Source organism: Mus musculus, chromosome 17, assembly GCF_000001635.26.
Source record: "Mus musculus strain C57BL/6J chromosome 17, GRCm38.p6 C57BL/6J".
Taxonomy (NCBI): domain Eukaryota; kingdom Metazoa; phylum Chordata; class Mammalia; order Rodentia; family Muridae; genus Mus; species Mus musculus.
The window spans coordinates 17,045,235-17,117,323 of record NC_000083.6 but is presented as its reverse complement, the minus strand read 5'-3'; the positions used below and the strand labels follow the sequence as shown (position 1 = coordinate 17,117,323).

Sequence of the window (72,089 nt, the reverse complement as noted above, 5' to 3'; positions counted from 1 at the left end):
CAGGCTTAGGAGTTCTCTGGTGGAATTTTTAGGGTCACTTATATATACTATCATATCATCTGCAAAAAGTGATAATTTGACTTCTTCCTTTCCAATTTGTATCCCCTTGATCTCCTTTTGTTGTCTAATTGCTCTGGCTAGGACTTCAAGTACAATGTTGAATAGGTAGGGAGAGAGTGGACAGCCTTGTCTGGTCCCTGATTTTAGTGGGATTGCTTCAAGCTTCTTACCATTTACTTTGATGCTGGCTACTGGTTTGCTGTAGATTGCTTTTACCATGTTTAGGTATGGGCCTTGAATTCCTGATCTTTCCAAGACTTTTATCATGAATGGGTGTTGGATTTTGTCAAATGCTTTCTCAGCATCTAACGAGATGATCATGTGGTTTTTGTCTTTGAGTTTGTTTATATACTGGATTACGTTGATGGATTTCCATATATTGAACCATCCCTGCATCCCTGGGATGACACCTACTTGGTCAGGATGGATGATTGTTTTGATGTGGTCTTGGATTCGGTTAGCAAGAAATTTATTGAGGATTTTTGCATCAATATTCATAAGGGATATTGGTCTGAAGTTCTCTATCTTTGTGGGGTCTTTTTGTGGTTTAGGTATCAGAGTAATCGTGACTTCATAGAATGAGTTGGGTAGAGTACCTTCTGTTTCTAGTTTGTGAAATAGTTTGTGAAGAACTGGGATTAGATCTTCTTTGAAGGTCTGATAGAACTCTGCACTAAACCCATCTGGTCCTGGGCTTTTTTTGGTTGGGAGACTATTAATGACTGCTTCTATTTCTTTGGGGGATTTCGGGCTGTTTAGATCATTAACCTGATCTTGATTCAACTTTGGTACCTGGTATCTGTCTAGAAACTTTTCCATTTCATCCAGGTTCTCCAGTTTTGTTGAGCATAGCCTTTTGTAGAAGGATCTGATGGTGTTTTGGATTTCTTCAGGATCTGTTGTTATGTCTCCCTTTTCATTTCTGATTTTGTTAATTAGAATGCTTTCCCTGTGCCCTCTAGTGAGTCTGGCTAATGGTTTGTCTATCTTGTTGATTTTCTCAAAGAACCAGCTCCTCAATTGGTTGATTCTCTGAATAGTTCTTCTTGTTTCCACTTGGTTGATTTCGCCCCTGAGTTTGATTATTTCCTGCCGTCTACTCCTCTTGGGTGAATTTGCTTCTTTTTCTTCTAGAGCTTTTAGGTGTGCTGTCAAGCTGCTAATGTATGCTCTCTCTAGTTTCTTTTTGGTGACACTCAGAGCTATGAGTTTTCCTCTTAGAAATGCTTTCATTGTGTCCCATAAGTTTGGGTATGAAGTGGATTCATTTTCATTGAACTCTAAGAAGTCCTTAATTTCTTTCTTTATTCCTTCCTTGACCAAGGTATCATTGAGAAGAGTGTTGTTCAGTTTCCACGTGAATGTTGGATTTCTGTTATTTATTTTGTTATTGAAGATCAGCCTTAGTGCATGGTGATCTGATAGGATACATGGGACAATTTCAATATTTTTGAATCTGTTGAGGCCTGTTTTGTGGCCTATTATGTGGTCAATTTTGGAGAAGGTACCATGAGGTGCTGAGAAGAAGGTATATCCTTTTGTTTTAGGATAAAATTTTCTGTAGATATCTGTCAGATCCATTTGTTTCATCACTTCTGTTAGTTTCAGTGTGTCCCTGTTTAGTTCCTGTTTCCATGATCTGTCCATTGGTGACAGTGGTGTGTTGAAGTCTCCCACTATTATTGTGTGAGGTGCAATGTGTACTTTGAGCTTTACTAAAGTTTCTTTAATGAATGTGGATGCCCTTGTATTTGGAGCATAGATATTCAGAATTGAGAGTTCCTCTTGGAGGATTTTACCTTTGTTGAGTATGAAGTGTCCCTCCTTGTCTTTTTTGATGACTTTGGGTTGGAAGTCAATCTTATCAGATATTAGGATGGCTACTCCAGCTTGTTTCTTCATACCATTTGCTTGGAAAATTGTTTTTCAGCCTTTCATTCTGAGGTAGTATCTATCTTTTTCTCTGAGATGAGTTTCCTGTAAGCAGCAAAATGTTGGGTCTTGTTTGTGTAGCCAGTTTGTTTGTCTATGTCTTTTTATTGGGGAGTTGAGACCATTGATGTTAAGAGATATTAAGGAAAAGTAATTGTTGATTCCTGTTATTTATTTTTTTTTTTTTTTGTTAAAGTTGGCATTCTGTTCTTGTGGCTGTCTTCTTTTAGGTTTGTTGAGGGATTACCTTCTTGTTTTTTCTAGGGCGTTGTTCCCGTTCTTGTATTGGCTTTTTTTCTGTTATTATCCTTTGAAGGGCTGGATTCATGGAGAGATAATGTTTGAATTTGGTTTTGTCGTGGAATACTTTGGTTTCCCCATCTATGGTAATTGAGAGTTTGGCTGGGTATAGTAGCCTGGGCTGGAATTTGTGTTCTCTTAGTGTCTGTATAACATCTGTCCAGGCTCTTCTGGCTTTCATAGTCTCTGGTGAAAAATCTGGTGTAATTCTGATAGGCTTGCCTTTATATGTTACTTGACCTTTTTCCCTTACTGCTTTTAGTATTCTATCTTTATTTAGTGCATTTGTTGTTCTGATTATTATGTGTCGGGAGGAATTTCTTTTTTGGTCCAGTCTATTTGGAGTTCTGTAGGCTTCTTGTATGTTCATAGGCATCTCTTTCTTTAGATTTGGGAAGTTTTCTTCAATAATTTTGTTGAAGATGTTTGCTGGTCCTTTGAGTTGAAAATCTTCATTCTCATCCACTCCTATTATCCGTTGGTTTGGTCTTCTTATTGTGTCCTGGATTTCCTGGATATTTAGAGTTAGGATCTTTTTGCATTTTCCATTTTCTTTGATTGTTGTGCCGATGTTCTCTATGGAATCTTCTGCACCTGAGATTCTCTCTTCCATCTCTTGTATTCTGTTGCTGATGCTCAAATCTATGGTTCCAGATTTCTTTCCTAGGGTTTCTATCTCCAGTGTTGCCTCACTTTGAGTTTTCTTTATTGTGTCTACTTCCCTTTTTAGGTCTAGTATGGTTTTGTTCATTTCCATCACCTGTTTGTATGTTTTTTCCTCTTTTTCTGTAAGGACTTCTACCTGTTTGATTGTGTTTTCCTGTTTTTCTTTAAGGACTTGTAACTCTTTAGCAGTGTTCTCCTGTATTTCTTTAAGTGAGTTATTAAAGTCCTTCTTGATGTCCTCTACCATCATCATGAGATATGCTTTTAAATCTGGGTCTAGGTTTTCGGGTGTGTTGGGGTGCCCTGGACTGGGCGAAGTGGGAGTGCTGGGTTCTGATGATGGTGAGTGGTCTTGGTTCCTGTTAGTAAGATTCCTACGTTTACCTTTCGCCATCTGGTAATCTCTGAAGTTAGTAGTTATAGTTGACTCTGTTTAGAGATTGTTATTCTGGTGATTCTGTTACTGTCTATCAGCAGACCTGGGAGACAGATTCTCTCCTCTGAGTTTCAGTGCTCAGGGCACTCTCTGCTGGCAAGCTCTCTTACAGGGAAGGTGTGCAGATATCTTGTGTTTGGACCTCCTCCTGGCCGAAGAAGAAGGCCCAAAACAGGACCTTTCTCAGAAGCTGTGTTGTTTTGGCAGGTCCCAGAAGCTGTCAGCTTCTGTGGTGCAGACTCTCACCTGTGCAGACTAAATTCCTAAGTTCTGCGGAGTCCTGGAACCAAGATGGTGACCGCTGCTCCTGAGGCTGAGGCCGCCTCCCGAGCCAGGCAGAGACCGGTCCTGTGGTCCGGACGGTGGCCGGCTGTCTGCGGCCCGCATAGGGTGCGGCCTCAGCAGCTCTGTGCTTCCACCTGTCCCAGAAGCTGTCCGGTTCTCTGGCGCACCCTCTCACCTGTTCAGACTAATTTCCTAAGTTCTGATAGAGATTTTTTAAGTACTTCAGGAATACAAAATAATCCTCGAAGTCTATATTTCCTGGTCAATTTTATTTATTTATTTATTTATTTATTTATTTATTTATTTATTTTGGTTTTTCGAGACAGGTTTTCTCTGTATAGCCCTGGCTGTCCTGGAGCTCACTTTGTAGACCAGGCTGGCCTCGAACTCAGAAATCTGCCTGCCTCTGCCTCCCAAGTGCTGGGATTAAAGGCATGTGCCACCACGCCTGGCTCCTGGTCAATTTTAAAGAAACCTTAGTAATAGTATCATTGCCTTATGTAAAATGAATTAATTGGGAATAATGTATCATGAGTATAAGCAAGGACACTGCAAAACCACTGAACTTGACTGCTCTGGGATTGGAAAAATATATGTGTTTTCATACTTTTCAGGCTGCCTCTTTGGGATAGAAAGATTGGCAAAACTTGAGGAAAGCCTTGCAGGGTTTGAAGAGGTAAATTTGCAGTGGCCATTGAGGGTATAATTGGGGATAGTGTGGGTGATAGGGTGTTATTCCTGTGCATCAAAGAGCCTAGAATCTCTTCTGGGAAACATGGAATATGTTACCAATATGTGGATATGTGTTTATAGGTGACAAAGACCAGGCTTGGCTTAGAGAGAGTTTCTGAGAGAGAAAGAAGTGGTGTCTGGATAAGAAAAATGGTGATTCCAAGCTGTTGACCTGTGTTCTGCTTGATACAGCTTTTCCAGTCTGCTTTCTATTGTGTTTCCTCTCTGGAGATTTCTCTGTCTATATTCTGCTTGCTTGCCATTCTTAAAGATCTCTCTGTCCAAGCCCTGCTTTCCTGCTTGCTTGCTTCTCTCTCTCTCTCTCTCTTTCTCTCTCTCCTCCCTTTCTCACTGTGTGTGTGTCTCACTCCCTGTCTCTCACTCTTTGTTCATGTGTGTGTGTGTGTGTGTTTGTGTGTTCATTCTCCAAGCAGTTCTATTTGTCCTAATATTTTTCTGGATGAATCATCTCAAGGGGAAGACAGATGCAGTCTTTTATTTTACCTATCAATCCAGTCATTTACTGCAGGTTTTCCTTTTGATTAGCTCATGAATCAGCATCCAACCCCAATGCTTTGATTCTTAGAAGATAGGAGACATACATTTTTTCTTAAAATTCCAAAAAACTCAAAGATCTGTCTGACTTTATTAAGCAAGGATGATAGGCTAGTTGAGCAGGACTCTGCTCTGAAATTACTATTTTCACCAGGTCTTAGGGTAACCTTGATCTGTTTTTGGCTGATCCTGAACTCAGGAATTTATTTGTCTTTGTCAGCTTAACCAGACAAACAAACAAGTAAACAAGCAATCAAAAACCTGGGTGAAATCTCCCTCAATTACCACTCCCTAAATCTCTTTACTTCCTTCCTTAGTAATTTTCTGACATGTTGGTTCACAGTGCAGCTCCTTTTGTTTCTTCAGATTCATGAAGATCCTCATATAATTTGAACTGAATCATTAGTTTTGCCTGTTTGAAAAATTATACATTTTCTAACTCATGTATTTAGAACTCTTTTCCTTAAGTGCTTGTCTGAGGTTCCAGTGGTCACCATTTTGCTGAGAGGTAGCCACACTCTAAATCTGGGATTTCAGCTTTTAATTAATGTAGAGTCATTAATCTTAACAGGGAGGAGTTTCCTCAGAGGAATGTGAAATATTTACATTATTATGCAAGTAAGTTTTTGGCCACAGCAACCCTGAACTCTCCAGGAAGCTCACATCAGGGCCCTGTCTTAGGGGCAAGCAATATGCCACTCTGTCCCAGCAGGGCCAAGCCAGGCTTGGCACATAGGGAACTTGATGCGCCATTGCAGAAGGTAGATTGAGATGTTTGCCACCTCCCAAGCTCCTTCAGTTACAGATTTCCATACATTCTCATGGCCATGTGGCTATCTGTCCTCTCCCTTCCCACACCTGATCCTGAACCCTTCCATTGTCCTCCTGTTGTCTCTTCTCCCACCCAGTTCCTTCCCTCCACCTGCCAACTGGGACTAGAGGTGGTCTCTTTTTATTTCCATATTCCCACTATTTCAGCTAATGTTACCCATATTGAGTCCATGCCAGGTCTCTAATTTTCTAATTATTCCCCTTTCCCTCACCCATCAGATGCATATTTCCTTTCATATTGCTAGCTCTCTGGGCTTTTCTACTGTCTCTCCCATGCCTGATCATGTCCCCTTTCCAGATTCTTTTATCCTGTCCCACAGAACTCCCTCCTTCTCCTTACCATGTCAATTTTGTTTTCCCTTCTAAGTGGGATTGAAACATCCCCACTTGGGATTTCCTTAACTTCTTGGATTCTGTGGCTGGTATTATGGGTATTTTGTAACTTTTGGCTACTACCTTTTTCTGGGTTTCTGTGACTACATACTTTGTATGTCTTTTGGTCTGGGGTACCTCACTCAGGCTAAAATTTTCTACTTTCACCCATTTGCCAGTAAAACTAGTGATGTCTTTGTTTTGGAAGCTGAAAAGCCTTCTGTTGTTTAAATGTGTTCTTCAGATAAGGTACAATCTGTTTGCTTCTAGTTTCTAGCTATTACTAATAAGGCTGCTATGAACATACTGGAGCACATGTCCTTGTGGTATTGTGGAGAATCTTTTGGGTACATGTCCAGGAGCAGTATAGTAAGGTATTCAGGTAGAACTAATTCCAATTATCTGATTAACTTGCAGGTTGTTTTCCAGAGTTTTTGTACCAGTTTGTAAACTCACCTGCTTTGGAGGAGTACACCCACCCCTTGTTCCACATCCTCACCAGCATGGACTGTCCCTTGTGGTTTTTCTTATCTACTTTCTGATGGAAGTAAGATGAACTCTCAGTGTTGTTTTGATTTGAATTTCTGTCATTATTGAAAATCGTGACCATTTCTTTAAGTGCTTCTTAGCCATTTAGATTTCTTGGTAGAGTTCTCTATCACTGGATCACAGTTTTTATTTTCTTATATTGTAACTCTTCTTCTTCTTGTTTTTTTTTTTTAAGATTTATTTATTTATTTCATGCATGTGGGTACAATGTAGCTGTCTTTAAACACACCAGAAGAGGGCATCGGATCCCCATTAAAAATGGTTGTAAGAGCCACCATGTGGTTGCTTAGAATTGAACTCAATAACTCTGAATACACTCTATACACTAAAACTGGCTTTGTTGTTTTTTTTTTTGGGTGGGGGGAGGGGTTAAGTGCACCTACTGCTCTTCCAAAGGTCCTGAGTTCAAATCCCAGCAACTACATGGTGGCTCACAACCATCTGTAATGAGACACTCTCTTCTGGTGCGTCTGAAGACAGCTACAGTGTACTTAGATATAATAATAAATAAATATTTAATATTTAATATTTAAAAAAAATAGTGTCAGGCCCTTGGACCTCCCTTGAGCTGGATCCCTCTTTGGGCCTGTTGTTGGACCTTTTTTCTTCAGGCTCTGCCTCAGACCCTCTTTATTCTTTTGTCTGCTTGGAATGGGTCTCTGGGGCAGGTGGGCAAAGCCTTGGATGGAATGACAGACAGATGCACATAGGAGAGGTTGTGTAGAATCTGAATGTAATTTGTCAAATCGAGCATCAAACTTTTTATGCTGAAGAAAATAGGGAAGTTGGGTGACACACCAGCAAGGTACAAAGAGGTTACTGGATTCTTACACAAAACAGGAATATAAACACAGAAGGTCTAACAGGAACCACCTGGGATAGAATTCATTGTTAACAACTGGGATCAAAAAGAGCTGCACCTAAGATTCACTTAATCTTAGAAGCCAGGGTCAAAGGCTTCGTGCCCTTGCCATAGTTCCTATTTTAGTCTATTGTATAGTCCACCTTTCCCCTAGGCCATTGTAAATACCTGTGTATGGGTGTAACTCAGCTATCTCTAGTTCTAAGTATCTATTCTGGTTTCTCTTTAGGTCTCAAACTTCCTTCTTGCTAGATGATGGTAAATTCTTGTGTAGAGCAGTGACTTAGCTTTTATTCAAAGTGATAGTGTAATGCCAGAGGCAATTCTGAATGTCACTGAATAGCAACATTCTTACTGAATTCCAAGCCCATTGTCTGCTCTAGGACTTTCTAGGACTGTTGGAACACTGGTGAAGGCTTGGCTATGTGAGAATTCAATCCTAAAAGGCACTTATAATAGGATAATACTAAAAGAGAGCACATGGATCCATACACCAGACTAACTCGGGAATGGAATATTAATGTATAGTTTAGAGAGAACGCCAGATTCCAGGAGGTGAGTTTCCGTGAAACTCTTTGCCTCGTGAGTTTTAGGCCTCTCGGCCTGTCAAGCTGACTCAACCAGAGTGCGTGGCAAGGCTCCTCTCCATTTCCATTCCTATAATTCTAACAGAAAGAAACTATTATGGGCCAGTTTAAACATATGATAATTTTACAAGAGTTATACATACAAAGTGAAAGATATTTTATGCAACCTATTGAAGGACTGCATAAATATGCTTCTCGACCAAATAGTGGAATTGGATTTGTATGCCTTCACATATTCAGACCATTTGAAAGCTATGAGATTCCTAAGTTTTGGAAAACATATCAATTTTATATTTGTCGGTATGTGGATTTGGGGAAGGTGGATTTGGGAAGCCCTGGAATGATTTAAATGGGGTTCAATGGATCATCAACAGCAACACGGAAGCTTTGCTGCTGAGGATGATTTGATACGTGCAGAACCAAAATCTTTTAGTGAAATACAATTCTACTATGTCACCTAGAGAGTTCTGTTTTGATATCTTGGTGAAGAATGGAACTATTTTCCCCCCGCATGTGTGAAGAGTATACCTGGGGTTAAGACAGATTAAAATTAAATATTTTTACAAAAGAAGTCTCAAAAAAGCCCAGCATAGAGTAGTTTACTCTCGCAAAGAACGTTCTGATCAAGTATAGCAAATATGAAATGTGTGATTCAAATAATAAAAGGGCATGGAGAAGTGCAATAAAACTAAATTCTTTGATGAACAGAACATTCTAGTCTTCTTAGGGATCCAACTGTAGTTGAGGGTGTCCCTTTAGATTAGTTAGGGAAGTGAACCACGCTAAGAGATAAGCATGAAAACTTGGTACATAAGACTTTGTCAATCTGGGACAAACATGGGGAGTATAATTCCACAGAAATCATTGCCAGTATAATTAAAATACAGTACAGTTTATGGAACAATTTCCAGGAAACAATCAGTCCAATCACTATATCTAAGTGCATGATATAGTTTAAGTATGCACTACATAGAAACCATTTTACAAAGTACATCTGACCATGAGAGTGGGTTCTATATATAAAGCACCCTAGAATTTAATGTTGTGTATTACTTATAGAGGTCAGCCTGCTGTAAAGAACACTGACCATTCCCTCCAAGGATGTTTAACAGGTAAGAGAAGAAAAAGTCTGAAAAAATCCATCTGCAGAAGTTACGTAAGGTTTCCTCTATAGATAAAAATAGGTAAGGTCTGCCTTCAGATAGCAATGAGGTTCCCATGTCATTAACAAATTCCACTCTGAGCCTTTTGGATTTATTGAGGGTCTTTTTCCTACTTCCTCGAGGAGAGTCCCCTATATGATTAATATTCCGACATTCTGTAGTGACCTGTGTGTTCAACGTCGGCCCCAATATTCTCATGATCATTGAAGAGTAAAAATCTCCAGCAATTGTAAGAATTAGCCTCAGAGAATAATGAGCTCCCTGTTTGACTATTCAGTGCAACCTGGCCCATCCTGAACTGTTATTCATGCACACAAGAAAATGTACTCAGAAAATTTTATTCATATATATGTGCATGCTAACTTGTAAATACTTAACAGAAAACAAATCAGCTGGGAAAATATTTGGAAGGGATTTAGAAAAGATTAAGGGGAAAGCTGACCTAAAATATTCTTTTTTTTAAAAAAACTTTTCCAATTTTTTATTAGGTATTTTCTTCATTTACATTTCAAATGCTATCCTGAAAGTCCCCTATACCTTCTTCACACACTGCTCCCTTACCCACCCACTCCCAATTTTTGGCCCTGGTGTTCCCTTGTACTGGGTCATATAAAGTTTGGAAGACCAAAGGGGCCTCTCTTTCCAATGATGGTTGACTAGTCAATCTTCTGCTACATATGCAGCTAGAGACACGAGCTTTGGGGTTATTGGTTAGTTCATAGTGTTGTTTCACCTATAGGGTTGCAGACCCCTTCAGATCCTTGGGTACTTTGTCTTGTTCCTCCATTTGGGGCCCTGTGTTCCATCCAAGAGATGACTGTGAGCATCCATTTCTGTGATTACCAGGCACTGGCATAGCCTCACAAGGGACAGCTATATCAGGGTCCTTTCAGCAAAATCTTACTGGCATATGCAATAGTGTCTGCATTTGGTAGCTGATTATGGGATGGATCCCCGGGTGGGGCAGTCTCTGGATGGTCCATCCTTTTGTCTCAGTTCCAGACTTTGTCTCTATAACTCCTTCCATGGGTATTTTGTTCCAAATTCTAAGAAAGGGTGAAGTATCCACACTTTGGTCTTCTTTCTTCTTGAGTTTCATGTGTTTTACAAATTGTATCTTGGGTATTCTAAATTTCTGGGCTAATAACCACTTATCAATGAGTGCATATCATGAGTTCTTTTGAGATTGGGTTGCCTCACAGGCTAGTTCGAGGCTAGCCTGGTCTACAGAGTGAGTTCCAGGACAGCCAGGGCTACACAGAGATACCGTCTCTCAAAAACATCAACAACAACAACATTAAAAAAAAACAAAAAACCAAAAATAAAACCAAAACTCTTTTATCTCAGATATAAATTGAGCACAACTATTTCCATTTCATAATTTATAAAGTACAAGACACAACTAAAACTCCGTCCATCATTTTTGTCAATTAAATACTCTTGTCATCTACCCTTACTTATAAGACTATATAAATTCATAAGTTATGTCTTGTTTTAGCTTGTATACTCTCTGAAAATTATCTTCTCTAATACATCATCTCAATGTTCAATAGCCTGTGTTGACTATGAGACTGTAAGTAGCCTCTCAACCCTGTCAGAAATACAGAAATGACCAACACTATCTGAAAATATAGGAAGCCTAACACAGCTTCCAGAACTGAGACAAATCTTAGAGACAGCTGCCTACATATACAACCCCAGTAGGTCAGGAAGTTGGAGCATCAGTCTTCAGCCCTCTGGCCCAGGATATTCTGACAGACCATGAAAAGCAGGGATTACTAAGGACTAGCTTATTCTGTCTTGGCAGAACTCCAATCCTGTAACTTGTGTCCTCTCAAGGATGGTACAGGTCTGCAGGAGAGACAGGAATTTCTGTCCATTGGCTACTGGGCCACAATGCACTATGTCACCTAGAGATAGAGATGCTCCATTTCTTCTTTTAAATCCACAAAAGGGGAGCTGTTAGGAGCAGATATGTCTCAACAACAAAAGAATAAAAAAACATTAGATGTCACATTCTGTGTATTGCTGGTATTTTATAAAACCAAGTATCTATGTAAAGTAATCTGGACTGTTTTCATTAACTACTCCCAGCTATTTCTATCTAAATTATCTGAAAACACCATAACAATAAACTCAGAGCCATGAATTTGCTGTTTAATACACAGGTTTAAACATCTCAGATCAGTTTATAACAACAGCTATAGAAGAAGTGGCTCTAAGCCTTCCACTGTAAAAAGTTTTGTAACAATAGAAGAAATTTGAACAAATGAAAACCTTGATTTTCTATCAAAATAAATTCTGTACCAAAATCAGAAAAAATCCTAAGCCTGATAAAACCTCAATGAAGTAGCTGGATATAAAATTAACTCAAACAAGTCAATGGCCTTTCTGTACACAAATGATAAACAGGCTGAGAAAGAAATTAGGGAAACAACAGCCGGGCGTGGTGGTGCACACCTTTAATCCCAGAACTCGGAGGCAGAGGCAGTCAGATTTCTGAGTTCGAGGACAGCCAGGGCTACACAGAAAAACCCTGTCTCAAAAAAAAAAAAAAAAAAAAAAAAAACAAAAACGGTAAAAAAAAAAAAAAAAAAAAAAAAAAAAAAAAAAAGAAATTAGGGAAACAACACCCATCTCAATAGTCACAAATTATATAAAATGCCTTGGCATGACTCTAACTAAGGAAGTGAAAGATCTGTATGATAAGAACTTCAAGTCTCTGAAGAAAGAAATTAAAGAAGATTTCAGAAGATGGAAAGATCTCCTATGCTCATGGATTGGCAGGATCAATATAGTAAAAATGGCTATCTTGCCAAAAGCAATCTACAAATTCAATGCAATCCCCATCAAAATTCCAATTCAATTCTTCAACGAATTAGAAAGGGAAATCAGCAGATTCATCTGGAATAACAAAAAACCTAGGATAGCAAAAACTCTTCTCAAGGATAAAAGAACCTCTGGTGGAATCACCAAGCCTGACCTAAACCTGTACTACAGAGCAATTGTGATAAAAACTGCATGGTACTGGTATAGCGACAGACAAGTAGACCAATGGAACAGAATTGAAGACCCAGAGATGAACCCACACACCTAAGATCACTTGATCTTTGACAAGGGAGCTAAAACCATCCAGTGGAAAAAGACAGCATTTTCAGCAAATAGTGCTGGCACAACTGGTGGTTATCATGTAGAAGAATGCAAATTGATCCATTCCTATCTCCTTGTACTAAGGTCAAATCTAAGTGGATTAAGGAACTCCACATAAAACCAGAGACACTGAAACTTATAGAGGAGAAAGTAGGGGAAACCATCGAAGATATGGGTACAGGGGAAAAATTCCTGAATAGAATAGCAATGGCTTGTGCTGTAAGATGGAGGATCGAAAAATAGGACCTCATAAAGTTGCAAAGCTTCTGTAAGGCAAAAGACACCGTCAATAAGACAAAAAGGCCACCAACAGATTGGGAAAGTATCTCTACCTATCCTAAATCAGATAGGGGACTAATATCCAATATATATAAAGACCTCAAGAAGGTGGACTCCAGAAAATCAAATAACCCCATTAAAAAAGGGACTTAGAGATGAACAAAGAATTCTAACCTGAGGAATACCGAATGGCAGAGAAGCACCTGAAAAAAATGTTCAACATCCTTAATCATCAGGGAAATGCAAATCAAAACTTCCCTGAGATTCCACCTCACACCAGTCAGAATGGCTAAGATCAAAAATTCAGGTGACAGCAGATGCTGGCAAGAATGTGGAGAAAGAGGAACAATCCTTCATTGTTGGTGGGATTGCAAACTTGTACAACCACTCTGGAAATCAGTCTGGTGGTTCCTCAGAAAAATCGACATAGTACTACTGGAGTATCCGCAATACCTCTCCTGGGCATATATCTAGAAGATATTCCAACCGGTAAGAAGTACACATGCTCCACTATGTTCATAGCAGCCTTATTTATAATAGCCAGAAGCTGGAAAGAACCCAGATGCCCCTCAACAGAAGAATGGATACAGAAAATGTGGTACATTTACACCATGGAGTACTACTCAGCTATTAAAAAGAATGAATTTATGAAATTCCTAGGCAAATGGATGGACCTGGAGGGCATCATCCTGAGTGAGGTAACCCAATCACAAAGGAACTTATACACATGTACTCCTGATAAGTGGATATTAGCCCAGAAACTTAGGATACCCAAGATATAAGATACAATTTGCTAAACGCATGAAACTCAAGAGGAACGAACACCAAAGTGTGGACACTTCTTAGAACTGGGAACGAAACAGCTATTGAAGGGGTTACAGAGACAAAGTTTGGAGCTGTGACAAAAGGATGGACCATCTAGAGACTGCCATATCCGGGGATCCATCCCATAATCAGCTTGCAAACGCTGACACCATTGCATACACTAACAAGATTTTGCTGAAAGGACCCAGATATAGCTGTCTCTTGTGAGAGTATGCCGGGCCTAGCAGACACCGGAGTGGATGCTCACAGACAGCTATTGGATGGATCACAGGGCCTCAAATGGAGGAGCTAGAGAAAGTACCCAAGGAGCTAAAGGGATCTGCAACCCTATAGGTGGAACAACATTATGAACTAACCAGTACCCCGGAGCTCTTGACTCTAGCTGCATATGTATCAAAAGATGGCCTAGTCGGCCTTCAATAGAAAGAACAGCCCATTGGACTGGCAAACTTTATATGCCTCAGTATAGGGGAACGCCAGGGCCAAAAAGGGCGAGTGGGTGGGTAGGGGAGTCGGGGGGTGGGTATGGGGGACTTTTGGGATAGCATTGGAAATTCAAATGAGGAAAATACCTAATAAAATATATTTAAAAAAAGAAAACTTTGCATCAGATTTTCATTATGACATCCTTTATCCATGTGAAAGAAAAAGAAAAAGAAATTTGCACGAATGAAAACCTTGATTTTCTATCAAACTAAATTCTGTACCAAAATCAGAAATTACAACTTAAAGAGTTCTACCAAGTGAGATAATGGCTGCACAATCAACTGTAGTTTTATCATCCCTGTCAAATTCTTATCACTTCTAAGTTCCCCCAGAAAGACAATGTTAGGATAATCACCTCTAGACTCCCAAGTCCTAGAAACTGGGATGACAAATCTTTATAAGTTCTTCAAGCTGAATATGGGTGTTGACATATCTTAAGGAGAGAGAGGGTAGGAAAAAATGAGGGACTTGATTGGACTTAAGAAAGCCAGAGCAGCCATATTATTAAAGTCTCTGATGTCTATGTCCTGACTGGATCCTGCTGAAAATCCATGAGATGAGGAGTTTAACTGGGTCATGTTTGACAATGGATCTCACCAAAGCTGTATATTCTGTAATATATAAATCTGAAAACAAAATTTTAGTATCATTAAGATAACTTTTTTGTTCGATTTTCTAGAATCTAGTTTTCTGGGAGATCCCTCTATCAAATCTGACCCATATAGCTCTGGAAGATGTCCAGAGCCTAATCATCTTTTCTAAAAAACATAGAGAAGACCTTTCTCCCAAATCAGCATATCCTTGAGACACTAACTAGAAAACCCTGTATTTTGACCTCTTTCCCAGAGGAATAATATACCCACCAAATTAAAAAAATCACATCCATTTTGAATATTAAAATAATCCAAAACAAATTAAGTAAACTAAAACATTGTATGTGAGTATTCTTAGGCTTTTTCTGTTTATTCATGTCAGAAAATTAACCAACAATTTCCATGGAACCCATGTTCAAAGAGTATGATATCCTGCAATTTTTTTTTTTTTTTGGTTTTTCGAGACTGGGTTTCTCTGTATAGCCCTGGCTGTCCTGGAACTCACTTTGTAGACCAGGCTGGCCTTGAACTCAGAAATCTGTCTGCCTCTGCCTCCTGAGTGCTGGGATTAAAGGTGTACACCAACATGCCTGGCTCCAGCAGACTTTTTAATACACCATTTATCTGTTATAGTCTCTATCTGGAGACACAGATTTCAATCAGTAACTGTTCATTCCAGGAAATTATCACTGCCCCCTCTACTTGGAGGCAGTGACTGATTTTCCCTATCCTAGAAATGCAAGGCAGGTGAAATTCTCCACAGTGGAATACTACTCTGCTATTAAGAACGAGGACATCCAAGCCGGGCATGGTGGCACACACCGTGGGACGATGAAAATATGGAGTGTAAAATAAATACATAAATAAAAAATACTTTATAAAATAAAGGAAATGAAACTCAGGGACTGGAGAGATGGCTCAATTTAAAGAGCACCAACTGCTCTTCCAGAGATCCTGAGTTCAAATCCAAGAAAGCACATGGTGGCTCCCAACCATCTGTAATACGATCTGAAGTCTTCTTCTGGTGTGTCTGAAGACAGCTACAGTTTATGTATATATTATAAATAAATAAAATCTTAAAGAAAAAAAAGAAAATAAAACTCTAACTCTCGGGCTAATTAACTTAAATTTCTAGTGGATTCTTGCCCAACATGTTGGTGTTGGTTTGCTACCTGTTTTGGGAAATATTAAAAAAGCTGAGGTGACAAACTCTTGCAGTCTTATGTTAAGTAGGGTTTAAGGGAAAATAGACTCTTGAAAATTAAGTTTAAAGGAGATGGAAAGGCATGGGAGAGACCTATAAATTCAACAAAAACTATCATAAAATCAAAGAATCTAGATCCTGAGATAATACCAGTCACATATGGTTATCTGGTGTTCTCTAAGATATTTACATGGATATGCAGAGAAAAAAAAAGTGGTACCAAGGACCAGCCTGGGGTCAAACAGGGGCTCTGAAAGAAGGACTGTCTGGGAGCAGCAAAAAGAAGGACTTGAAATCAAATTGTGAATTTAAGTTGACCAACTGGGTTCTGCTTGATACAGCTTTTCAAGTTTGCTTCTATGTTTTGCTTTTCCCCTCTCTGTCTATATTCTGCTTGCTTACTATTGTAAGAGGTTTCTCTGTTCTTGCCCCCACCCCCACCCCTGTGTGTGTTCTCCAAACATTTCTCGGTTTTTATCCTAATACATTTTCTGGAAATTTCATCTGTTGCAGAACACTGGTCCAGTTTTTAATGTTACATAAAAATCTAATCTTTTAGCAGGGCAGTGGTGGCACACGCCTTTAATCCCAGCACTTGGGAAGCAGAGGCAGGTGAATTTCTGATTTCAAGGCCAGCCTGGTCTACAAAGTGAGTTCCAGGACAGCCAGGGCTACACAGAGAAACCCTGTCTCGAAAAATCAAAAAGAATATTAGCCCAGACACTTAAAATACCCAAGATATAAGATACAATTTGAGAAACACATGAAACTCAAGAAGAAGGAAGTCAAAACTATGGACACTTTGACCCTTCTTAGAATTGGGAACAAAACAGCTATGGAAGGAGTTACAGAGACAAAGTTTGGAGCTGAGACGAAAGGATGGACCATCCAGAGAATGCCATATCCGGGGATCCATCACATAATCAGCTTCCAAACGCTGACACCGTTGCATACACTAACTAGCAAGATTTTGCTGAAAGGACGCTGATATAGCTGTCTCTTGTGAGACTATGCTGGGGCCTAGCAAACATTGAAGTGGATGCTCACAATCAGCTATTGAATGGATCACAGGGCCCCCAATGGAGGAGCTAGAGAAAGCACCCAAGGAACTAAAGGGAACTGCAACCCTATAGGTGGAACAACAATATGAACTAACCAGTACCCTGGAGCTCTTGTCTCTAGCTGCATATGTATCAAAAGATGGCGTAGTAGGCCATCAGTGGACAGAGAGGCCCATTGGACTTGCAAACTTTATATGCCTTAGTACAGTGGAATGCCAGTGCCAAAAAGGGGGAGTTGGGGGGTAGGGGAGTGGGAGGGGTGGGCATTGGGGACTTTTGGGATAGCATTGGAAATGTAAATGAGGAAAATACGTAATAAAAAAAAGACCTAATCAAAATGTCCTAAAAATATTCATCAAAAAAATAGAAAGCCACAGTAACCATACTATTAAAGTTTCTGATGTCTATGTCCTTACTGGATCCTGCTGAAAATCCATGAGATGAGAAGTTTAACTGAGTTATGTTTGACAATGGATGTCACCAAAGCTGTATATTCTGTAATATATAAATTTGAAAACAAAATTTTAGTATCATTAAGATAACTTTTTTGTTCGATTTTCTAGAATCTAGTTTTCTGGGGGATCCCTCTATCAAATCTGATCCATATAGCTCTGGAAGATGTCCAGAGGCTAAACATCTTTTCTAAAAACACAAACAGAAGACCTTTATCCCAAATCAGCATATCCTTGAGCACTAACTAGAAAAGCCTTTATTTTGACCTCTATCCCAGAGGAATAATATACACACCAAATTCAAAATCACAGCCATTTTGAATATTAAAACAATCCAAAACAAATTAAGTAAACTAAAACATTGTATGTGACTATTCTTAGGCTTTTTCATTTTATTCATGTCAGATAACTAACCCACAATTTCCATGGAACCCACGCTCAAAGAATATGATTTGCTTCAGACTTTTTTTTCTTGGTTTTTCGAGACAGGGTTTCTCTGTATAGCCTTGGCTGTCCTGGAACTCACTTTGTAGACCAGGCTGGTCTTGAACTCAGAAATCCGCCTGACTCTGCCTCCTGAGTGCTGGGATTAAAGGCATGCACCACCAAGCCCTTCTCCTGCAGACTTTTTAATAAACCATTTATCTGTTATGCTCTCTATCTGGAGACACAGATTTCAATCAGTAACTGTTCATTCCAGGAAATGATCACTGCCCCCTCTACTTGGTGGCAGTGACTGATTTTCCCTATCCTAGAAATGCAAGGCAGGTGAAATTCTCCACAGTGGAATAATATTCTGCTATTAAGAACGAGGACATCCTGAGTTTTGTTGGCGAATGGATGGAACTAAAAAATATCATTCTGAGTGAGTTTACTCAGACCCAAAGAACATGCATGGTATGTACTCACTAATAAGTGGATATCAGCCAAAACCAACCAAACAAAAAAAGTACAGAATACCCAAGATATACTCCACAGAACTCAAAAAGGTTAGCAAGCTGAAGTGCCCAAATGAAGACCCCCCACACCCCCTCAGTCCCACTTGGAAGAGAAAAGAAAGCAATTACAAGTGTGGAGGGATGGAGTGATCTGGGAAGGAAGATGGACTGGGAGGATACGTGGGGGGGAGGGTGGGGAAGAAGGGAACCTGATATGGTATTGGGTGAGGGAAAAGAACAGAAGACCTGAAGGCCAGCAGAAAAACTGGAAAAAGGCAACCACTGGACATAGGAGGTTGGGGACCCTCCAAAATTCACCAGAGACCTGGTTGGTGTACAACTCACAGGACTCAAAGGGATGGACATTAGATGAAATGCCAGACAGTAGGGAGAGGGACATGATAGAGCCCACCTCAAGCTGGAAGACAGAGCATCAAATGAGCGAGAGGGGGCCATCCCACAGTCACGACTCTGACCCACAATTGTTCCTGCCTGAAAAAATTACAGGGATGGAAATAGAGAGGAGCCTGAGGAAAAGAAGGCCCAGCAACAGACCCAAAGAGAAATCCAGCTCAAGGGGATGTTTGAAGGCCTGACATTATAATGAGGCTAAGGAGCATTCACAAAGGGACCTAGCATGACTGCACTCTGAAAGACCCCACAAGCAGCTGAAAGAGTCAGAGGCAGATAGTTGCACCCATTCAATGGATGAAAGCATCTGACACCTGCTGTTGAATTTGGGAAAGACTGAAAGAAGCTGAGGAGGACATCCCTTTAGGATCAGCAGTCTCAATTAATCTGGACCCCTGAGATCTCTCACACCCTGGACCAGCAAACATGCAGCATACACCAGATGAGGTGAGGCCACAGACACATACAGCAGAGGACTGCCTGGTCTGTGTTCATTCAGAGATGAAGAACCTAACCCTCAAGAGAATGGAGGTACCAAGGAGTTTAGAGGTCAGGTGGCATGGGGGTGGGGATATTCACATGGAGATAGGGGGTGGGAAGAAGGTATGGGGTGTGGAACAGTAGGAGGGTAGACAAGGGGGACGACTAAAATATGGAGTGTAAAATAAATACATAAATAAAAAATACTTTATAAAATAAAGAAAATAAAACTTGGGGGCTGGAGAGATGGCTCAATGTAAAGAGCACCAACTGCTCTTCCAGAGGTCCTGAGTTAAAATCCAAGCAAGCACATGGTGGCTCCCAACCATCTGTAATGCGATCTGAAGCCCTCTTCTGGTGTGTCTGAAGACAGCTACCTTTTACCTATATATTATAAATAAATAAAATTTTAAACAAAAAAATAATACTCTAGCTCTCGGGCTAATTAACTTAAATTTCTACTGGATTCTTGCCCAACATGTTGGTGTTGGTTTGCTACCTGTTTTGGGAAATATTAAAAAAGCTGAGGTGACAAACTCTTGCAGTAGGGCAGTGGGGGGGGTTATGGGGGACTTTTGGTATAGCATTGGAAATATAAATGAGCTAAATACCTAATAAAAATGGAAAAAAAAGAAAAAAAAGAATTGGGAACAAAACAGCTATGGAAGGAGTTACAGACAAAGTTTGGAGCTGAGACGAAAGGATGGACCATCTAGAGAATGCCATATCCGGGGATCCATCACATAATCAGCTTCCAAACGCTGACACCATTGCATACACTAGCAAGATTTTGCTGAAAGGACCCTGATATAGCTGTCTCTTGTGAGGCTATTCTGGTGCCTAGCAAACACAGAAGTGAACGCTCACAGTCAGCTATTGGATGGATAACAGGGCCCCCAATGGAGGAGCTAGAGAAAGTACCCAAGGAGCTAAAGGGATCTGCAACCCTATAGGTGGAACAACAGTATGAACTAACTAGTACCCCGAAGCTCTTGACTCTAGCTGCATATGTATCAGAAGATGGCCTAGTCAGCCATCAGTGGAAAGAGAGGCCCCTAGATCTTGCAAACTTTATATGCCTCAGTACAGGGAAACGCCAGGGGTAAGAAGTGGGAGTGGGTGGGTAGGGGAGTGGGGAGGAGGGTATGAGGGGCTTTTGGGATAGCACTGGAAATGTAAATGAAGAAAATACCTAATTAGAAAATGTATTTATAAAACAAAGAAAAACCATAAAGAAAAAAAAATTTTTAAAAATCTAATCTTTTACTCCAGGTTTCCTTTAGAGTATCTTATTAATCAGCATCTCTTAAGATTTCAAAAGAGCTCACAGATCTGTCTGCATGATAAGCTAATAGTGTAGATTCTGCCCCGAAATTACCATTTCTTCCATACCTGCTCCAGTACCTGCTGTGTCCCAGGCTGACCTTGAACTGGGAAATCATCCTGTCTTTGTTTCTTCCTGCCTTGAATCTTTCTGACAAGGTGGGTCAAAGTGTAGCTGCGTATGTTCTCTTAGATTCTTGAAGAAACCCCTCATTTATTCATTTATTATATCCGTATTTTTTCCATAGTTGATAACTTATATATTTTCAAACTCACATATTTACAGCTCTTCCCCTCAGCATCAAATGCTGTTCTGAAATTCTCAGTGTTTACCAATTTGATGAGAAATAGTTGTGCCCTCAACTTATGGGCTCCTGCTATTTCTAATCATCTTGGAGTCAATAACAATAGCAGGGAGGATATTACTTAGAAGGAAAGAGTATTCCACTGCTAGTGTGTCCAGGAAACATGTACATTATTATACAAACATTGACACTTCTGGAGGATCACACCCGACCCTGTCCTGGGGCAGATAAAATGTCACTCTGGGCCCACCAAGGCCATGCCATGCTCAGCAACTTATGGAGGTTCAAACCTGGGCCCTGTCCCAGGTACAAGACTCATTGGTCACACCCCACTATGTCCATACCTAACTTCATATTGCTTATTAAACTGTAGCTCTACATGCAAAAGAATGCAAGTATATCTATATTACTTACCCTACCCAAAACTCAATTCCAAGTGGATTAAAGACTTAAAGCCAGGGCTGGCGAGATGGCTCAGTGGTTAAGAGCCCCCACTGCTCTTCCGAAGGTGCTGAGTTCAAATCCCAGCAACCACATGCTGGCTCACAACCATCTGTAATGAGATCGGATGCCCTCTTCTGGAGTGTCTGAAAATAAATAAATAAATAAAATCTTAAAAAAAAAAAGAGTCCATCCAAAAAAAAAAAAAAGACTTAAAGCCAGACACAGTGACCCTGAGTGAACCCTAAGGGCAGAACATCCCCGGCAGCACTGTCACAGCAGAGACTTCTGAAAAACACTAATGTCGAAGGCATTAAGATCAGCAATTAAAGAATTGGAACTCAAGAAATAGTGATGTTTCTGTAAGGCAAAAGCCAAGTTAATTAGAAAAAGAAAGAGGCAAAGTATGGAATGTGAGGATAGTTTTTTACCAATCTCTACATGATAGAGTTGTAATACACAACACATTTCAACAAAGAATTCAGTTCCCAACAGACAACTTCAAATGGCTGAGAAACACGTAGAGAAATGTTCTCCATCCTTAGCCAAAATGGAAATGCAAATTAATACTTCATTAGAATTCCATAGTACACATGTCAGAATGGGTATGATCACACCAATGATTGTTCATATTTGAGAAAAGGTAAGTTTGCATCCACTGTTCTGCTTGTAGGCATGCAAACTAATACACATGTTATGGAAATCAATATCATGTCTTAGGAAAGTGGGGGTTTATATACAAGATCCATCTATATCGGTCTTGGGCAAAAACAGAAAGGGAATTCCATCCACAAAATGAAAAGACACATGCTCAACTATGTACATAGCAGCTTTATTTAGCTTTAGCCAGAAGCTAAAGACAACATAGATGTCTTAAAGCTGAAGAATGAAAAAAGAAAATGTGCTATGATTATATAATGGAAGTATCACTAACCTGCTAAAATAAAACAACATGAAATGAATGCATGAAAACAGGCTAATGAATGCAACTAGAAGAAATATCACATAAATCAGGTAACCCAAAATCTCGAATGACAGAAATGGTATATATTCAGTGATAAGAGGATATTAGGCTTTAGGTAAACTATAATCAAGCTATACTCCAGAGATTCAGAGAGGTCATGTAAAGAGAAGAAATATATAGGGGATGCATGGATCTTGTTGGAAAGGGGAACTAGAGTAGACAATCCAGGTAGACTGAGGTGAATGGGAAATGGATGGGGAGGGAACATTTGGAGGGTGGTATATAAGGAAAGAGTATGATACAGAGAGAAGACCTGGAAGTAGAGGCCATTTGGAGGTCAGTATAGGAAATTAGCGACCTAGAAACCTTTAGGGAAATATGAGGGTAACAGGCTGAACTTGCCAGCCTTTATAGCCAGTAAGGCTTCAGTATTGTGAACAGACCACATTTCCTTGATGAGGTAGCTAGCCAAGAGCCCCTAAACAATGCATGCTGATTTCAGGAAAAACATTTTGCACTATGAACACTGACCAAATGGTTCCATTGCTTTGGACAACTTCCACACAGCTCACTAACTGTGAAAATCAAGTGGATGCAGCCTTGGAGCCTTCACCCCTATCTTCTAGTCTCTCTGTGGAGAGAAGCTGTTCCACAAGCCATGGAAAGAAAAACCCAGAAAGAAAGCAAGGTACAAAATCAACCTACAATCTCTCCTGCCTTGTGCTGAGCCTGGGTAGTAACAAATCTTGTTGAGTGCCAACAAATATTTGGTTTGACTTGAGGTGCTGCACTTGAGAGAGAACACTATCCTTACACTGCCTGGATTCTAGGAATCTCACAGAGATGTAAATACCAAAAATGGGGTTTCAATTAGTCTCAGTCAGGTCTGTTGCTTGTATGTTATGGCTATTATCTTTCGATCTGAATAATGCCTTACTCTGGGAACAGATGTAGCTCTGATTCTTTTCCTTGATCTTACTGCTCTTTTCTTCCTATTGTCTTGCTATGTACAGCCTCAAAATGAGGGCTTTCTACCTGTCTTTACTATCTTGTCTTGTTTTGTTTGAATCTCCTCTCTTTGCAAGCACCTTTTTCAAAAAGAGAAAACAGTAGGTGGGATGGCATGTCAAGGGAAAAATAGAAGACATGGAGGTTATGTAACTGGAACAAGGAAGGGAGGAGCAACTGTGGTCGTGCTATATTGTACGAAAGGAGCAGCTATTTTCACACAGTAATTCATTATTTCTTAAATGAAAATGCAAGGAAGAAGGGAAAGTAAAATGAACAAAGAAAAGCAAAATAGTGAAGACAAGGAAAGTACGATATGATATAGAGAGATACCATTCTTTTGTGAAGAGGATCACCATCAGACAGGACTTTATGACTAGATCATTTCAAGGCCCTGTGTATGTCTCTGAAATCACAAGTTTTGCACTCTGCAATTTCTCTCTCTCTCTGTCTCTCTCTCTCTCCCTTTCTGTCTCTCTCTCTCTCTCTCTCACACACACACACACACACACACTATGTTCTCGTTTTGTGGAGAGAAGGAAATCCATAGGACACAGAAAGACAACTTAACTGCTCATTTAATTACAAAAATATCGATCCTTCCCTATAAGAAAAATTAATATTTGATTAAGGGTTCCAAAAATAAAAATACATGTGTAAGGTTACCCAGCATTGATGCATTACTTATATTTCAAACATTAAGTGCTATGTAAAAGACGTTCAGTGTTTAAAAAACATTCTCCAAATCAAAAATGAATGGGTTACCATCTAAGACTGGCTACCTACTCAAAAGAAAAGAAAGAGGTGTGTCACATGCCTAAAGCTATTGCATTTTTGTTCATCTATCATTTACAGTCATTATTTAGGTTAATTTAGGTAAAAAGCTTAATATCTACATTTTCTTCCTCACATACAAAATAAACGAATATTATAAGAAAGCCATGATGTAAATGCTTCAGCTAGATTCTGTGCTTCCTCCCCTTCATTTTCTATTTCAACCTGTAATGCAGACAAGTTGGATGAAGACTCACTTTCATCTGAGAGTGCAATGAGAGTACCATTAGAGATATAAGATGAGAGAGTCAGCTTGACAATGCTTAAGCTGTCATTGTGTTATGAAGTTTCATGACCAATAGGGCATAGAATGTAGGGATCCTTTTTAAGTGTATATTTCTTGAAATATGAACTTGATAAATTTTAAATATCTGTATGTACATAGGAATCAAACAAACTGAAACCTAAAAACTCCCGCAAAAAAACTCAAACTGACCTTGAAAATTGTTACACTTCTGTCTTTATATTACTTATCTCTTGTCCCAGTACAGAGGTCCCAGTGTACACAAATCACTGCAGTAGCAGAAATTGTAAAAGGTTTCTAAGAAAATATTGTTGACGTTAGACCCCTATCATCTTTTTTGTAACAGTTTCTAAACTCTTACTAAAATTTATCATACAAAACTGATTTTGGCTTTGTAGTGGTAGTGCATGCCCTTAATGACAGCATTTGGTAGGCAGGGGCAGAAGGATTTCTGAGTTTGAGACCAGCCTGGTGTATGGTGTAAAGAGTTCCAGAACAGCCAGGGCTATAGAGAGAATCCCAGTCTTGACAAACAAAACAAAAAGTCCAAAAAACCCTAAAACAAGAAAAAGATTGTGGAATGCAATATTAAAGAACTTCTAGAAAACCCACATGCAATTTTTAAATCTTCCTTCCCAAGGTGTTTTGTTGCCAATTCTAAGAAGGTGTGAAGTGTCCACACTTTGGTCTTCATTCTTCTTGAGTTTCATGTGTTTTGCAAATTGTATCTTGGGTATTCCAAGTTTCTGGGCTAATAGCCACTTATCAGTGAGTATATGTCATGTGAGTTCTTTTGTGATTGGGTTACCTCACTCAGGATGATACCCTCCAGATCCATCCATCTGAGTAGGAATTTCTTAAATTCTTTGTTTTTAATAGGTGAGTAGTAGTCCATTGTGTCAATGTACCACATTTTCTGTATCCATTCCTCTGTTGAGGGACACCTGGGTTCTTTCCAGCTTCTGGCTATTATAAATAAGGCTGCTATGAACATAGTGGAGCATGTGTTATTACCCGTTGGAGCTGAGATGAAAGGATGGACCATCTAGAGACTGCTGCACCCGGGGATCCATCCCACAATCAGCCTCCAAGTGCAGACACCATTGCATACGCCAGCAAGATTTTACTGAACGGACAGTGAGATAGCTGTCCCTTGTGAGGCTATGCTGGTGCCTGGCAAACACAAAAGTGGATGCTCACAGTCAGCTATTGGATGGAACACAGTGACCCCAATGGAGGAGCTAAAGGGGTCTGCAACCTTATAGTTGGAACAACAATGTGAACTAACCAGTACCCCCAGAGGTTGTGTCATTCGCTGCCTTCATAGCAGAAGATGGCCTAGTAGGCCATCCATTGGGAAGAGCGGCCCCTTGGTCTTGCAAATTTTATATGCCCCAGCACAGGGGAACACCAGGGCCAAGAAGTGGGAGTCGGTGGGTACGGGAGGAGGGGTGGGGGGAGGGTATGGGGACTTTCGTGATAGCATTTGAAATGTAAATTAAGAAAATGCCTAATAAAAAATTGAAAAAAAAAAACCTTTCTTCGCAACGAATAGCAAAAGTTACACCTGTCATGTATACTGGGCAGTGATATTATAAGCAACACAGCTTTCTATGATCAGAGCTGTAGTCTCTTGTACTCCAGGGGAATTCCACATTAAATGACCCTCAATGCCTAAGGCCATGTTTGTACATCTACCAACAGAACCACAGTGATGGTCAAGCTAAGTCCTATCAGTTCCTACTCTGAGAGTTTAGGCATTCTGTGTTTCCTGGTGCCGCTCCCCCACACATGACACAGTTTATGGCCTACCTAACACCTCCCTCTAAGTGGATCAGAGATGAATCCTGGAAAGAACCTGTGAGCTACATGCCCTGCTGCTCCTGATTTCTATATCTTTCCAGAATCTTCTCTACTGGAAACAGCACAATATCCCCTCAACTACTGGAGGATTAGAACCCAAATGAGTCAGACAGAACAGGCCTCCACAGATCTGCCCTTCCACATTATGGGCAGATACAGCCCTTTTCTTGTAAAGTTTTAGTTTCATAGAACATCCAAGTATTCATCATCCAATGAGCAGGAGTCCTCTGCATTCACAAAATTGAGCAAGTGCCCTTGTGGTAAGATGTAGTATCTGTTGGATTTGTGCCTAAGAATAGATTAGTTGGGTCTTGAGGTAGATATATTCACAGACTTCTGAGAAAGCAATAAATAGTACCTCATATACAAAATTTATCTGCCCCCCATTTTAAAAGTACTTATGTCTAAGATATTGCTATTTAATAGTCTTGAAATATTTACCTCTAAAATGCCTGTGGTCTTCAACAAATATGTCTTCCGAGTATGCTGAAAATTATGTTCACATTTGTAAGTTTATTACATATGGTGAAAATCTGTCAAAAATTAGGCTAAAACTTATAACCCAATATTTATACTTTTAAATGTGGGAAAACTCTGCTTATTAAGGTTACAGTCCACCAATGTCTAACTAGCCTTTTCTGTCAACACATAATGGAAAATGGCCTTCATTTTCAGGGCTTCTACTTTTCTGACCATGTCTGGGGAATTTAAAGCCCTTGCACAGAACTCACCCTGAGGAAAATCACAGTGACTTAACTGGAATATAGGATGAACTAACTTCATCCTGATTTAGAAACCCATACTCCTAGATTCTCAGATTCCTGAAATGCTTGCCCCTGCTAATGAGGCATTTTGGTATTCTCAGCATTCAGCTTTACCCATTCTGGAAGTTCCTAGGCCCAGTCCTGCAAATTATATAAGCCTTCAATCACCAAAAAGTTGTTCAGACTCCCTGCCGCTGGTACTGCATTGATCATTCGTTGTCCATTTGCACTGGGCTTGTGAACCTCAAGTTTGCTGTGTGCTCCCATTGACCTGATGAACCTATATCACCTTACGATCCTTGAGGGCATGGAGACATACACTGAAAATTCTATACCTAGGTTATCTTAGTTTGTTACAACTTATTATATACTTAATTCATACCTTGTTTAAAAGGGGTGTGTGTGTGTGTAAATATGTACAGTTACATTCTTTTCATTTTTTTTTACCTTGTTCTCATCTCCCACTTTATATCTGGACCACAGTACACATCCCTCCACTTCTCTATAGCCCTCCCAAACTAACATCACACCCATATATTCTACCATTTCCCCTGAAAACAGAGCAGCATACTCAGAGATAGCAAATGAACAAGGCATACCATATTTTGATAAAAATAGGCACAAACACTCATATCAAACCTCGCAAAGCAAATAATTAAGACATGAACCATCTCGAGAGTAGGCAAAAGAATCAGACACACCCACCCACTATATTCCCATAAACTATGTTGCATCCCTTAGAAGGTGACTGCTAACAAATGGCTTTATTAGATTGATTACATTTATAGGGTTTTCACAAGAATTTGTTTTTAAAATTCCTTTTCAGACTACAATAACAAAGCCTTTATCACATTCACTGCATTATCCGGGTTTTTCTTCAATATGTATTCTTTTATGTGTTTGAAGCTGACTGTGTCGTGCAAAGGTTTTACCACACTGGTTACATTCATAGGGTATCTCTCCAGTATGTGTTCTTTTATGAATTCATGGAGTACTGTGACATGCAAAGGCTTTGCCACATTGTTTACATACACAGGGTTTTTCTCCAGTACGTGTTCTTTTACGGATTTGAAGAGTACTGTGACATGTAAAGGCTTTGACACATTGTTTACATTCATAGGGTTTCTCTCCAGTATGTAACCTTTGATGACACTGAAGATGAACAAATTGTGTAAAAGCTTTGCTACACTGGTTAAATTCATAGGGTTTCTCTCCAGTATGTATTCTTTTATGATTTTGAAGAGTACTGTGACCTGCAAAGGCTTTGCCACATTGATTACATTCATACGGGTTTTTCTCCAGTATGTGTTCTTTTATGGATTTGAAGAGTACTGTGGCGTGTAAAGGCTTTGCCACATTGTTTACATTCATAGGGTTTCTCTTTGGTATGTGTTATTTCATGACGTTTAAGATGAAAAAATTGTGTAAAGGCTTTGCCACACTGGTTACATTCATAGGGTATCTCTCCAGTATGTGTTCTTTTATGAATTCATGGAGTACTGTGACATGCAAAGGCTTTCCCACATTGTTACATTCATAGGGTTTCTCTCCAGTATGTAACCTTTGATGACACTGAAGATGAACAAATTGTGTAAAAGCTTTGCTACACTGGTTAAATTCATAGGGCTTCTCTCCAGTATGTATTCTTTTATGATTTTGAAGAGTACTGTGACCTGCAAAGGCTTTGCCACATTGATTACATTCATACGGGTTTTTCTCCAGTATGTGTTCTTTTATGGATTTGAAGAGTACTGTGGCGTGTAAAGGCTTTGCCACACTGGTTACATTCATAGGGTTTCTCTTTGGTATGTGTTATTTCATGACGTTTAAGAGGAAAAAATTGTGTAAAGGCTTTGCCACACTGGTTACATTCATAGGGTTTCTCTCCAGTATGTGTTCTTTTATGGATTTGAAGATTACTGCGACATGTAAAGGCCTTGCCACACTGATTACATTCATAAGGTCTCTCTCCAGTATGTGTTCTTTTATGGATTTGAAGATTACTGCGACATGTAAAGGCCTTGCCACACTGATTACATTCATAAGGTCTCTCTCCAGTATGTGTTCTTTTATGGATTTGAAGGTATCTGTGACATGCAAAGGCTTTGCCACATTGATTACATTCATAGGGTTTCTCTCCAGTATGTGTTCTTTTATGGATTTGAAGGTATCTGGGACATGCAAAGGCTTTGCCACATTGATTACATTCATAGGGTTTCTCTCCAGTATGTGTTCTTTTATGTCTTTGAAGAGTGCTGTGACGTGCAAAGGCTTTGCCACATTGATTACATTCAAAGGGTTTCTCTCCAGTATGTATTCTTTCATGACACTGAAGATAAACATATTGTCTAAAGGCTCTGCCACACTGGTTACATTCATAGGGTTTCTCTCCAGTATGTGTTGTTTTATGATTTTGAAGATTTCTAAGACATGCAAAGGCTTTGCCACATTGATTACATTCATATGGTTTCTCTCCAGTATGTGTTCTTTCATGGATTTGAAGAGTTCTGTGATATGGAAAGGCTTTGGCACATTGGTTACATTGATAGAGTTTTTCTCCAGTATGTGTTCTTTCATGGATTTGAAGAGTTTTGTGATATGCAAAGGTTTTGCCACATTTTTTACATGCATAGGGTTTCTCTCCAGTATGTGTTATTTTATGACATTGAAGATGAGCAATGGTCATACACTGGTTACATTTATAGGTTTTCTCTCTAGTATGTATTCTTTTATGGATATGAAGAGTACTGTGATGGGTAAAGTCTTTGCCACATTGCTTACATTTATAGGGTTTCTCTCCAGTATGTATTCTTTTATGGTCTAGAAGATTGCTGTGGCGTGCAAAGGCTTTCCCACATTGATTACATTCATAGGGTTTTTCTCCAGTATATGTTCCTTTACGGATTTCAAAATGGTTGTGACATGAAAAGGTTTTACCACATTGGTTACCATCATAGACTTTTTCTTCAGTGTGTGGTCTTCTATGTATTTGACGATCAGTATAAGACATGAAAGATCCAGTGTCCTTATGTAACTGATGATGGTTTCTTGCAAAGGCTCCATCATATTGAATACATTCAAAGGGTTTCTCTCCAGTATTACTTGGTCCATCCCTTTGAAGATGCCTGTGATATAAATAGAGTTTAACACATTAGATATTTTCAGAGTGTTTCTCTATAGTATGATTTTATTTAAGCCTGTGTATGCAATTGGTAAATGTATAAGGTTTACCCCATTTATTATACCAATGAATCATGTATCTGTATGGATTAGGTTAACAATCTATTCCAATTGTAAAGAGGAATCCGATATAATAAGGTTCTGTCATGTTGTTTTTATCCATATTAGTTTGATTCATTATGGTTATTATTTACATCTTTAAAAGTACCTGTGATGGAAAAAGCATTTATCAAATGACTCAAAGTTACAATATCTTTTTCCTTTATGAGGTTTTCATATATTTGATAAAATGTGCAAGCATTCACAGCTTTACCACAATGATTGGATTCATGAATTTTCCTATAATATGAGCCATACAACATTTGGGAAGTTAAACAGGACAAACAGAATATTTCTACATTACTAATACTCATAGGATTTTCTGTAGTCTGAGGTTTTTGATGTATTCACAAAGAAGTTGTGAATTCAATTAATTGTACGCCTTCATAATTTTCGACAAATTTATTCTATGTTGGGAAAATTAACCAATCTTGTAATTGTCCTGAGCGAGCTATATAGGTTTTATGTCAAAATGCCTTAGGCAGAGTATTATATCATTTATGTTCAATGAATAGATGATAGACAGATTAGAAAGACAGACACATAGACAGATATACAGACACACAAACAGATATATCTGTCCTATATAATACAACTACATAAGGAAGAATAACAAAATATATATACCTTGTATTCACTTAGTTTTAATTTTTGTTCCTCCTAGACATGTGGCATTTAGATTAAGGTTTCACAACAAACTTTTTCACTTCCATGAACTTCCACACTCAATAATAGAAGCAACCTTGCCACAAGTATATGAGTAACATCAGTATACTATGGACTGTTTGCATATCAGACAGTTTTGGATATAAACTGATTTCATACTCAGTGTGTACAGTTTTTATACTAGCTGAGTGGCATGAGACTAAACAGACTGGCAGATCTACACCGTAGAATGAATGGGGCTGTGCTTGATAAGGTACTGTCTGTTAAGGCAGTGTTTCCGTGTTTTCTGTCTTAAAGGAAAGCCTTGCAAACACAATCAAATACCTGACACTGAGTTGTCCCTTTTATGAGTATTTAATAATCAGTATCCATAAAACTGTGCTTATTTACACCCCTGATTTTAACTAAAAATTCAAGAACAAACTAAGATTTCTTCAAAGGCATATTTGGATCAGCATGCACAAGAAAATTACCTAGTGGGTCTTCCAGAATTTTCACAATCTTCTTCAATATTATCTTCTTCCCAGTTATAGCCTAGAAGACAGTACAAGGAAATACATGATATATTTGTGGAATTCAGGCAAAATTTAAGAAACTATCTTCAGTGATCCTTACAAACAAGCCTAATTTATTCTCATCATTCTTCCTTCTTCTCAAATGAAAGTGTACATGTACGTCAATAACAAAAAGAAAAACAAGCAACCACACATACAACCACACAACTAAAATACAGTTGCCCCCTCTTTCAAAAAGATAAATAACATTCACAATCTTACCTATGGCAGTGAGGTTCCTATAGGTTTCGAGCATCACATCTTTGTAGAGACTCTTCTGGGAAGGATCCAGCAAAGCCCATTCTTCCTGAGTAAAGCTCACCAGGACATCATAGTACGTCACTGCGTTCTAAAACATCCCATGTATACATACAAAATTAGCATGAGAATGAAATATTAGACTTGTACATTTCATTGACAATATTTTCAAATAATGTTGGTAGTTCGCCCACTTGTTTCCTGACACAGAAGTTATAATGTATTCATGATCACCAAGTCTTTTTTGAAGGAAACTGAATAATGAGTTCTCATCTGTCATTCCTTCACCCTTTGAGTTGGAGAAAGTCTTGGAAGACAAATGCCAATGAATGCACATAAAGAGACAAGCAAAAAGATCAATACTAGTAAGCACACAGAGATATTGTATGAAATATTCTCATTACAAAAGTAATGAACAAGGTGCTTAGATTCGTGAATGCATTTAATTACAGCACTGAGGATTCAGAGGCACAAACATCTCATTGTTCTTGCTGCCAGCTTGGTATAGGCAATGAGTTCTAGGATAGTCAGAGTTGTATACTATGATACACTATTCCTTACCAAAAACAAAACAAAACAAAAAAACAAAAAAAAAATAATTAAAGAATCAAACCACCTCTAGCCTAGAGACACAGATCAGTGAAAAAATGCAAGTATCATTGGATTTTTGACCAAGAATAGGTCAGATTAACTTAGAAGATGTAAATAGAAGAAATCTGCTTAGTTATTGTTCCCTGAAAACTTGATAAATAAATAAATATAATGGTCCAGTTTCAATTATTTAGGAGCTAGCTTTGTTACTACAGGCACTGACATTTGGCATACCAATGCCTGACAAGAATTCCCTTAGAGTAGAAACTCTAAGGGGAGGCTCTGAGGCCCAAATGTGGGTAACCTTAGTTCAATGTGTAACAGAGTGAATATGGAATCTGAAGAGACCACCTCCAGTACATGGACAGGGCCCCAGTGGAGGCTCTCACATCCAACATTTTCACCTCAAAGTTGTTCCTTACTAAAAGGAATGTGGGGACAATCATGGAGCTGAGCATGAACAAATGGCTGAACATTGACTGAGCCAACTTGGAATCCATCCCCTGGGTGGTCACCAAACCCTAACTTTATTACTGATGCTGTGTTGTAACTGCAGACATGAGCTTAGCATGGGTGTTCTTTGAGAGGCTTAACCAATAGCTGAATGAGACAGTTGCAGATGCTCACAGGCAAGCACTGGATAGATAGGATTAACATAGTAAAAATGACCACACCCAGATACCCCTTCTCTCAAAACATCTCTGTAAGCCCAGCCTGGTCTTTTGGCACCTATGAACACATACCTGTAACATATACCATAAAACCCACATGAGACAACAGATATTGAAGAAAAATATCAGATCCTATTACAAAACACTATACTCAACAAAAGTTGAGGAAATGTAGATGAAATGGACGGTTTTCTAGACAGTTACCAATACCAAAGTTAAATCAGAATTAGATAAACCTTCTAAACAGTCGTATAACCCACTAAAAAATAGAACCAGTCATTAAAAGTCTGTTAGCAGGCGGACATTCTAAACCCAGGTGCTAAAGATGTGACCCATGTCCTGTGTTGCCAAGCCAACAACCTCAATCCCAGAATCTACTCAGTTCACCTCCCACCCTTACATGTGTGATGTCATTTTCCATACAAATTAGGAGATCACCCTCTCCTCACTCTCTTTCTTCTCCACCCCTCTACTTGCCTTGCTGTCCCCTTTGTCCCTACACAATAAACCTCTCTCATGTGGAACCCCTTGGAGTGGTGTGCTTTTTGGTATATCTGGTAAATATATATATTAGTATTAATATCAATAATATATGAGTCTCCCAACCAAAAACAAAACAAAACAAACAAACAAACAAACAAAAAAACCCCCCAAAAACCCCAGGATAAGATGGTTTTAATGTAGAATACTATCAGATCTTCAAAGAAGAATATCAATACTCTTCAAACATTTCCACAAACTAGAAACAGAAGGAACACAACCCAGTTCATTCTAGGAAGCCACAGTTACACTGAGTACTCCCCCTTGGAGATGGAGTGGTTTCTGTGTAATCAGGAACTTTTCACAATTTCTTTTCATAGAGGATTCATAAGAGATTTTTTTTTCTTTTTCTTTTTTGTTTAGGCACTTTTTTTTTATTAGCTATTTTCTTCATTTACATTTCAGATGCTATCTCCAAAGCCCCCTACTATACCCTCCCTACACTGTGCTCCACAATCCACCCACTCCCCCTTCCTGGCCCTGGCATCGCGCTGTACCGGGGCACATGATCTTCGCATGAACAAGGTAGAAATTTTTTTCTCCTTCCTACTTCTATTATGTTTAGTGTTCGAAATAGATTTTAAAAATGAAAAAAAAAAGTTGCTACTAGTCTCTCCTACAAACAGAAAGGTCTAATGCTCTACAGATCTCTGTGAATTCAGGTGATCAAAATGGTTTATATGTCTCTGCAGATGCTCAGTTCATTATGATTTATTTCAGGATAACAACTGCAGTCCCCACAAAAAACAATGAAGAACAATTTAATGTCTGTTTAGTGCCAAGAACCATGCACACCTGAAAAACCTCTAAAACTCAAAACTCAGCTGGGCAGTAGTAGCGCACACCTATAATCCCAGCACGAGGCAGAGGCAGGAGGCAGGAGGCAGGAGGCAGATTTCTGAGTTCTAGGCCAGCCTGGTGTACAAAGTGAGTTCTAGGACAGCCAGCACTATACCAAGAAACCCTGTCTGAAACAAACAAACAACCCTAAAAACTCCCTATGTGCTTTGGAATTTAATTTCCATGAAACACAACCATGTTGCTGGTAATTCAATTAAATTCAAAAAATTAAAATCAAATCAAATTTAATATTCAAAAGAAATGAAATTAAAAATGTTGCAACAATTGAAGGTAGATGTGGTCATAAATGTAAAAACAAGGAATGGTTACTGGGAGGTGAAAGGAAAAAGAAATAAAAAGGAAAGGAACATGGCTGTTCCTAGACATGCTGGAATAGAAAGTTTATTGCTGATACATGGGAGAGCAGAGTTAAGAGAAAGACACATCTTAGAGAGTGACCAGAATCAAGTGGAACCTAAGCCATGTGAAAAGAGGAAGGAGAGGAGAGGGAAACAAGACTAAGAGATGAAGTGGGTAAATGATAGATGAAAAAGATATTCTAACAAATTTGGGTGGATTACATAAGGAAGGGGAGCAGGGAGAGTTGGAGACCAATCCCTGGGATCCAGGGTAGGTTATGTGAGCCATATACTATAAAAGGTAGAGACTGGGGATTTGGGGAGAAACTGACAAACTGGCCTGCTATGATTTGTTAAATAGGCACCTAAGCCATTTGTGCTGGGCCTTGAGATGTAACAACAGTGAGAAAGGATAAGCCTAAAGGATTCAAATATAATTTTTTTCCTTTTCTTCCTTTTTTTTTTTTTTTTTTTTTTAAAGACAGGGTTTCTCTGTATAGCCCTGGCTGTCCTGGAACTCACTTTGCACTGATCTGTGTCTCTAGGCTAGGGGTGTTTTCTCTTGATAACTCCTGGACTGAATCACCACTCCCATTATTCTTCTCCATGTTTTATTTAGAGGAGGTCTTGCATTATTCTATCACCTGCTTAGTCATGGACTTAATAGGTTTATTGAAAAAATTCAGAAGGAGAAAACACCCCTAGCCTAGAGACACAGATCAGTGAAAAAAATGCAGTATCACAGGAGTTTTGACTGGGAATTGGTCAGATAAACTCAGAGGATGAAAATAGAAGAAAAATGCTTGCTTATCGTTCCTTTAAAGCTTGATAAATAAATGAATATAATGGTCCAGTTTCAATTATTTAGGAGCTAGCTTTGTTACTACAGGCACTGACATTTGGCATACCAATGACTGAGAAGAATTCCCTTAGAGTAGAAACTCTAAGGGGAGGCTCTGAGGACACAATGGGGTAACCTTAGTCAAAAGTGCAATAAAGGGAGTAAGGAACCTGAAGAGACCACCTCCACCCCAGTGGAGGCCCTCACATTCAAAATTTTCCGTTCAAAATTGTTCCTTTCTCAAAAGAATCTGGGGATAAAAATGGAGGAGAGCACAAACTAATGGCTGAATACTTTCTGGCCGACTTGTGATCCATCTCCTGGGTGGTCACCAAACCCTAACATTATTACTGATGCTATGCTATGCCTGCTATGCAGACAGGAGCTTAGCATGGGTGTTCTCTGAGAGGCTCTACCAGTAACTGAATGAGAGATGGAGATATTCACAGCCAAGCATTGGATAGGTAGGATTAATATAGTGAAAATATGCAAGTTACCAAGTGCAATCTACAGGTTCAGTGTAACCCCATTAACATTCTAACACAACTTTTTTTTTTTTTTTTTACAAATATTGAAAGAGAAATTCTCAACTTCATAGGGGGAAAACAAAACAAATCAACAACAAAAAACCAAAACAAAATAAGGAATGTGAAAGCAATCCTAAACAGCAAAAGAACTTCAATAGGAATCACCATCCCTCAACTTAAGCTGCACTATTGCTCCAGCAATAGTGATGAAAACTGCATGATATTGGTACAAAAACAGATATGTGGACCAATGGAATCGACCCAAAGACCTACATATTTCACAATCTGCAAGGAATGTCCTCAGTGTTAAGGTTAATGACTCCATGATAATTAGAAACAGCTGGAGTCCAGGAGTTAAGGGTGTGGCTATGTCTGCAAAATGGTAAATATTAGGACCTTCAGTACAGCATTTAAGGGAAAGAACCCTCTATACATGAGTTTGAATATATATTTTCTCAACTATGCAAAAGTAATGATTCAATATGAATTATGTGATAGTCTTCACAATTCTGAATCAACAAAAGCAGTACACTATGAGCCAACTTGTTAGAAAGTTACATCTATTTGTTTGTTTGCTTGTTTGATTGCTTAAGCTTAGGAAGACAAGACAGGTTCCTGAGTTCAGGATCAAACTAGGACACAGCAAGGTTACCCTCTGGCTTGCTGGAAATGATAAGTTCAGTGCAGGGTCACACCCAACTAGCCTATCATCTGTGTTTAACAAAGGCAGACAGAGCTTTGAGTTATTTTGCAATGCTAAGAAAAAATGTACACCCGAGTCTCCTAAGAATCAAAGGCTTGGGGTCATGGAATGCTGATTCCTAAGATTAAAAAAAACCTAAAACCTGGAGTAAATGAGTAGATTGATAGGTAAAATAAAACAAACAAACAAACAAAACAAAACTGTACTTGTATTCTGTTGGAGATGAGCTTACCAGAGAAATGTTTAAACTGAAGAGAAAACTGCTAGGAAAATGAGTACACATGCATACACACACAGAGAAAGAGGGGGGAGGGAAAGAGGGAGAAGGGGAGAGGGGGAGACGGGGAGAAAGGGAGAGTGGGAGAGAGAGAGGGACAGGGAGAGGGAGAGGGGGAGAGAGAGAGACAGAGAGAGAGACAGAGAGAGAGAGAGAGAGAGAGAGAGAGAAGCAAGAAAGCAGGACATAGACATAGAGGTCTCTCAGAATAGCAATCAAGCAGAATATAGACAAGGAAATCTCCAGAGAGAGACAGAGCAGCACAGAAATATTAGCAGAAGGAAAATCCATATCCAGAAAAATAAATGTCATCCACTTTGAATCTATGCTTTTTCTTTTCACCACTGCCAGACACCTCTTCTCTCAGATCCTCTCTGAAGCTGAGCCTGGTCTATTGCCACATATGAACACATACCTGTAACATATACCATATAACCCACATGAGACCCCAGGCTTTCTGAGCCACAGGAATACCACCCTATCTTCCACACTATTCCCACTTCTACACTCACTCTCACTGCAAATTTACCCCCTCAAATCTTCCAAGGCTTTCCTCAAGTTTTGCCATTTTTGTATCCAAAAGAGACAGCCTGAGAAACATGTATATACATATCTTTTTGCAGTCACAGAGCAGTCTTATTCAGTGGTTTTGCAGTGTCCTTGGTAATACTCACAATACATAATACATAATTCCAAATTTATTCATTATTTATGTGTGTGTATATATATATATATATATATATATATATATATATATATATATATATATAAATGTTAGCATTACTAATATTTTTATACTATTGACCTGGAGATATGGACTTTGTGGATTGGAGGATTAATTTGTATTCCTGGAGGACTGAAAATCTGTCAAAGTAGATTATAGTTGTCAAAAAATTTCAAGAAATGATACAATTATGTATTCATATTTATTACTAGTTGTGCAACTAAAAGTCTAAATTCTTCATAATGGAAGCTTTACCTTCATGACATGCTACTCTAAATGTGGATACTGCTACCACAACTCACGCATTGCATACCACTCACTTACTCAAAATGTATCTTGACTGTTAACTGGACTTCCAATTCTTGCTGAAGCTATTACAGAAGTCATCACATCCCTGCTGAGTGATGGCAGCAGGATATCCAGTCCAAATATTCATAGTCTTCTTCAACTCTTCTGATCAACCTATTAATTTTTATTTTTGTTTGTGTGTTCCTTTCTGTTCATCTTTATCTATACCTGCATCTTTTTTGTAGTTGTTGTTTTTTTGAGACAGGGTTTTTCTGTATAGCCCAGGCTGTCCTGGAACTCACTTTGTAGAATAGGCTGGTCTCGAACTCAGAAATCTGCCTGCCTCTGCCTTCCAAGTGCTGGGATTAAAGGTGTATGCCACCATGCCCGGTCTATACCTACATCTTAAGTCTTATGTTTTTCTTCATTTTTTTCAACCATATTTTTATCATTTATTTATTTATTCATTTTAATCATTTACTTTATAAGTATTGAAAATGGATTTATTAGAGTGGGTCTCATGCTGTGGGCCAATTAGTCCAAACAGAGGTGTAAATCAATGAGAATTTGAAGAATCCAGTAGTGCTTCAGTACTTGTGCCTGAGTATCAATATCTCAGCTGGTCTTCAGTATATACTGGAACCCATATAGGAAAAAAAATACAAGTCAAAAGAATGTACAAAGTATTTTACCAATACCTCACATATTCAAATTCACCTCAAAATCCATACTGGGGAGAAACTTTAAGCATGTAAGAAATGCATGACAGTCTTCATTACTATCTCTCATTTTCAAGACAAAATCATTGATAGTAGTTTTGAAGAACAAGATATTCTCTTCTGTGTGAAATGATCATACATTTTGTAGCCACTATAGTATTGACATTATGGTATGTTTTTGAGACAATAGTAAAGATTGTTTTCAATTTCAAATTTATTCATTCTTTGTCTCAATCCACAGTAAAAGTATTATTCCAATGCCTTCTTTAATTTCTTCCTGCTTTCTGATCATGAAGCTCTGACTATAGGGCGGCATGATGAAATTTATATATTCCATGAATAACAGTGCTAATAAAATACATAATGAAATTACTAATAAAAGAGTATTTTAGAACAGTCCTATGGATGGTATCAGAAGGTCAATATAATTTAAACTTTGCATATTTCAATTATATCATGGTCTTGTGTTCTCATCAAAAGCAGAAACTGCCAACATGTTGAGAATTGAGTTTCACAGTACATTCTCCACAATATAATTTTTCCATGGAGAAATAATCGTGAAAACCCACCAGCAAGATTTGTCCTACATTTAGAAACGTAGAACACTGAATTATAACATATATACCACAAAGGCTAATAGCTTTGATTGAGAGAGTCTTAAAAGTTGTCAAAGGCTCACACTAGGCAACATGGAAAGTGGGTTTTCTGCCTATCTTGCGATATGTGTAATACATGTAAATGTGAATTTAATATGGTTAGTGGTATAGGAAATTCAAGTTGTGGCAATGAATAAAAATTAATTATTCATAATGATATAAAGCAAAATATCTATATGAATGCAAGATGACTGATAACATATAACTATATCAACCTGTCTCAATGTAACCACTATAATGTTAATTCTCTCAGATCCAATGTAATTGAGAGAAATTAGCTGCTGTCTTTAGGAGTTTATTTCAAATACAATGCAACCTGAAATTATTTGTACAATATCATTCTCAATGGCTGTATCACATATTCTAGTCACTGTATCATAGCTAATCATGTAGAGTATTAATTTAATGTATATACAGCTTTTATAAAATATATTTTTAATCATTACTTCAAAAATATTATTTCCTATCTTATATGATAAAATAGATCTTGATGCTTTCACAAATAAGTCAGTGTATGGAAGGTGCACAGAGCACTTCTCACACTAGAACAAATGTTCATTTATTACTTGAACTGAAAAATAAATCCACCAGTTCAAATAACATAAACTGTGAGATGAATTTATAATACACGCCCCATTTGCTCTAATAACAATGGTGGCAAACTTACAAATTTTACAAGAGTACATTGGTTTTTTTTAGGGAGAGGACAGGTAGATTTACTTTTTTATCTTTTGATATAGGGTCTAATTTTTTTTCAATATATATGTGCAGTATTTTCTAAGGGATATGTAACCCTCAAAAAATAATTGAGAACAGTGTAAGCAATGAAAGATGATTTAAACAAACAATTTCAGAAGGTGAAGTGCACAGGGGTCTGTGTTAGTAAGAATGATATTTTTATGCCATTCTATAAAGTAATATAGAAGCAAATTACGAAAGTTCCTAAGACATTGGGAAAATAAACTGCAAAAAAGAAAGGCCTATTGTGGCCCACATGACTGGCATCACTGTCCAAATAATGTTAGCTCCATAGCTATAGGTCTGCCTTGATTCACAATTGTTGATTTTAGGTGCCAGCAGTGGAGAAGGGAGCTCAACAAATTGCTAAGCCTTCATTTTGCCAAAGGTGCAGAGAGGTTCATCCGCCTTGGAAACACTGACAACCAGCTAGCTGACTCAGTCCTTTTTTTCTTTTCTTTTCTTTTTTTTTTTTAGATTTTATTATTTTTTTTCCATTTTTTATTAGGTATTTAGCTCATTTACATTTCCAATGCTATACCAAAAGTCCCCCATACCCACCCACCCCCAATCCCCTACCCACCCACTCCCCCTTTTTGGCCCTGGCGTTCCCCTGTACTGGGGCATATAAAGTTTGCGTGTCCAATGGGCCTCTCTTTCCAGTGATGGCCGACTAGGCCATCTTTTGATACATATGCAGCTAGAGTCAAGAGCTCTGGGGTACTGGTTAGTTCATAATGTTGTTCCGCCTATAGGGTTACAGATCCCTTTAGCTCCTCCATTGGGAGCCCTGTGATCCATCCATTAGCTGACTGTGAGCATCCACTTCTGTGTTTGCTAGGCCCCGGCATAGTCTCACAAGAGACAGCTACATCTGGGTCCTTTCAATAAAATCTTGCTAGTGTATGCAATGGTGTCAGCGTTTGGATGCTGATTATGGGGTGGATCCCTGGATATGGAAGTCTCTACATGGACCATCCTTTCATCTCAGCTCCAAACTTTGTCTCTGTAACTCCTTCCAAGGGTGTTTTGTTCCCACTTCTAAGGAGGGGCATAGTGTCCACACTTCAGTCTTCATTTTTCTTGAGTTTCATGTGTTTTAGAAATTGTATCTTATATCTTGGGTATCCTAGGTTTGGGGCTAATATCCACTTATCAGTGAGTACATATTGTGTGAGTTCCTTTGTGAATGTGTTACCTCACTCAGGATGATGCCCTCCAGGTCCATCCATTTGCCTAGGAATTTCATAAATTCATTCTTTTTAATAGCTGAGTAGTACTCCATTGTGTAGATGTACCACATTTTCTGTATCCATTCCTCTGTTGAGGAGTCTTTGAAATGGCAGGTCCATTCAAAGGTTTCTCCAGTTGTGGAGGTAATTTCAGATTTAACTAGAATTTGATACACTTGATGGCAAATTCAATGCATAAACAACAAAATTAATTGTAACATTCTACGGGCAGGTTTTCATAATTATTTAGCTATTATAAAACTGTATGCGTCATCTCCAAGAAGCTGTTAAGTATGATGCGAGGACAGGGCCTTTAAATGCTCTGTGTTCTTGATCCTCAAGAGTACACAAAGACCTCCAAATACTTGGGTTTTGGCTTAACCTGCTGGTCTGAAGATTTTATATTGGTAATAAACTGTGTGGAGTATTTAGGTCTTATGGGCTATCCAAAATAGCATTATTTGATTCACCTACATGGAATCCACCTCTTAATTGATGGTTATTTTCCACAGGTAGCTACCAAATCTCAGAGTCACAGAAAGCCAGAAGAAAGAGTTGGATACCATACTCTAAAGACAGATGCCAAAGGACTTGAATGCTAGGTATTCAATTTGGATAATCAGTAAAAGCAGGGAGCATTCTCAAATGCTCTGGAAATTTTACTTTTCATGTTTTACTTTTATATATGTGGAACTCTTGAAAGGGCATGAACTTGCATGCCTGTGTGCACACTCATACTCACACACACACAATCATTTTCATAAGTACAGAAAACACCCATTAGAAACAGTGACATAAGACTGTGTGCTCCAGCAACCCCTTCCCTCCCATGCACACATCTCACAGCATGACTTCCAGAAGTTCTGACATTACCAGACTCACAGGTGAGTCTTCCACACCTGACCTGGGATTCCCATCCTGGGCCCCAGAAGACACAGTAACTCCCACCCTGCCAGAGATACACACTTCTAGTCTGAAACAGTGCCCTGGAACTACACTAGTACACTAACTCCACCTAGACCCAGAGTCAGCTTGTCTCCCAGGATGTCTGCCACAGCCAGGCTCACAGATCAGGTGCTCCAGACCCCCCTCCCACACCGAGATACAGCCTGAAGATATAGCCTGAACCAAGGAGGCCCAACATAACCAGGTTCTCAGGAGGGACAAGCACCAGTCAGAGACAACAACTTCATATAACAACAGAGATATCAGGATGGTGTAAGGCAAACACAAGAATATAAGTTACAGAAACCAATGGTACTCAGCAACAGCACAACCCAATTCTCCCAATACAGTAAACGCTGGATACCCTAACCCATCTGAAAAGCAAGATTATCATCTAAAATTCCCATTTCATGGAAATGATAAAGGATCTTAAGGAGGAAATAAATATCTCCCGTAAAGAAATACAGGAGATTCTTAGAATTGAGAACAAAACACGATGGAAGGAGTTACAGAGACAAAGTTTGGAGCTGAGACGAAAGGATGGACCATCTAGAGACTGCCATACCTGGGGATCCATCCCATAATCAGCCTCCAAACACTGACACCATTGCATACACTAGCAAGATTTTGCTGAAAGGACCCTGATATAGCTGTCTCTTGTGAGACTATGCTGGCACCTAGCAAACACAGAAGTGGAAGCTCACAGTCAGCTATTGAATGAATCACAGGGCCCCCAATGGAGGAGCTAGAGAAAGTACCCAAGGAGCTAAAGGGATCTAAAACCCTACAAGTGGATCAACAATATGAACTAACCAGTAACCACTTTAAAACAGGAACTGAAGTACATGCATGATTAAAAGTTCAACTATGCCAGGCAGTGGTGGCACACGCCTTTAATCCCAGTGCTTTGGGGGGCAGAGGCAAGTGGATTTCTGAGATCGAAGCCAGCCTGGTCTACAGAGTGAGTTCCAGGACAGCCAGGACTAGACAGATAAACCCTGTCTAGAGCAAAACAAACAAACAATCAAACAAAAAATAAAATAAAAAATAATAAAAAAGTTCAACTATGTGAAAAAACTGAAGCAGATATAGGAAGATGGGAAAATCTCTCATGCTCGTAGATTAGTATGATTAATACCCATCTTGCCAAAAGTATTCTACAAATTCCATAAAATCCCCGTCAAAATTAAAAAAGTAGCTTGTAATAGACCTTGAAAGGATAGTTTCCAGCTCCCAGGACAAAAACCCTGGAGAGCCAAAGCCATCTATTACAATAAAATACCTGCAATATAGCCAGTCAGTTGGTGGTGCATGCCTTTAATTCCAGCACTTGGAAGGCAGAGGCAGGCAGATTTCTGAGTTCCAGGCTTGCCTGGTCTACAGAGTAAGTTCCAGGACAGCCAGGGATACACAGAGAAACCCTGTCTCCAAAAATTAAATATAAACTAAACCATGCAATGTATTGGGACACAAATAGACAGTTGATTAATGGAACAGAGGTATAGACACAGATATAATTCCTATGACATACACAAACCTGTTGATTGCTAAGGAATCAAGAAACATACAAAAAAGCCAACAAGAATGAACAAAGAAACAAACAAAACATACCTAAAAACCCATAGCACCTTCAACAAGTGGTGCTTGTTAAACTATAACATGCTCTACATGCAGAAGAATGTGTAAAGAAGTCTACATTCTTTACCCTGAACAAAACAGAAGTCCAAGTGGATTAAACACTTAAAACCAGACACACAGGCCCTGATAGAAGAGAAAGCGGGCAATGGCCTTGAGTGCACTGTCACAGGAGACACATTACTGTTCTTATGGGAAGAACACGAATAGCTCAGGCAATAAGATCAGTAATTAGTAAATTGGACATCATGCAACTGTGATGTTTCTGGAAGGCAAAATCCAGTCAATGGGACAAGAGACAGTCTACAAAATGGGAAAAGATTTTTGCCATATCCATATCTCATAGTGTTATATAAGAGAAAAATATGAGACATAACATACAAAATATATACAGACCACAAGAATCGAGATAGTCTAAAAATAAAAACAAACAAAAGCAGATCAAAAGCAGGGTTCATATATAAACAGAGACTTTTCAACAGAGGAATCTTCAATGGCTTAGAAACAAGTATTCAACATTACAGAAATGGAAAGGAAACCTTCTATGTCATTAAACATGTCAGAATAGTTAAGATCAATAACAGAGTGACTGTTCACATTATAGAGAGTATACCTCTGCAGCTTGTGAGAGACTGCAAGCTAAAACAGACACTGTGTAAATCAATATCATGGTTGTCAGAAAAAGGGGAATCCATCTACCTCAATACCCAGGTATACCACTCTCTTGGGCATTATGGTGGTTTGCATATTCTTGGCTCAGATAGTGGCCTTATAAGGAGGTGTGGCATTGTTGGAGTAGGTGTGGCCTTGTTGGAGCAGGTGTGCCACTGTCTGGCTTGGGCTTTAAAATCCTCATGCTAGCTGCCTGGGAGACAATCTTCTCCTAGGAGCCTTCAGAGGAAGATGTAGGTACTCTCAGGTCCTCCTGCACCATGCCTGTAAGGACGCTGGTGCTCCTGCCTTGATGATGATGGAGAGAATCTCTGAATCTGTAAGCCAGCCTCAATTAAATGTTGTCCTTATAAGAGCTGCCTTGGCAGGCTGGAGAGATGGCTCAGCGGTTAAGATCACTGACTGCTCTTCTGAAGGTCCTAGGTTCAAATCCCAGCAACCGCACAGTGGCTCACAACCATCCGTAACAAGATCTGACTCCCTCTTCTGGAGTGTCTGAAGACAGCTACAGTGTACTTACATATAATAAATAAATAATAATCTAAAAAAGAGCTGCCTTGGTCATCGTGTCTCTTCACAGCAATAAACACCTAAGACAGGCATACATGCAAAAGTTTCTCCATCGACAATAGACTTGATCAACTCTGTTGATAGATTTATTTGTACTAGCCAGATACTAAAAACAAGATTATATGTCCCACAGCTGAAGAATGGATGAAAAAAAAAAGGTACATTGACACCATGGACTATCACTCAGCTGCTACCTTCTACAGACCCTGATAGGTTAGAGGAAGAGGAGAGATAGAGAGGGAAGCATGCACCTTTCTGGAAAGGGGAAAAAGAACAGACTCCATGGTTAGATTGGGGTGAATGTGAAAAGAAGTGGGAGGGATCATTTAGATGGGAATGTAGGAAGAGAGCAGGAGATGCAAGAAGAAAGAGCTGGAATTAGGGGGAATTTCCAGGTTAGTATAGGAACCTAGTGTACTGAAAACCTTCAGGAAACAATGATGGCGATCCTATTGACCACGACTAAAGGAGTTTCTGAACTGGCCATCTTTATAGCCAGCACTGTGAAGAAAGGTTTGCATTTCTTTGAGATGTTGGCCAAAGAGGTCTCTAAGGATCTCATGCTGATTTTAGGGGGGAAAATTACTCACTGAAAACTGACCTCAGGGACTCATTCTTGAAGACAACTTTGACACAGCCATTTCAAACTGAAAATCAAGTGTGTAAAGGCTTGGGTCTTTCACCCCTATGTTCGAAAAAAGAGCTGGAAATATGTTCTAGTCTCTCTGTGGAGAGAGGGTACTCCCTGGGCCACAAAAAGAAAATCGTGGGGGGCTGGAGAGATGGCTCAGTGGTTAAGAGTGCCGACTGCTCTTCCAAAGGTCCCGAGTTCAAATCCCAGCAACCACATGGTGGCTCACAACCATCCGTAACGAAACGTAATACCTTCTTCTGGAGTGTCTGAAGACAGCTACAGTGTACTCACATAATAAATAAATAAATAAATAAATAAATAGAAAATCCTCGACATAATAAAAGCTACAAAACCCTCCAACTGCAATCTCTCCAGCCTGAATAAGGTTGTGACAAATTTATTGGGTGGTTAGACAACATTTGAATTAACTAGAAGAGCTGGACATCAGAGGGAACCCATGGCTTACACTGTCTGGATTTCTAGGAATCCTCACATGGACTTATTAGGCAAAAATGGGGCTAGCATGTATGTTAGCTAGGCCTTATTCCTCTATGTCGTGGCTATTACCATGGGAATTTGAATAATTTCTCTCCCTGGGAGCAGGTGTATCTCTGCTTCTTTTGCTTGGTCTTGACCCTCTTTTCTTCCCATTTGCTTGCCAAGTCCAAGATCAAAAGGAGAGCTTTCATCATGGCTTTTCTATCTTGTTTTGAGAGAACAGAAGAAGGGGAGGAGATCCATGGAGGAGGAGGATAGAAGAGGGTGAGGATAAGTGAATGGAGTGGAGGGAGGAAAACAGTGGCCTTGCTATACTGTATGAGAGAAGAATCTAGTTCCAATTAAATGAGTCCAACATTTCCTAAGAGAAAACTCATGGAAGAAGGGAAACAACAATAAACAAAGAAAAGCATAAAATGGAGACAAGGGAAGCATTATTTTGACATATATAGTTCTCATTCTGTTTGGGTACAAGATGAACATCATGCAGGAGTTCATGACAAGCACATTCCTAGGCCCTAACTTAACGTAGGAAATCAAAGTTTTGCCCACCTCAAAGTGAGAAATACATACACAAACACACACACACACACACACACACACACACACACAAAACAACATATAAACATAAAACTTGCTCATGTCATTTTCTTGTATTATTTTTCAATAGTTGGAATAGTGGAATTACAAAGGTATCTGCTCACTGAATTCTAAAATATTCTTGCTTCCCTTTAAGAAAACCTAATGTTTGAATTAATATTCAAATGAAAAATACATCTTTATGGCCAGGCAGTGGTGGTGCAAGCCTTTAATTCCAGCACTTGGGAGGCAGAGGCAGGCAGATTTCTGACTTCCAGGCGAGCCTGGTCTTCAGAGTTCGTTCTAGGACAGCTAGGGCTACACAAACACACACAAAACTGTGTATTAAAAAACCAAAAAACAAAAACAATAAAAACAAACAAACAAAAAATCATCTTTAATGTTACAGAGTATTGATGATACATTCACTATATAATACATTAAGTCTTTCTAGCCTGAGCCAGTCCCTGAGCAGACCTTGGCTGCTAGCTGTGCACCCAATCCCACAACACCTAGAGGAAGCTGCACTCGAGGTGCTCTAACACACCCAGGATTATAGGATAATAGGATTACAGGATGGCAGAACTTGGTCACACCAGGATTTCAGGATCCCAAAGGCATCTTGACTTCCAGGAGCTCTTACACACAGGATCTCAGGATCACAGACAGAGCTGGACTCTGAGTTCTGACACAACCACAATAACAGGAGAGACAGGCTCCAGTCAGAGACAGTGAGCGCAAGTAGCAATAGAGATAATCAGATGGGGAGAGGCAAGAACAAGAACATAAGCCACAGAAACTAAGGCTATCTGGCATCATCTGCACCCAACTCTCCCAGCATAGCAAGTCCTGGATACCCCATCACACTGGAAAAGCAAGGTTTAGATTTAAAATCACTTCTCATGATGATAATAGAGGACATTTTTTATTGGATATTTTCTTAATTTACATCAAGTGTCACCCCCTTTCCTGTTTTTTTCCCCCTCCTAATAGCCCCTTATCCCATACCCCATCTCCCTGCTTTGCCCTTCACCATCAATTACCATAGATGTAGAAACCAAGATATTCCGTGACAAAAACAAATTTACACCATATCTTGCCACAAAGCCAGCCTTACAAAGGATAACAGATGGAAAATATAAATCAAGGAGGAAAACTACACCCTAGAAAAAGCAATAAAGTAATCTTTCAACAAACAGAATAGCAAATAGCCACAGAAACATAAAAATAATATCAAAAATAACAGGGAGCAGCAATCACTACTCCTTAATATATCTTAACATCAATGGGCTCAATTCCCTAATAAAAAGATATAGGATAACAGACTGGATGCATAAACAGGACCCAACATTTTGGTGCAAACACGAAACTCACCTTAGTGTCAAAGAAAGCTACTTACCTCAGAAAAAAAGTGCTGGAAAATAATTTTCCAAGCAAATGTTCCCAAGAAACAAGCTGGGGTAGCCATTCTAATATCGAATAAAAGCAACTTTCAATCAAAAGTTATCTAAAAAGGATAAGGAAGGACACTTCATACTGCTGAAAGGGAAAATCTACCAAGAGGAACTCTCTAGTCTGAATATCTACCCTCCAAATGCAAGGGCAACCACATTCATAAAAGAAACACTACTAAGCCTCTACACACACAACTAAGCCTCCGCACACACGTTGCACATCAACAATAATAGTGGGAGAAGTCAAAACTGCACTCTTATCAGTGAACTAATCATGAAAACACAAAATAAACAGACACACTGAAACAAAGAGAAGTTATGGACCAAGTGGATTTAATAGATAGCTATAGAAGATTTCATCCTAAAACAAAAGAAAATACCTTCTTCTCAGTACCTCATGGTATCATCACCAAAATTGACCATAGAATCAGTCACAAAACAGGCCTCAACAGATACAAGAAGACTGAAATAATTCCATGCATCCTGTCAGATCACCAAGGACTAAGGGTGGTCTTCAATAGTAACAAAAAACAACAGAAAGCTGACATAAACATGAAAGCAGAACAATGCCCTGATCAATGATAATTTGGTTAAGCAAAAAAAAAAAAAAAAGAAATTAAAAACTTGGTAGAATTTAATGAAAATGAAGGCACACCATACCAAAACTTAGGTGACACAATGAAAGCAATGCTAAGAGGAAAACTCAGCTCCGAGTGCCTCCAAAAACAAACTGGAGAGAGCATACACTAGCATCTTAACAGTACACCTGAAAGCTCTAGAACAAAAAGAAGAAAATAAACCCAAGAGAAGTAGACAGCAGGAAATAATCAAACGTGGGGCTGGAATAAGCCAAACAGAAAGAAAAGTAACTATGCAAATAATCAACAAAACTGGTTCAAAGAAGCTGGTTCTTTGAGAAAATGAACAAGATATGTAAATCCTTAGCCACACCAAACTAGAGGGCACAGAGACAGTGTCCAAATTAACAAAATCAGAAATGAAAAGGGAGATATAACAACAGAAACTGAAGAAATTCAAAAAATTATCAGATTCTACTACTAAAACCATATCTTACACAAAACTGGAAAATCCGGATGTAATGGACAAGTTTTTAGACAGATAATAAAAACCAAAGTTAAATCAGGATCAGATAAATCATGAAACAGTCTCTTAAGCCCCTAAAGAAATACATGCAGTCATTTAAAGTCTCCTAAACAAACAAACAAACAAACAAACAAAACGCCCAGGACAGGTTTTAGTGCAGAATTCTATCAGACCTTCAAAAAAGACGCACTACCAATACTCTTCAATCTAGTTCACAAAGTAGAAACAGAAGGAACACAACCAATTCATTCTATGAAGCCACAGTTACGCTGAGTATTCTCCCTTGGAGATGGAGCGGTTTCTGTCTCTTCAGGAACTTTGCACAATTTTCATTCAGAGGACTTAATAAGAGATTTTTTTCCCCTCGTACCATGTTTAGTGGTGTTTCAACCAGATTTTAAAAACTGGAAAAAAAAAAAAAGATACTACTGATCTCTCCTCCAAATAGAGCAGCTCAATATGTTACAGCTCTCTTTGTGAATTCAGATGAGCAAAAGGGTTTGTATGTCTCTGCAGCCACTCATACTTCTTTGTAATTTCAGGACAACAACTGAAGCCCACATGCAAAACAATGGTAAAGAACAATTTAATGTCTGCTTTGTGCCAAGCACCATGCACACCTGAAAAACCCCTGAAACTCAAAACTCCTTATATGGCCTGGAATTTAATTTCCATAAACACAACCATGTGGCTGGTAATTCAATTAAATTCAAAAAATTAAAATCAAATCAAATTAAATATTCGAAAGAAATTAAATTAAAAATGTTGCAACAATTGAAGGTAGATGTGGCCATAAATGTGAAAGCAAGCAGTGGTTAATAGGAGGTGACAGAAAAAGGAAATAAAAAGGAAAGGAACATGGCTGTTCCTAGACATGGTGGAACAGAAAGTTTATTGCTGATACATGGGAGAGTGGAGTTAGAGACAGGCACATCTTAGAGAGTGACCAGAATCAAGTGGAACCAAAGCCATGTGAAGAGAGGAAGGAGAGGAGAGGAAAACCAGACAAAGTGATGAGGTGGGTAAATGATAGATGAAAAAGATATTCTAACAAATTTGGGTGGATTACATAAGGAAGGGGAGCAGGGAGATGTATACCCCAATCCCTAAGATCCAGGGTGTGCTTTGTTAGGCATACACTGTAAAGGGTAACTGGGGGATTTGGGGAGAAACTGACATTCTGGCCTGCTTTGATTTGTTAAATAGGCACCTAAGCCATTTGTGCTGGGCCATAAGACTTAACAACAGTGAGAAAGGATAAACCTAAAGGATTTAATTATAATATCAAAATTTATTTTTAAAAGCTGAAATTGGCTTTATGATTGAAAAGTTATCCAAGTATTAGACAAACCAGGTATTACTCATACATTTCTCTCCCAATGCACACTGTAAAATTGGAATAGTAAAATTCCTACTAGGCACAGACACAGAAATTTGTCAAGCACTTACATGTTGGTTGAATTCATGTACGTACAGATATTTAGTTTCTAAAAATTAATCCATTTCCTTCTCTAGATTCTTGATTGTCTTTTTCTGTGAACCACGTAAATTTTCAAGTTTGGCCTTTTATTGATCATCTAACATTGATAACATTAGTATGCACTGATAATAGAAGGTATTTTAAAAGAAAGCTCCCTCCATCATTCTTCCCACTCCCTTTGGTTGCTGTGAATACACCATTTTCAAAGTTGGTCAGTGAAATCAATTGTTACCAATGTCCCTCTTGATCTATAATTTCCCCTAGAATGTTGTGGAGGTAGGAGAACATTCATTCATTCCTTCATTCATATCTCTCTGTCTTTTTCCCTCATTGACCAGTCAGGGCTCATCCTGGAAGAATTTATATGCTTCTCTTCAGGCATTGGACAGCAGAAGCAGGATTAGGTATTCAAAGAAATTACATAGCAAAAGGCAAGTCTGGGCTATAGAAGAAATTCCTCTAAATAGAAACAAATAATCATAGCAGTTGAGAAAACGGATAAAATACTTAAATTCTCCAGAAACACTAAAGAGAAAAAAAAATCTAGATGTTCAGAGAAATTCTAAGAAAATGAAACTTAAAAAGTGTTATCAAGAGCCGGGCGTGGTGGCATACACCTTTAATCCCAGCACTTGGGAGGCAGAGGCAGGCGGATTTCTGAGTTCAAGGCCAGCCTGGTCTACAAAGTGAGTTCCAGGACAGCCAGAGCTACACAGAGAAACCCTGTCTCAAAAAACCAAAAAAAAAAAAAAAAAAAAAAAAAAAAAAAAAAAAAAAGTGTTATCAAGAATTGACTTCTTTAAAAGATAGATATTATTGAAAGTATGAATAGGTACAGTGTCTTTCAACAAGAGCAGGCCATTACCTTGTAGGCAAATACAGCAAACCAGTAGCCAACATCAAATTAAATGGAGAGAAACTTAAAGCAATCCTACTAAAATCAGGGACTAGACAAGGCGGCACACTTTCTCCATAACTATTGAAGTCCTAGCAAGAGCAATTCCACAACAAAGAAGATCAAGGGGATACAAATTGGAAATGAAAAAGTCAAAATATCATTATTTGCAGAGGATATGATAGTATCTATAAGTGATCCTAAAAATTCTACCAGAGAACTCCTAAACCTGATAAACAACTTCAGTGCAGTAGCTGGATATAAAATGAACTCAAATAAATCAGAGGCCTTTCTCTACAGAAATGATAAACAGGATGAGAAAGAAATAGGGAAACAACACCCTTCACAATAGTCACAATTAATATAAAATACATTGGTGTGACTCTAACTAAGGAAGTGAAAGATCTGTATAATAACTTCAAGTCTCTGAAGAAAGAAATCAAAGAAGATCTCAGGAGATGGAAACGTCTCCCATGCTCATGTATTGGCAGGATTAGTATAGTAAAAGTGACTATCTTGCTGAAAGCAATCTACAGATACACAGCAATCCCCACCAAAATTGGAACTCAATTCTTCACAGAATTAGAAAGGGCAATTTGTAAATAAATCTAGAATAACAAAAATCCTAGGATATCAAAAACTATCTCAACAACAAAAGAACCTTTGGTGGAATCATCATCCCGAAACTCAAGCTGTAGTACAGAGCAATTGTGATAAAAAACAAAAACAAAAACAAACAAACAACCCCCTTCATGTTACTGGTACAGTGACAGTCAGATCAATGAAGCTGAATTTAAGATCCAGAAATAAACTCACACATCTATGTCCACTTAATCTTTGACAAAGGAGCTCAAACCATCCAGGGGAAAGAGGACAGCATCTTCAACAAATGTTGCTGGCTCAATTGGCGGTTAGCATGTAGAAGAATGCGAATTGATCCATTCTTACCTCCTTGTACAGAGCTCAATGCTAAAGGCCAAGAGAACAACTTGTAGAATACACGAAAGAAACTTAGCCTGTCTGACTTTGGCATCCTGCTAAGGGTGTTTCTATACACAGGACCCTGCTCGAAAGGTTTTGTGAATATTCAGCCCAGATAGTTAAGTTATGCAAGAGCCACCGTTGGGTCCAGAAGCGGCTAAAACCACGAGGCAACTCGCAGGTGCCTGCATGTAGCTGCTGGTTCCGACCCAGCCTTCCGTAGGACCCAGCACACCCGATCCCGCTCCTCACCTCTGTGGGAAGTGACAATATCCTCATCATGTCGCACTTTCAGAACTTGCCTGAGTTTCCTTCACAGTACCCAGCAGCACACAGGACAAATCACTTAAGCCTGCTTAATTACAGGGAACCAGCGAAAAGAATTCCGGAAGAACCACCCTCCTCTTATGACTGGCAGATCCCACAGGGAACCAGGAAAATCCCTTCCGGAAAAACCACCCTCCTCTAAGACTGTCAGATCCTCCTTCATGCCGTGATTGGCTAGTAAATCCTGAGTGACAGGAGCAACTCTCTCAGGGTGAGAGGGTGCAAACGCAACTCGGAATAGTGGTTCAGTGCACAGGTTTCCAATCTAGACGCACACCTATTCTAGATCAGCAGAGATTTGTATTTTGGTAGCAATTGTCCCAGGTTTCCGATAGCGTACACCCCAGCTATTGCCGTCCCTTCTCTCCAGCTCACCTCTGATTGGCTGCCTGCTCCTCCCCATTGTGAGCTGTGACTTTGTTCTCCAGAGCCAGGACTCAAATTCTGACCTGTGAGTCCACTGCCCTCAGAAGGTGCTTCCTCTTATTGCTAGTGGAATGAAGCATATTACTAAAGTTGCAGTGGAGTGGATAATCTGTCTTACAAGTGGAAGGATGCCCAGTTTAACTGCTAGTTAAAGAGTGACTTTAAGAAACAACGTTTTGTATTGTGGCTTCTTACTGGGTTCTGGTAAATTGCACAAACTTTCCAGCTGGAGCTCTATTGTTATTCTATAATCTACTATTCTATTGTCTATTCCTCAGTAGGAAAGTGCCAAAAAATAAAATAAAATCTCAACCCAAAAACACAGGTGTACTAGGAAAATGCTCTAGGGTCTCTCTATGTATGTGGAAAGTAGATTTATTAGTATGGCTCCCAAGCTGATAGCCAACTCTTGCAACTATAACTCTATACCAATGGGAAGTTGAGCAATCCAGTGGTTGTTCAGTCCATGTGGCTGAATGTCTCAGCTGGTTTTCAGTATATATCATAATATGTATAGGAATAAAACGTAACAGCTGTAAGGAACCTAGAAACATGTAACGAATACATGTAATCATAAAAGTCGCCACAAAATCCATACGGGTGGTAAACCTTAAGCATTTAAAGAATGTGGGAGAGCTAGCACTACAGTATCCCTGACTGAAGACATAAGTATTTGTATGCCAGCCGGGCATGGTGGCGCACGCCTTTAATCCCAGTACACAAGAGGGAAAAGGCAGGCAGATTTCTGAGTTCGAGGCCACCCTCATCTACATCCAGAGTGAATTCTAGGACAGCCAGTGTTACACATAGAAACCCTGTCTCGAAAAATAAAATAAAATAAAATAAAAATAAAGAAGAAGAAGGAGAAGGAGAAGTAGAACACAAAGACGATGACAAAGAAGACAAAGAAGGGAAATATAAGACTTAAATAGTTTAAAAAAGAAGCATAAGACTTAAGATATAGGACTAGATGAAAAGGAACAGAGAGGTCCAACCATCCATTGAACCCCATTTAAATCATTCCAGGGCTTCCCAAATCCACCTTCCTCAAATCTACCTTCCTCAAATGAACATATGGAGAAATATAAAATTGATATGTTTCCCAAAACTTAGGAATCTCATAGCTTTCAAATGGTCTGAATATGTGAAGGCATACAAATCCAATTCCACTATTTGGTCAAGAAGCATATTTATGCAGTCCTTCATTAGGTTGCATAAAATATCTTTCACTTTGTACGTATAACTTTTGTAAAATTATCATATGTTTAAACTGGCCCATAATAGTTTCTTTCTGTTAGAATTATAGGGATGGAAATGGAGAGGAGCCTTGCCACGCACTCTGGTTGAGTCAGCTTGACAGGCCGAGAGGCCTAAAAGTCACGAGGCAAAGAGTTTCACGGAAACTCACCTCCTGGAATCTGGTGTTCTCTCTAAACCATACATTAATATTCCATTCCCGAGTTAGTCTGGTGTATGGATCCATGTGCTCTCTTTTAGTATTATCCTATTATAAGTGCCTTTTAGGATTGAATTCTCACATAGCCAAGCCTTCACCAGTGTTCCAACAGTCCTAGAAAGTCCTACAGCTGACCATGGGCTTGGAATTCAGTAAGAATGTTGCTTTCAGTGACATTCAGAATTGCCTCTGGCATTACACTATCACTTTGAATAAAAGCCAAGTCACTGCTCTACACAAGAATTTACCATCATCTAGGAAGAAGGAAGTTTGAGACCTAAAGAGAAACCAGAATAGACACTTAGAACTAGAGATAGCTGAGTTACACCCATACACACGTATTTACAATGGTCTACGGGAAAGGTGGACTATACAATAGACTAAAATAGGAACTATGGCAAGGGCACGAAGCCCTTGACCCTGGCTTCTAAGATTAAGTGAATCTTAGGTGCAGCTCTTTTTGATCCCAGTTGTTAACAATGAATTCTATCCCAGGTGGTTCCTGTTAGACCTTCTGTGTTTGTATTCCTGTTTTGTGTAAGAATCCAGTAACCTCTTTGTACCTTGCTGGTGTGTCACCCAACTTCCCTATTTTCTTCAGCATAAAAAGTTTGATGCTCGATTTGACAAATTACATTCAGATTCTACACAACCTCTCCTATGTGCATCTGTCTGTTTCCATCCAAGGCTTTGCCCACCTGCCCCAGAGACCTGTTCCACGCAGACAAAAGGATAAAGAGGGTCTGAGGCAGAGCCTGAAGAAAAAAGGTCCAACAACAGGCCCAAAGAGGGATCCAGCTCAAGGGAGGTCCCAGGGCCTGACACTATTATTTTTTAATATTTATTTATTATTATATCTAAGTACACTGTAGCTGTCTTCAGATGCACCAGAAGAGAGTGTCTCATTACAGATGGTTGTGAGCCACCATGTAGTTGCTGGGATTTGAACTCAGGACCTTTGGAAGAGCAGTCGGTGCACTTAACCCCCCCCCCCCAAAAAAAAACCAACAAAGCCAGTTTTAGTGTATAGAGTGTATTCATAGTTATTGAGTTCAATTCTAAGCAACCACATGGTGGCTCTTACAACCATCTTTAATGGGGATCCGATGCCCTCTTCTGGTGTGTTTAAAGACAGCTACATTGTACCCACATGCATGAAATAAATAAATAAATCTTAAAAAAAAAAAACAACAAGAAGAAGAGTTACAATATAAAAAAATAAAAACTGTGATCCAGTGATAGAGAACTCTCAACCAAGAAATCTAAATGGCTAAGAAGCACTTATAGAAATGGTCACCATTTTCAATAATGACAGAAATTCAAATCAAAACAACACTGAGAGTTCATCTTACTTCCATCAGAAAGTAGATAAGAAAAACCACAAGGGACAGTCCATGCTGGTGAGGATGTGGAACAAGGGGTGGGTGTACTCCTCCAAAGCAGGTGAGTTTACAAACTGGTACAAAAACTCTGGAAAACAACCTGCAAGTTAATCAGATAATTGGAATTAGTTCTACCTGAATACCTTACTATACTGCTCCTGGACATGTACCCAAAAGATTCTCCACAATACCACAAGGACATGTGCTCCAGTATGTTCATAGCAGCCTTATTAGTAATAGCTAGAAACTAGAAGCAAACAGATTGTACCTTATCTGAAGAACACATTTAAACAACAGAAGGCTTTTCAGCTTCCAAAACAAAGACATCACTAGTTTTACTGGCAAATGGGTGAAAGTAGAAAATTTTAGCCTGAGTGAGGTACCCCAGACCAAAAGACATACAAAGTATGTAGTCACAGAAACCCAGAAAAAGATAGTAGCCAAAAGTTACAAAATACCCATAATACCAGCCACAGAATCCAAGAAGTTAAGGAAATCCCAAGTGGGGATGTTTCAATCCCACTTAGAAGGGAAAACAAAATTGACATGGTAAGGAGAAGGAGGGAGTTCTGTGGGACAGGATAAAAGAATCTGGAAAGGGGACATGATCAGGCATGGGAGAGACAGTAGAAAAGTCCAGAGGGCTAGCAATATGAAAGGAAATATGCATCTGATGGGTGAGGAAAAGGGGAATAATTAGAAAATTAGAGACCTGGCATGGACTCAATATGGGTAACCTTAGCTGAAATAGTGGGAATATGGAAATAAAAGACACCACCACTAGTCCCAGTTGGCAGGTGGAGGGAAGGAACTGGGTGGGAGAAGAGACAACAGGAGGACAATGGAAGGGTTCAGGATCAGGTGTGGGGAGGGAGAGGACAGATAGCCAGATAGCCATGAGAATGTATGGAAATCTGTAACTGAAGGAGCTGGGGAGGTGGCAAACATCTCAATCTACCTTCTGCAATGGAGCATCAACTTCCCTATGTGCCAAGCCTGGCTTGGCCCTGCTGGGAAAGAGTGGCATATTGCTTGCCCCTAAGACAGGGCCCTGATGTGAGCTACCTGGAGAGTTCTGGGTTGCTGTGGCCAACAAGCTTACTTGCATAATAATGTAAATATTTTACATTCCTCTGAGGAAACTCCTCCCTGTTAAGATTAATGACTCTACATTAACTAAAAGCTGAAATTCCGGATTTAGGGTGTGGTTACCTCTCAGCAAAATGGTGACCACTGGAACCTCAGACAAGCACTTAAGGAAAAGAGTTCTAAATACATGAGTTTGAAAATGTATAATTTTTCAAACACGGAAAAATAATGATTCAGTTCGAATTATATGAGGATCTTCATGAATCTGAAGGAACAAAAGCAGCTGCACTGTGAACCAACATGTCAGAAAATTACGAAGGAAGGAGGTAAAGAGATTTAGGGAGTGGTAATTGAGGGAGATTTCACCCAGGTTTTTGCTTGTTTGTTTACTTGTTTGTTTGTCTGTTTAAGCTGACAAACACAAATAAATTCCTGAGTTCAGGATCAGCCAAAGACAGATCAAGGTTACCCTAAGGCGTGGTGAAAATAGTAATTTCAGAGCAGAGTCCTGCTCAACTAGCCTATCATCCGTGCTTAATAAAGTCAGACAGATCTTTGAGTTATTTTGGAATTTTAAGAAAAAATATATGTCTCCTATCTTCTAAGAATCAAAGCATTGGGGTTGGATGCTGATTCATGAGCTAATCAAAAGGAAAACCTGGAGTAAATGACTGGATTGATAGGTAAAATAAAAGACTGAACCTGTCTTCTCCTGAGATGATTCATCCAGAAAAATATTAGGACAAATAGAACTACTGCTTGGAGAATGAACACACAAACACACACACACATGAACAAAGAGTGAGAGACAGGGAGTGAGACACACACACAGTGAGAAAGGGGAGGGGAGAGAGAGAGAGAGAGAGAGAGACAGAGACAGAGACAGAGACAGACAGAGACAGACAGAGAGACAGAGAGAGACAGAGAGAGAGAGAGAGAGAGAGAGAGAGAGAGAGAGAGAGAGAAGCAAGCAGGAAAGCAGGACTTGGACAGAGAGATCTTTAAGAATGGCAAGCAAGCAGAATATAGACAGAGAAATCTCCAGAGAGGAAACACAACAGAAAGCAGACTGGAAAAGCTGTATCAAGCAGAACACAGGTCAACAGCTTGGAATCACCATTTTTCTTATCCAGACACCACTTCTTTCTCTCTCAGAAACTCTCTCTAAGCCAAGCCTGGTCTTTGTCACCTATAAACACATATCCACATATTGGTAACATATTCCATGTTTCCCAGAAGAGATTCTAGGCTCTTTGATGCACAGGAATAACACCCTATCACCCACACTATCCCCAATTATACCCTCAATGGCCACTGCAAATTTACCTCTTCAAACCCTGCAAGGCTTTCCTCAAGTTTTGCCAATCTTTCTATCCCAAAGAGGCAGCCTGAAAAGTATGAAAACACATATATTTTTCCAATCCCAGAGCAGTCAAGTTCAGTGGTTTTGCAGTGTCCTTGCTTATACTCATGATACATTATTCCCAATTAATTCATTTTACATAAAGCAAAGATAATATTACTAAGGTTTCTTTAAAATTGACCAGGAGCCAGGCGTGGTGGCGCATGCCTTTAATCCCAGCACTCGGGAGGCAGAGGCAGGCAGATTTCTGAGTTCGAGGCCAGCCTGGTCTACAAAGTGAGCTCGAGGACAGCCAGGGCTATACAAAGAAAAACCTGTCTCGAAAAACCAAATATAATAAATAAATAAATAAATAAGTAAATAAATAAATATATAAAACATAAAATAAAATTGACCAGGAAATATAGACTTCAAGGATTATTTGGTATCCCTGAAGTACTTAAAAAATCTCTATCAATGTAGATTATATTTATCTCAAAATTCCAAGAAAGGATACAAGTATTTGTTTCTATTTATTACTAGTTATGCAAAAAAAAAAGTTTAAATTTTTCACAGTGGAAACTTTAATTTCATGACACACTACACTAAAAGTAAATACTCCTTCCACATTTGCTGCATTACACACCACTCTTGTTTACTCAGAATGTACATTAACTGTTAACTGGCCTTCCAATTATTGGTGATGCTATTACAGAAGTCATCACATTCCTCCTGAGCAATGGCAGGCCTGTATCCATTCAAAATAGTCATAGTCTTAATGAACTATTCTGATCAACTTAGTCATTTTTATTTCTGTATTTTGTGTAGGGGTGGTGGTGGTGGGGGTGTTCCTCTCTGTTCCTTTTCTTTTTCTTTTTTTCTTTCTTTTTTTTTTATTACATATTTTCTTCAATTACATTTCCAATGCTATCCCAAAACCCCCCCCCACTCCCCTACCCATCCATTCCCATTTTTTGGCCCTGGCATTCCCCTGTACTGGGGCATATAACGTTTGCCTTGAAGAGCAATGAGAGACTAAGAGCAAAAGAGACTATGAGACTGTAAGTAGCCTTTCAACCCTGTTAGAAATACAGAAATGTCCAACACTATCTGAAAATATAGGAAGCCTAACACAGCTTCCAGAACTGAGACAAATCTTAGAGACAGCTACCTACATATACAACCCCAGTAGGTCAGGAAGTTGGAGCATCAGTCTTCAGCCCTCTGGCCCAGGATATTCTGACAGACCATGAAAAGCAGGGGTTACTTAGGACTAGCTTATTCTGTCTTGGCAGAACTAAATTGTCCAATCCTGTAACTTGTGTCCTCTCAAGGATGGTACAGGTCTGCAGGAGAGATAGGCAATTTCTGTCCATTGGCTACTGGGCCACAATGCACTATGTCACCTAGAGATAGAGATGCTCCATTTCTTCTTTGAATCCACAAAAGGGAGCTATTAGGAGCAGATATGTCTCAACAACGAAAGAATAAAAGCATTAGATGTCACATTCTGTGGATTGCTGGTATTTTTTAAAACCAAGTATCTATGTAAAGTAATATGGACTGTTTTCATTAACTACTCCCAGCTATTTCTAACTAAATTATCTGAAAACACCATAACAATAAACTCAGAGCCATGAATTTGCTGTTTGGCCCATAAGTCACAGGTTTAAACATCTCAGATCAGTTTATAACAACAGCTATAGAAGAAGTGGCTCTAAGCCTTCCACTGTAAAAAGTTTTGTAACAATAGAAGAAATTTGTACAAATGAAAACCTTGATTTTCTATCAAAATAAATTCTGTACCAAAATCAGAAAAAATCCTAAGCCTCATAAACAGCTTCAATGAAGTAGCTGGATATAAAATTAACTCAAACAAGTCAATGGCCTTTCTCTACACAAAGGATAAACAGGCTGAGAAAGAAATTAGGGAAACAACACCCATCTCAATAGTCACAAATAATATAAAATACCTTGGCGTGACTCTAACTAAGGAAGTGAAAGATCTGTATGATAAGAACTTCCTGTCTCTGAAGAAAGAAATTAAAGAAGATCTCAGAAGATGGAAAGATCTCCCATGCTCATGGATCGGCAGGATCAATATAGTAAAAATGGCTATCTTGCCAAAAGCAATCTACAGATTCAATGCAATCCCCATCAAAATTCCAACTCAATTCTTCAACGAATTAGAAAGGGCAATCGGCAGATTCATCTGGAATAAGAAAAAACCTAGGATAGCAAAAACTCTTCTCAAGGATAAAAGAAACTCTGGTGGAATCACCATGCCTGACCTAAAGCTTTACTACAGAGCAATTGTGATAAAAACTGCATGGTATTGGTATAGTGACAGACATGTATACCAATGGAACAAATTGAAGACCCAGAGATGAACCCACACACCTATGATCACTTGATCTTTGACATGGGAGCTAAAACCATCCAGTGGACAAAAGACAGCATTTTCAACAAATGGTGCTGGCACAACTGGCTGTTATCATGTAGAAGATTGCAAATTGATCCATTTTTATCTCCTTGTACTAAGGTCAAATCTAAGTGGATTAAGGAACTCCTCATAAAACCAGAGAGACACTGAAATTTACAGAGGAGAAAGTAGGGGAAACCCTCGAAGATATGGGTACAGAGGGAAAATTCCTGAATAGAACAGCAATGGCTTGTGCTGTAAGATCAAGAATCAATAAATGGGACCTCATAAAGTTGCAAAACTTCTTAAGGCAAAAGACACCGTCAATAAGACAAAAAGACCACCAACAGATTGGGAAAGGATCTCTACCTATCCGGAATCAGATAGGGGTCTAATATCCAATATATATAAAGAACTCAAGAAGGTGGACTCCAGAAAATCAAATAAGCCCATTAAAAAAGGGACTTAGAGATGAACAAAGAATTCTAACCTGAGGAATACCGAATGGCAGAGAAGCACCTGAAAAATATGTTCAACATCCTTAATCATCAGGGAAATGCAAATCAAAACAACCCTGAGATTCCACCTCATACCAGTCAGAATGGCTAAGATCAAAAATTCAGGTGACTGTAAATGCTGGCGAGGATGTGGAGAAAGAGGAACACTCCTCCATTGTTGGTGGAATTTCAAACTTGTACAACCACTCTGGAAATCAGTCTGGCGGTTCCTCAGAAAATTGGACATAGTACTACTGGAGGATCTGCAATACCTCTCCTGGGCATATATCTAGAAGATATTCCAACCGGTAAGAAGGACACATGCTCCACTATGTTCATAGCAGCCTTGTTTATAATAGCCAGAAGCTGGAAAGAACCCAGATGCCCCTCAACTTAAGAATGGATACAGAAAATGTGGTACATTTACACCATGGAGTACTACTAAGCTATTAAAAGGAATGAATTTATGAAATTCCTAGGCAAATGGATGGACCTGGAGGGCATCATCCTGAGTGAGGTAACACAATCACAAAGGAACTCACACCCATGTACTCCTGATAAGTGGATATTAGCCCAGAAATTTAGGATACCCAAGATATAAGATACAATTTGCTAAACGCATGAAACTCAAGAGGAACGAAGACCAAAGTGAGGACACTTTGCCCCTTCTTAGAACTGGGAACAAAACAGCTATGGAAGGGGTTACAGAGACAAAATTTGGAGCTGTGGCAAAAGGATGGATCATCTAGAGACTTCCATATCCGGGGATCCATCCCATAATCAGCTTTCAAATGCTGACACCATTGCATACACTAACAAGATTTTGCTGAAAGGACCCAGATATAGCTGTCTCTTGTGAGACTATGCCGGGGCCTAGCAGACACCGAAGTGGATGCTCACAGTCAGCTATTGGATGGAGCACAGGGCCCCCAGTGGAGGAGCTAGAGAAAGTACCCAAGGAGCTAAAGGATTCTGCAACCCTATACGTGGAACAACATTAGGGAACTAAACAGTACCCTGGAGCTGTTGATTCTAGCTGCATATGTATCAAAAGATGGCCTAGACAGACATCAATGGAAAGAGTGGCCCATTGGACTGGCAAACTTTATATGCCCCACAACAGGGGAACGCAAGGGCCAAAAAGTGGGAGTGGATGGTTAGGGGAGAGGGGGGAGGGTATGGGGGACTTTTGGGATAGCATTGGAAATGTAAATGAGGAAAATACCTAATAAAATATATTAAAAAAACAAAACTTTGCATCAGATTTTTATTATGACATCCTTTATCCATGTGGGAAAAAAAAGAAATTTGCACAATTGAAAACCTTGATTTTCTATCAAACTAAATTCTGTACCACAATCAGAAATTATAACTTAAAGAGTTCTACCAAGTAAGATAATGGCTGCACTATCAATTGTAGTTATATCCTCCCTGTCAAATTCTTATCATTTCTAAGTTCCCCAGAAAGACAATCTTAGGATACTCACCTCTAGACTCCCAAATCCTAGAAAGTGGGATGACAAATCTTTATAAGTTCTTCAGCTGAATATGGGTGTTGACATATCTTAAGGAGAGAGAGGGTAGGAAAAAATGAGCGACTTGATTGGACTTAAGAAAGCCAAGGCAACTATATTATTAAAGTCTCTGATGTCTATGTCCTGACTAGATCCTGCTGAAAATCCATGAGATGAGGAGTTTAACTGGGTCATGTTTGACATTGGAGCTCACCAAAGCTGTATATTCTGTAATATATAAATCTGAAAACAAAATTTTACTATTATTAAGAAAACTTTTTTGTTCGATTTTCTAGAATCTAGTTTTCTGGGGGATCCCTCTATCAAATCTGATCGGTATAGCTCTGGAAGATGTCCAGAGCCTAATCATCTTTTCTAAAAACACAAAGAGACCTTTCTCCCAAATCAGCATATCCTTGAGACATTAACTAGACAACCCTTTATTTTGACCTCTTTTCCAGAGGAATAATATACCCACCAAATTAAAAAATCACATCCATTTTGAATATTAAAACAATTCAAAACAAATTAAATAAAGTAAAACACTGTATGTAACTATTCTTAGGCTTTTTGTATTTATTCATGTCAGAAAATTAACCCACAATTTCCATGGAACCCACGTGCAAAGAATATGATTTGCTCCAGACTATTTTTTTTTCTTGGTTTTTTGAGACGGGGTTTTTCTGTATAGCCCCGGCTGTCCTGGAACTCACTTTGTAGACCAGGCTGGCCTCGAACTCAGAAATCTGCCTGCCTCTGCCTCCTGAGTGCTGGGATTAAAGGCGTACACCAACATGCCCGGCTCCTGCAGAATTTTTAATAAACCATTTATCTGTTATGCTCTCTATCTGGAGACACAGATTTCAATCAGTAACTGTTCATTCCAGGAAATTATCATTGCCCCCTCTACTTGGAGGCAGTGACTAATTTTCCCTATCAAAGAAATGCAAGGCAGGTGAAATTCTCCACAGTGGAATACTACTCAGCTATTAAGAACGGGGACATCCTGAGTTTTGTTGGCGAACGGATGGAACTAATAAATATCATCCTGAGTGAGTTTACTCAGACCCAAAGAACATGCATGGTATGTACTCCCTAATACGTGGATATCAGCCAAAACCAAAAAAAAAGTACAGAATACCCAGGATATACTCCACAGAACTCAAAAAGGTTAGCAAGCTGAAGTGCCCAAATGAAGACACCCCTCAGTCCCACTTGGAAGAGAAAAGAAAGCAATCACAAGTATGGAGGGATGGAGGGATCTGGGAAGGAAAATGGACTGGGAGGATACTGGGGGGTGAAGAAGTGAACCTGATTTGGTACTGGGTAAGGGAAAAGAACAGAAGCCCTGGGAGCTAGCAGAAAAACTGGAAAAAGGAAACATCTGGATATAGGAGGTTGGGGACCCTCCAAAATTCACCAGAGACCTGGCTGGTGTACAACTCACAGGACTCAAAGGGGTGGACATTAGATGAAATGCCCGACAGTAGGGAGAGGGACCTGATAGAGCCCACCTCGAGCAGGAAGACAGGAAATCAAATGAGCGAGCAGGGGCCATCCCAAGTCACAACTCTGACTCACAATTGTTCCTGCTTGAAAAAATTACAGGGATGAAAATAGAGAGGAGCCTGAGGAAAAGAAGGCCCAGAAACTGACCCAAAGAGAGATCCAGCTCAAGGGGATGTGCGAAGGCATGACACTATTAATGAGGCTAAGGAGCACTCACAAAGGGACCTAGCATGACTGCACTCTGGAAGACCCAACAAGCAGCTGAAAGAGTCAGAGGCAGATAGTTGCACCCATCCAATGGACAAAAGCATCTGACACCTGTTGTTGAATTGGGGAAAGACTGAAAGAAGATGAGGACGGCATCCCTTTAGGAGGACCAACAGACTCAATTAATCTGGACCCCTGAGATCTCTCACACCCTGGACCAGCAAACATGCAGCATACACCAGATGAGATGAGGCCACAGACACATACAGCAGAGGGCTGCCTGGCCTGTGTTCATTCAGAGATGAAGAACCTAACCCTCAAGAGAATGGAGTTACCAAGGAGTTTAGAGGTCAGGTGGCATGGGCATGGGGACATTCACATGGAGATAGGGGGTGGGAAGAAGGTATGCGGTGTGGAACAGTAGGAGGGTAGACAAGGGGGGACGAGTAAAATATGGAGTGTAAAATAAATACATAAATAAAAATATTTTATAAAATAAAGGAAATGAAACTTGGGGACTGGAGAGATGGCTCAATGTAAAGAGCACCAACTGCTCTTCCAGAGATCCTGAGTTCAAATCCAAGCAAGCACATGGTGGCTCCCAACCATCTGTAATGCGATCTAAAGCCCTCTTCTGGTGTGTCTGAAGATAGCTACAGTTTACCTATAATAAATAAATAAATAAATAAATAAATAAATAAATAAATAAATAAATAAAATCTTAAAGAACAAAAGAAAATGAAACTCTAACTCTCGGGCTAATTAACTTAAATTTCTAGTGGATTCTTGCCCAACATGTTGGTGTTGGTTTGCTACCTATGTTGGGAAATATTATTAAAGCTGAGGTGACAAACTCTTGCAGTCTTATGTTAAGTAGGGTTCTTAAGGGAAAATAGACTCTTAAAAAGTAAGTACAAAGGAGATGGAAAGACATTGGATAGACCTATGAAGTCAACAAAAACTATCATAAAATCAAAGAATCTAGACCCTGAGATAATACCAGTCACATATGGTTATCTGGTGTTCTCTAAGATATTTACATGGATATGCAGAGAAAAAAAAAGTGGTACCAAGGACCAGCCTAGGGTCAAACAGGGGCTCTGAAAGAAGGACTGTCTGGGAGCAGCAAAAAGAACGACCTGAAGTTAAAATGTGGATTTAAGTTGACCAACTGGGTTCTGCTTGATACAGCTTTTCCAGTTTGCTTCTATGTTTTGCTTTTCCCCTCTCTGTCTATATTCTGCTTGTTTACTATTCTAAGAGATTTCTTTGTTCTTGCCCCACCCCCCACCCCCTGTGTGTGTTCTCCAAACATTTCTCGGTTTTTATCCTAATATATTTTCTGGATATCTCAACTGTTGCAGAACACTGATCCAGTTTTTAATGTTACATAAAAATCTAATCTTTTAGCAGGGCAGTAGTGGCACAGGCCTTTAATCCCAGTACTTGGGAAGCAGAAGTAGGTGGATTTCTGATTTCAAGGCCAGCCTGGTCTACAAAGTGAGTTCCAGGACAGCCAGGGCTACACAGAGAAACCCTTTCTCGAAAAATCAAAAAAAATATTAGCCCAGAAACTTAGAATACCCAAGATATAAGATACAATTTGCTAAACGCAGGAACGAAGACACTTTGCCCCTTCTTAGAATTGGGAACAAAACACCCATGGAAGGAGTTACAGAGACAAAGGTTGGAGCTGTGACGAAAGGATGGACCATCTAGAGACTGCCATATCCAGGAATCCATCCCATAATCAGCTTCCAAACACTGACACCATTGCATACACTAGCAAGATTTTGCTGAAAGGACCCAGATAAAGCTGTCTCTTGTGAGACTATGCCGGGGCCTAACAAACACAGAAGTGGATTCCCACAGTCAGCTATTGGATGGATCACAGGGCCCCCAATGGAGGAGCCAGAGAAAGTACCCAAGGAGCTAAAGGCATCTGCAACCCTATAGGTGGAACAACAATATGAACTTACCAGTAGCCCTGGAGATCGTGTCTCTAGCTGCATATGTATCGGAAGATGGCCTAGTCGGCCATCAGTGGAAAGAGAGGCCCCTAGGTCTTGCAAACTTTATATGCCTCAGTACAGGGAAACACCAGGCCAAGAAGTGGGAGTGGGTGGGTAGGGGATTGGGGGGGAGGGTATGGGGGGCTTTTGGGATAGCACTGGAAATGTAAATGAAGAAAATACCTTATTAAAAATGTATTAAAAAAAAGAAAAACCAAAAAGAAAAAAAATTTAAAAAATCTGATCCTTTACTCAAGGTTTCCTTTTGAGTGTCTTATTAATCAACATCTCTTAAGATTTCAAAAGAGCTCACAGATCTGTCTGCATGATAAGCTAATTGTGTATACCCGAGATATAAATGCTGCCCTGAAATTACCATTTCTTCCATGCCTGCTCCAGTACCTGCTGTATCCCAGGCTGACCTTGAACTGGGAAATCATCCTGCCTGTGTTTCTTCCTGCCTTGAATCTTTCTGACAAGGTGGGTCAAAGTGTAGCTGTGTTTGTTCCCTTAGATTCTTGAAGAAGCCCCTCATTTATTCATTTATTATATCCGTATTTTTTCCATAGTTGAGAACCTATACATTTTTAAACTCACATATTTATAGCTCTTCCCCTCAGCATCAAATGCTGTTCTGAAATTCCCAGTGTTTACCATTTTGATGAGAAATAGTCGCACCCTCAACTTATTGGCTCCTGCTATTTCTTTATATATATATATATATTCTTATTACGTATTTTTCTCAATTACATTTAGAATGCTATCCCAAAAGTCCCCCATACCCTCCCCCCACTTCCCTACCCACCCATTCCCATTTTTTGGCCCTGGCATTCCCCTGTACTGGGGCATATAAAGTTTGCATGTCCAATGGGCCTCTCTTTCCAGTGATGGCTGACTAGGCCATCTTTTGATACATATGCAGCTAGAGTCAAGAGCTCTGGGGTACTGGTTAGTTCATAATGTTGTGCACCTACAGGGTTGCAGATCTCTTTAGCTTCTTGGATACTTTCTCTAGCTCCTCCATTGGGGGCCCTGTGCTCCACCCAATAGCTGACTGTGAGCATCCATCTTATCTGTTTGCTAGGCCCCGGTCTAGTCTCACAAGAGACAATTATACCAGGGTCCTTTCAGCCAACGCTTGTTAGTGTATGCAATGGTGTCATCTCACCTGAGGAATACCGAATGGCTGAGAAGCACCTGAAAAAATGCTCAGCATCCTTAATCATCAGAGAAATGCAAATCAAAACAACCCTGAGATTCCATCTCACACCAATCAGAATGGCTAATATCAAAAATTCAAGTAACAGCAGATGCTGGCGAGGATGCGGAGAAAGAGGAACACTCCTCCATTGTTGGTGGGATTGCAAGCTTATACAACCACTCTGGAAATCAGTCTGGTGGTTCCTCAGAAAATTGGACATAGTAGTACCGGAGGGTCCCGCAATACCTCTCCTGGGCATATATCCAGAAGATGCCCCAATGGGTAAGAAGGACACATGCTCCACTATGTTCATAGCAGCCTAATTTATAATAGCCAGAAACTAGAAAGAATCCAGATGCCCCTCAACAGAGGAATGGATACAAAATATGTGTTACATTTACACAATGGAGTACTACTCAGCTATTAAAAAAGATGAATTTATGAAATTCCTAGGCAAATGGATGGACCTGGAGGGCATCATCCTGAGTGAGGTAACACAATCACAAAAAAAACCTCAAATGATATATACTCACTGATAAGTGGATATTAGCCCAGAAACTTAGTATACCCGAGATATAAGATACAATTTGCAAAACACATGAAATTGAAGAAGAACGAAGACCAAAGTGTGGACACTTTGCCCCTTCTTAGAATTGAAAACAATCAACCATGGAAGGAGTTACAGAGACAAAGTTTGGAGCTGAGACAAAAGGATGGACCATCTAGAGACTGCCATATCCAGGGATCCATCCCATAATTAGCCTCCAAACAATGACACCATTGCATACACTAGCAAGCGTTGGCTGAAATGTCCCTGATATAGCTATTTCTAATCATCATGGAGTCAGTAACAATAACAGGGATGATATTACTTAGAAGGAAAGAGTATTCCACTGCTTGTGTGTCCAGGAAATATATGCATTATTATACAAACATTGACACTCCTGGAGGATCACACCTGGCCCTGTCCTGGGGCAGGTAAAATGTCACTCTGGCCCCACGAAGGCCATGCCATGCTCAGCAACTCATGGAGGTTCAAACCTGAGGTCTCTCCCAGTTACAAGAATCATGGGTCACACCCCACCATGTCCATACCTAACTTCATATTGCTTATTAAACTGTAGCTCTGCATGCAAAAGAATGCAAGTATATCTATATTACTTACCCTGACCAAAACTCAAGTCCAAGTGGATTAAAGACTTAAAGCCAAGGCTGGCGAGATGGCTCAATGGTTAAGAGCCCCAACTGCTCTTCCTTAGGTCCTGAGTTCAAATCCCAGCATACACATGGTGGCTCACAACCATCCTTAACAAAATCTAATGCCCTCTTCTGGAGTGTCTGAAGACAGGTACAGTGTACCTTCATATAATAAATAAATAAAATCTTAAAAAAAAAGAGTCCATCCAATAAAAAAAAAAATAAAAAAAGACTTAAAGGCAGACACAGTGAACCTGAGTGAACCCTAAGGGCAGAACATCCCCGGCAGCACTGTCACAGCAGAGACTTCTGAAAAACACTAATGTCGAAGGCATTAAGATCAGCAATTAAAGAATTGGAACTCAAGAAATAGTGATGTTTCTGTAAGGCAAAAGCCAAGTTAATTAGAAAAGAAAGAGGCAAAGGACGGAATGTGAGGATAGTTTTTTACCAATCCCTACATGATAGAGTTGTAATACAGAACACATTTCAACAAAGAATTCAGTTCCCAACAGACAACTTCAAATGGCTGAGAAACACTTGAAGAAATGTTCACCATCCTTAGCCAAAATGGAAATGCAAATAAATACTTCATTATAATTCCATAGTACACATGTCAGAATGGGTACGATCACACCAATGATTGTTCATATTTGAGAAAAAGTATGTTTACATCCACTGTTCGTCTTGTAGGCATGCAAACTAATACACATGTTATGGAAATCAATATCATGATGTCTTAGGAAATTGGGAGTTTATATACAAGATCCATCTATATCAGTCTTGGGCAAAAACACAAAGGGAACTCCATCCACAAAATGAAAAGACACATGCTCAACTATGTACATAGCAGCTTTATTTGTACTAGCCAGAAGCTAAAGACAACATAGATGTCTTAAAGCTGAAGAATGAATAAAGAAAATGTGCTATGATTATATAATGGAACTATCACTAACCTACTAAAATAAAACAACATGAAATGAATGCATGAAAACAGGCTAATGAATGCAACTAGAAGAAATAGCACACTAAATCAGGTAACCCAAAATCTGGAATGACGGAAATGGTATATATTCACTGATAAATGGATACTAGGCTTTATGTAAACTATAACCAAGCTATCCTCCAGAGATTCAGAGAGGTCATGTAAAGAGAAGAGATACATAGGGGATTTATGGATCTTGTTGCGAAGGGGAACTAGAGTAGACAATCCAGGTAGACTGAGTGATTGGGAAATGGATGGGGAGGGAACATTTGGAGGGTGGTATATAAGGAAAGAGTATGATACAGGGAGAAAGACCTGGAAGTAGAGGCCATTTGGAGGTTAGTATAGGAAATTAGCGACCTAGAAACCTTTAGGGAAATATGAGGGTAACAGGCTGAACCTGCCAGCCTTTATAGCCAGTAAGGCTTCAGTACTGTGAACAGACCACATTTCCTTGATGAGGTAGCTAGCCAAGAGGCCTCTAAACAATGCATGCTGATTTCAGGAAAAACATTTTGCTCTATGGACACTGACCAAATGGTTCCATTGCTCAGGACAACTTCCACACAGCTCACTAACTGTGAAAATCAAGTGGATGCAGCCTTGGAGCCTTCACCCCTATCTTCTAGTCTCTCTGTGGAGAGAAGCTGTTCCACAAGACATAGAAAGAAAAACTCAGAAAGAAAGCAAGGTACAAAATCAACCTACAATCTCTCCTGCCTTGTGCTGAGCCTAGGTAGTAACAAATCTTGTTGAGTGCCAACAAATATTTGGTTTGACTTGAGGTGCTGCACTTGAGAGAGAACACTATCCTTACACTGCCTGTATTCTAGGAATCTCACAGTGATATAAATGCCAAAAATGGGGTTTCAATTAGTCTCAGTCAGATCTGTTGATTGTATGTTATGGCTATTATCTTTCTATCTGAATAATGCCTTACTCTGGGAACAGATGTAGCTCTGATTCTTTTCCTTGATCTTACTGCTCTTTTCTTCCTATTGTCTTGCTATGTACAGCCTCAAAATGAGGGCTTTCTACCTGTCTTTACTATCTTGTCTTGTTTTGTTTGAATCTCCTCTCTTTGCAAGCACCTTTTTCAAAAAGACAAAACAGAAGGTGGGGTGGCATGTCAAGGGAAGGAGAATAGAAGAGGTGGAGGTTATGTAACTGGAACAAGCGAAGGGAGGAGCAACTGTGGTCGTGCTATATTGTACGAAAGGAGCAGCTATTTTCACACAGTTATTCAGTGTTTCTTAAACGAAAATTCAAGGAAGAAGGGAAAGTAAAATGAACAAAGAAAAGCAAAATAGTGAAGACCAGGAAAGCACGATATGATATAGAGAGATACCATTCTTTTGTGAAGAGGATCACCATCACACAGGACTTCATGACTAGATCATTTCTAGGCCCTATTTAGGTCTCTGAAATCACAAGTTTTGCACTCTGCAATTTCTCTCTCTCTCTCTCTCTCTCTCTCTCTCTCTCTCTCTCTCTCTCTCTCTCTCACACACACACACACACACACACACACAATGTTCTCGTTTTGTGGAGAGAAGGAAATCCATAGGACACAGAAAGACAACTTAACTGCTCATTTAATTACAAAAATATCTATCCTTCCCTCTAAGAAAAACTAATATTTGAATAAGAGTTCCAAA

General features: G+C 39.4%; 1 protein-coding gene across 2 annotated transcripts; it reads right to left on the bottom strand.

Annotated features, from left to right (window-relative positions):
* Positions 1-27,692: 27,692 nt before the first annotated feature.
* On the bottom strand, positions 27,693-53,221 carry Zfp960 (zinc finger protein 960). 2 transcript variants are annotated; one of them, NM_001163919.1, is made up of 5 exons: positions 53,118-53,221; positions 31,677-31,803; positions 31,374-31,434; positions 29,269-30,080; positions 27,693-28,091 (listed from the first exon to the last, which is right to left on the bottom strand). In NM_001163919.1, the coding sequence occupies exons 1-5, from the start codon at positions 53,145-53,147 to the stop codon at positions 27,940-27,942; spliced, it is 1,182 nt and encodes a 393-aa protein (NP_001157391.1). In that variant the 5' UTR covers positions 53,148-53,221; the 3' UTR covers positions 27,693-27,939. The 2 variants fall into 2 exon arrangements, with proteins under 2 accessions (NP_001157391.1, NP_001005358.2); NM_001005358.2 differs by having other exon boundaries at positions 27,693-30,080.
* Positions 53,222-72,089: the final 18,868 nt, after the last annotated feature.

Bases quoted from the DNA above. Each gene is read 5' to 3' on its own strand.
- Zfp960 (NM_001005358.2), bottom strand. From the start codon at position 53,147: ATGATGAGGATATTGTCACTTCCCACAGAG. The intron at 31,804-53,117 runs GTGAGGAGCGGG...GGGATGTTTTAG, and splicing joins TATTGTCACTTCCCACAGAG to AACGCAGTGACGTACTATGA. The intron at 31,435-31,676 runs GTAAGATTGTGA...ACTGTCTTCTAG, and splicing joins TAGGAACCTCACTGCCATAG to GCTATAACTGGGAAGAAGAT.